Raw genomic sequence first — 53,909 nt, forward strand, 5'->3', positions numbered from 1 at the left:
CGAAAACAGATTAATTAATGAGCACAGTTGTCGTTCAAAAAATCAAGCTCAGAATCATGTACGCCCATTTGAAAAAAGTTCCTAGAATACTTCTTCTTATTGACATTACATAAACCACACTGACATATGCCGCCTCGGAGCTTTGTGTTCATTTAGCACTTCCACAGTTATTAACTGCGAGGTTTCTATTCCAAGTTACCATTATCGCATTCGTAGATCATGAGGCTACGATGATACCTTATATCCAGGGAAGGCAACAATATTTCCTAGACAAGACCGGGAATCGAACCCAGCCTCTTTTGGAATGGTCTTGCAGTGTAGCATTGCATCTTACCGCACGGCTAAGGAAGGCTCCAGATCGATTCATAATAAACCTCAAGAACATTTAAAACTGGCAGTAATTTTAATAAAACTTCTACAACTTTCATCATATGAAAAATGTTTTTATATGAAAATGTTTCTTAAAGCATCAGAAAAAAATAATTGTGGTTGGATTTTATATAACTTGTTTCAAAAAAATTTAAAAAAATCAGAAAAAGTTTTTAGGTTAAAAATATTACCTTAAATAGTAAAAAAGTCAAAATTTCACCGATGAAATATTTTAATCGACGCAGATCCTTAAACTAGAGGTCAAAAACTATGATCTAACGGCTTAACATCCGAGGTGCATTCACTTTGTTAGTTGCCTTTAAACATAGCGTGCATCACTCCTGTACATTGAATAAAATTGTTTTAAAATAATAAATCGGTTTTTAGAATTTGTTTTTCTAAAATTTCCGGGGTTTACGAAAAATTTTATCCCATCATCAAAAATGCCCGGGAAAGGGAAACTCTAGTTTGCGCTATATTAAGCTCACACAACAGCTCTCGTAGTTGTCTTGTTGATTGGTTGACAATTGAAATTGGAGGAACACGATCATTTTTACATAGGGCTATATTGTGATATCTGGTTAAGTGAAGAAATAATGTCACTGAAAATGACGTATAGCTGATTGGTTTTTGCAAATCTACCACTTCGTTTCAAGATTTATTTTTACTTTCACATAGTACTTAATCCATCTTAAAAATAATGGGAATATTGTATTCTATGTTTATGAACCAAATAGAAATGTAAAATAGCATAAGTGTAGTACTTCGAGATAAATTTTATCGCGCAATATTTAGTGTAGGTGTTTTATGTCTATTTTTGCTGATCACTTAGGTGCTGAATTAAAACAAATACGTCAAAACTACTGTCAAAGCATAAGTCTGGATAAAAAAAAGTCTTTTTTTCACTAGTAGACACAAATTATTCTGTGCAAACAGTCGAACTGCTGTCTACGTATGTAAAACATTTCTTCTATGATCCAAATCTGTCCTAAAACTTAGTATCAAATTAACTTAAAGCATAATTCCAAAATGAGTCAATTATGAAACAGTTTTTAGTTACTAATTATTTATCTCTTTTATTTATTTTTTATTTTTAAAGTAAATATGAAGACGCTATAAATATTTACAAATTATGCTTCATCTATCATGAGCACGGACAACATTATTTATGTACAATCGTAAAAAGTGCTTCGTAGTTTGAATTGAACATAGAACCAAAACAAGCTTGTTATGCTACAATGCATCGTAATGCTTGTTCTAAGACGATAATTGTCCTCTAATGAGCGTTACGGTTGACGGCGAAGCCCGTTTGCTGTTTATGCTCTGCACAGAGACTATCCGCATCCAGGGTATCCTAAGCTGGCTGTAATGAATCGTAATCAAAAATATGGTTTTGTTCGGTGCAAAGAAATGGTGGTAAGATTTTGGACTTGTGATATGGGCATTTATTTAGTTTCTTTGGGGTCTCCGGAAGCCGCATTTTGAGTATTGTCCGAGGCGGTGTCTATCGGTTTTCGCTCTTCCACATTTATCGATTCTTTCGTCTACAAGTAGAGTCGTTTTCATGATTATAACGATAAAGAAAAGAAAAGCATTGACAGGAGAGAGAGATGAAAATGGAACAAAAACTAAATTATAATTAATGTTGATAAAAAGTAAGAGGGAAGAACGTGCGATGTTAGCAGACTATGGGAGATGTTAAAGTTACTTTGACTACAGATTAGCACTTTCGCCTTCATGTACATGAGATTAGTGTGAATAATAGGATAAGTCTGATTTAATGTGATCGATTAATTTTATCATTTTGCTGACTGCACTAGCCTCTGCATGATGACAAATGATTTGGAAAAAGCTTAAATATATCCGTTAGCCGTTGGAAGAATCAGGATACCATGATGTCCTGCAGTTTGCAGTCATCCATCTTCAATGTCGTCCGAAACGGCTTATTAAAATTTCAAGATGTAGGATTCATCAACATTTCGGTTTTTCAAATCAATTTGATTTCACGATTTTATTTGGGGTCATTATGACCTTTGGTCACTTAGAACACCTAGCATTACGTCATTTTACGTTGGTGAGCCATCACGGTATAACGCTGGAAAAATCTAGAAAACGAACACGAAAGAAATGTATGCGGGCTTCTTTGACGGCCGCTTGACAATGAACCAGATTCTTCAAAATGCCGTGAAATCAGGTCCCAACGCGCCATCTGTTTTATCGATTACAAGGCGACATACGGGAGCATAGACCGCCTAAAGCTAAGGAAAATCATGGATGAGAACAGCCTTCTTAGGAAGGCTATAAAAGCAACGATAGGTGGAATGCAAAATTGTGTGAAGAATTCGGACATACACTCCAGTCGTTCAATCCCTTTCATGGCTGCTGTTCAATACTGCGCTTGAAGATGTCATGCGAAGAGTCAGGTGTAACAGCCGTGGTACTATTTTCAACAGATTCAGTTTGTTTGTTTCGCGGATGATGAACATTGTTGGTTAAACGTAGTTGAAACTTGTACAGACCGGCCTCCTGTAGGTCCGACCCTTATTCTTGTTTACGGACGAACGATACTTTCGATGTGCCACCAAACCGCAGAGTAATGTTTTAATAATTTTCCTATAGTGAACATAACGACTATGATTCGCAAAGCCAACTCATAGGTAAATTGTAGATGAATCCTGTTCAGATAGCATTTCGTCTGCGATCTTTTGCTCGCTATCAACTGATTTTCAACTAATCATTTTAATAGAAAATTATTTGGAGCTTTTAGTGGAAATTCATCACTTGTCATAATACAAGTTAGTACTATCTCGTCGAGTACAAACACTAGTGACGGCCTTAGTTTTGAGGCCTTACTATTATCGCGGAATATCTTCTTTGTGCGCCATACCCAAATTTTTTGAGCTAGTAATAACATATTCAATCCTCTCTCACTGTAAGCAGAATTTGAATAAATGAATCAAACAAAGAAGGAGGAGAATTAGAATAGCGAATCCCGGTAGTTATCAAACAACTGCCGATACACCGAGATCCGTAGGTTAACTCTCCGCGGTTTTCTGCAGCGAAAAAGTTAATTCAGTGTGCAAACTATTAAGGGTCTGTCTCATTTGGAGAATTAAACTTAAAAGTGACTGTTCGAAAATTAGCAAATAACCCGGTCACAAGAATGGCTGGTGCTACCCAGCAATTCCAATAAGACATCGATACAAAATGATTCGATATCTGTCAAAAGTAATCTTGCTCTGCGAGTAGGGTTATTTGATAATTATTGAAATGTCACTTTTGAGTTTAATTTCAGTTTAATTCTCCAAATGAGACAGACCCTAAATGCTTCAGATGCACAGTTTGCAGAACAACGATAAAAGAATGGCAAAATCTGTTCAGAATCATCAGAACAAATTTATTGAACTTAAGTGTAATAAAAAAAACAGAATAACCCACCTAGCGGTCGGTGATGGTGCCTTTCTCGTGTATTATAAAACAAGAAACACATAAGAGTAACAAGAAAAGCACATAAGAGAGATCAAAATTGCTCTTTCCATCAATTCATATTAATTTGTGTTCATCTGAATGTATTGCAGAAGTATTTGAAAAAAAATTCGATTTTGAAATTTTTTTTCCTGGGGCCCTTGGGAAAAATGAAAAAAAAAACATTTTTTTAATAACTCCGGAACGCAATGCCCGATTGGGCCAATTTTCAATAGGCCAAAATTAGGAAGGATTCCGCGTTGAATGCAACCTCGGATAAGGCTAAGTGTGTCTTACATTTTTTGTACATACACACATACAGACATCACCTTAATTCGTCTAGCTGAGTCGATTGGTATATAACACTATGGGTCTCCGAGCCTTCTATCAAAAGTTCGGTTTTGGAGTGATCCTATAGCTGTAAAGCTGTTTTTTCGGCGAAACTATTTGAATAAAAAAAATCGCTACCGACGCCATCGTTGCGAATACATTTTTTCAAGTAACCTTACGTTAGTTTTCATTTTTATGAAAATTACTTGCCAAACGATAATCTTGCGAAGAAATTTCACTACAGTGCTGCTGCAGTCGCTTACGAAGGACGATCGATAATTTCGCACCAAATCTCAACTGATGCCACCGATGGGAAAAAAATGCGCCAACTGATACCGCTACCGACGCCATCATTGCGACGACCGACGTCCGCTATACTGATATATGGCTGGGGCTGCCAAATCGCACCAAGCGCCCTTTAAAATTTAACCATTTTTTTGCCCAAGTTTTCATATAGGGGGAATGACGGCTTTGGTAGGTTTTGTTCTATTATTGTCAGGGGTTTTTTTATGACTGATTATGCTCAAATTTGGCCTAAACATTCTTTGCATAGCAAAGAATATTGTGGCCAAATTTCATAAAATTCGGTCGACAAACCCCCCCCCCCCCTGACAATAATAGAGCAAAACCTGCCAAAGCCGTCTGTTCCCCTAGCAGATTCAATTAATAACAAATCGTATTGGATATCCCCTAGCCCTATACCTGAGGATATCCTACAATAAATGTTCGCATGAATAGACATGGCCGAGCCATCTCCAGAAAGGATTTACGGTAAAGGCGGACGCTTCGATAGTTTAATTATTCTCAAATGACCCTCGCATACCTACTTCAACACCTTTCAAACCATTTCACAATTGTCGCAGCCTAGCGATAACTTTCGGATTCCGTTCTATCCCATCTGCTTTCGCACACACGCTGCTTCCTTCCACTATAAGAGTAGCATCGAGACCGATAAGCCAATGAAATTAAATATGAAACTGATCACGGTCGTACAACTTCTGTCTAATTTCCGTTTTACTTTTACGAACAAAATATCACAAGTCAGTCAAAAAGCCGCTAGGTGCGGTTTGGCTGAACCCCGACCATGTGTAGTCGCGCTGCGGCCTCCGCTCGCCCTATATCTTGATCGACTTGATGATAAGAACCACAGCTTAACTTTTTTCTTCACTATTTCATGAATTTTGAATTTACTTAAGTTTTCGCTTTCAAACCTGAACACCGAGGTGTCAACCCCCGCCAGGCCTCACTGCATCCGCAAAAATTATTATGGGGTCAAGAAGGCGACTATTACCGAAACTCTTCCAGCTGGGTTCAAGGGCAGCCCTAAGAGGGACGACTTGTGCAATAAAGCTGAATTGCGGGCAAAATTTTGAAATAGAATGCGAGTATAGAGGCACGCACAAAAATAACTTTAACCTTTGGTGTATGATGCCGCAAGAAATACTCGTTAAAAAATCAGATCGAATTATGAATATTTTATTGCCAAGTTTGTAAATCTACACACCAGAGCCCAGAGGAACGCGTGCAGTCAAATAATTGTTTACCAATAGTCTTGATTTTTGCCTTTCTCGTATTTTTTTTTTATAAATTAAGAACTGTCATCAATACTAGTCGTAAGTTTTCCCCAAAAGGAACACAAATATAGTTCAGCAGCATCCATCTCCGAACACAGCAGATAAGATAGACACTCTATGGTGTAGCTTTCGAAATCTTTATTGGAGAAAACATTTCAAATAATACACCAAATTCAATCGTGACTCATTCGTTTCTTTGTCTCTCTTCCCCTCTTTTTGTGATTTTTTTGTTGTTGTTTTGTTTTATAATCAATATCCTATGAGCCTATTTGCAACCTAATTAATATTATTATTATAATTAATAACTAATATTTTGTATCATTCTCGCAGTTGTTTCAGATGTTTATTTTATTAAACCTAATGAATAACTAAACTCTTTTGTTACGCCTGCAGTTATTATTTAATAAGGATTTTCTCTCACAACAATACATACAGGGATGTGTTTTTGTGAAATAATAGTGCGTTTGAGTGCCTTTGAATGCTTGGGTGTGCCCTATGAATGAGCTTGTGAAACTCGGCTTTTTACCGTATTATGCTGGGTTAAACATAATCTACAACGTAGCAATTACTACAAATTAGTGTTCGAAGGAATAAAAGGAGAGCGGGAAGAAACTAATAAGATGCTCTGAGTTTACATTCCTTGACTAAATTTAATTATCTTTTTACACAAAAAAATGAACCAAAACAAACGTAAATAAATATGTACTTGCGTTGGTATCAGTAGGTTTTGGTCTTAAGATCAATCTCGCCTTACCTGTTGCTTTATTACCACTTGCGGTTGGATAAGTTCATCAAAGTTGAACATTTCTTGCTCGGGTGGATTAGTGGTCGTTGTTGCTGCACTGGTCGCCCCAGCCGTACTTCCTCCTGTGGTGGAGCTTCCAGCCACACCTGCACTAACGGTTCCATTTTGACTGCTGTCATCCGAAGCGTCATGCTTTTGATGCTGCTCGCCGACCTGATCCTGCGCTTGAAGAATAATGTGACCACTTTCAGTGAGGATGGCTTGCTGTCCGTCGGCGTCTTCGATATGGTGTTGCTCTTCGCCTTCGCCCTGCTGTTGAAGTTGCAGCTGTATGTGCTGTTCGCCGCCTTCGCCGCCAGCCATTACGGTTAGATTGCCCTCTTGGTCTACTTCACCGGAGGTAGCGAACGCCACCGACACCGGAATTTGCAGCCCATCTTGTGTGGTTATGTGAGTTCCCTCGGCGTTGAGTTCACCTTCTTGCGACTGCTGGATGACGATATTACCGTCGGCATTCAGGAGTGAGGCGTCAATCAACTGTTCCTGTCCGTCGGCACCCTGGACGAGAATCATTTGTCCCGTCTGCCCATCGCCACCAATCATCTGCAGTGTTTCCCCTTCACCCAAACCTTCACCGCCCTGCATAACTACGCCCACACTTTGTAGCAGTTGCTGAATCTGCTCGCTATCGGTGCCCTGAACCAAAATTTGATTTCCATCGGCATCCGTGGTCAGTATGTGGTTGTCCAGCTGCAGCAGCTGTCCGTTTTCATTGAGAATAAATTTAATTTGCTGTCCGTCGGCATCCTGCATTCCTTCCAGCTCCATCGGAACACCTTCGGCATTGGAATTTTGACTGTTTTGTGACTGTTCGCCGTCATCTTCCAAGCTTGGCATACTGACGGGTATATTCAAAGGTTCCTGCTTGAGCTGGGATTGATTCGCTTGATGTTGTTGCTGCTGCTGATGGTGGTCATCGCCTTGATCGAGCGTGGGCATATCAATGCCAACAGAGGCTTGTTGTTGGATTTGATTCTGGACAACCTGTTGGAAGGCAAAGAAGGAAACACGTTTTAGAATAGCAATCATAAACAGGATTGTATGTCATACCCCAGAAACCCATTGCCCAGAAAGTGATTCCCCAGAAATTAATTCCCCTGAATGCACTACTCCCCAGAAAACCATTCCCAAGAATACCACAATCCCCAGAAAGACATTCCCCAGAATGCCCCTATCCCCCGAAAGTCATTTACCAGAATGCCTCCATCCCCCGAAAGACATTCCCCAGAATACCATACCCCAGAATGCACCATTTCCTAGCTTAGACTAAATACTTCGTAATTGCTTCATCCCGGGCAAATACGTACTTTTAAAGGAGTCATCTACTCTTTTGCCTTATTCCGGGCAAATGCATACTTTTAAAGAAGGAGTCATCTACTCTTTTGCATTATCCCGGACAGATGCGTACTTTAAAAAAAGGGTGATTTACTCTTTTACCTTTTCCGGGCAAATGCATACTTTTGAAGAAGTAATTATCTACTCTTTTGTCTTATTCCAGGTAAATACATACTTCTAAAAATGGAAATCATATATTCTTACGACCCATTGCATTTCATACTCTTTTCGACGATTATGCCAAATGGTCATTATGCCAAACGGCTTTATGCCAAATGGCATTATGCCATATGGGCTTCCCCCAATATGAACAACGAGTATAATGGATTATATGCTCCTTCGTATTAGATGTGAGCCCTAACAAACATATCAAATGGGCTCCATTCCGGGCAAATGCGTGCTTTAAAATAAGGCAGCATATGTCGTTTTACCTTATTCCGGGCAAATGCGTACCTCAAAATAAGTATTTTTGCATAGAAATCTCGCTTAACTTTTCAAAAGGACCTAAGTAACATTTTTTCATGCAGTATTCAAATTAATTCATGAAAAAAATGTTACTTAGGTCCTTTTGAAAAGTTAAGCGAGAAATATAGTATCTAGTATTTTTAATTTATAGAAATGACAGCGAAAAACATAGTTTCTTAGACTGATACATTTTTTCTGGGGAACGGGTCATTCTGGGTTTTTGGTTTCGGGGGAATGGGTCATTCGGGTTTTTTTTTCTGGGGAATGGGTCATTCTGGGGATTTATTTTCGGGGAAATGGTGCATTCTGGGGAATATCATTCTGGAGAATTGGTCGTTCTGGGAAATGGAATTCTGGGAAATACCATTCTGGGGAACTGATTCTGGGGATTGGTATTCTGGGCATTGACATACAACCATAAACAGGAGTGAGTGGTATTGAAGATGAGTCAACAAAGAACCTTTCTTGGTCAAACTTTTAATATGAAGATTCTCTCTTTACTGTCCACACTCCCGGAAATAAATATGAGTAACGTCTGGCCTTAATTTTTGAACGAAATGCACATCTCGCAACTTTTTTTAAATAGCCGTAGGGGAAAGTGGGGCAAAACTTACTTAGTCGAGTTAAGTACGAGACACTGAAGACGACCTTACTGTTGAGGTCGAAATACGTATCTGTCACGATACAATTAAGTGGTGGAATTAAATGGGATTGTACAAACTCGTCTTATGACAAGTGACATTTTTCAACCTAAATATCTCTTGAAATATTCGTTAGAAGTTGGTTAAGTGGAAACTCAATTTTTCTTATAATTTCTTAATCACTTAATTTGAGGTTTCGTTGAAAACAAAATGATATCCACCTATGCTTATTTATGCCTAATAGTTTACCCACATCCAATTATTAGGATGAGATTTGAAGAAAATATAATCGATAGAAAACTTAGAAAGTTTGGTGGCCAAAATTGGCAATAGTTGGAATTTTCTATGACGTCTGAATGTCCACGAAATCGTCCTCCGGGAGATCAGGAATATCAGTGAAAATGGTCAATTCCAAAAGTTCATCCCACAGCTTTGCTACACTGAGGATACTGGCCGTAAGAACATCATAAGATTCTCTTTTGAAATTTCGCCACAAGAAAATGTATTGATTTTCATACGATTCTCTAATGAAATGCATTTCATACGACAATCTTATGAAATATTTTCAGTATGTTTAAAAAAATGTAACCCGGTTGCGAACCATGGACGTCGTGATTAGGTGGCGTGTGCTTACACCACACGTCCACTGACGCTTCAAGGAAGTGTCTTGTTGGATATACAATAAAAAGATAGATTTGACCAAAACAAGATCTTACGATTTTCATAGTTCAATTCTAATGAAATATTTTCATAAGTTCTGTCGTATGAAAATCTTACGACCAGTATCCTCAGTGTACTTTTCGCTTTCATTCACATGGGTGAATTATGTATATGCAATCAATATCGAAAATCCTCCGTGATATGCAATGACAATAATAAAAGTCGAGTCAAGTAAGAGACACTGAAGACGAGCTTACTGTTAAAGTATACTTTTACAGTATAAAAATACGTACATATCTGTCAAAGGTACGATCAAGTGGTGGAATTAAATGGAATTGTACAAACTCGTCTGATGACAAGTAAAGACATTCCACTGATAGCTCAGAATAATTTTCTTATCAATAATAAAAATTCCTCAGTAAAATCCGGACCATCCGTAAAAGATATCAAATCCAACAGTTGAATTCCTTCGAAGCTTATCCAGAAGCTCCTCTGGAAGTTCTTCAAGAACTTCCTTCGGAAGTTCATCCATAAGTTTTTCGGTAATCCCTTCGGAAGTTCATCAACTATACCTTTGGAAAGTTCTTAAAGGCAATCCTCTAAAAGTTCTTTTGAGAATTCAGAGAGTTCCTCCGCAAAACCCTTCAGAAGTTCATCAAGTAATTTCCCGGGGAACTGCTCCGGGAACTCCACCAAACTTCTTCCGGAAGTTCCTCTGGGAATTCCTCCAGAAATTCTCAAGGATGTATGAATCCGGAATTCTTTTTGGAATTGGCCACTTTCACGGATGTTCCGAATCTTCCGGAGTACACAGAAGACTTTAACTATTGATTGCACCCACAATTTGCCAGAATGAAGAGTTATCAAAAAATCGCGAAGCTCTGGGATGAACTTTTGGAATTACGGATGTTCCGGATCCATTTTACGGATGTTCCGGATCCTGCGGAGAATTATTTCTGGGACATTTGGAGGTCACAGAACACATTTACTATTGATTGCACCCTCAATTTGCCAGAATGAATGGTTACGAAAAAATCGCGGAGCTCTGGGATTAATTTTTATAACTGGCCATTTTACGGATGTTCCGGATCTTCCGGAGGACCGTTTCTGGGACATTTGGGGGTCACAGAAGACTTTAACTATTGATTGTACTCACAATTTGCCAGAATAAATGGTTATCAAAAAATCGAGAAGCCTAGGATGAACTTTTGGAATTGGCCATTTTACGGATGTTCCGGATCTTCCGGAAGACCGTTTCTGGGACATTTGTAGGTCACAGAAGGCTTTAACTATTGATTGTATCCTCAATTTGCCAGAATGAATGGTAACCAAAAAATCGCGAAGTTCTGGGATGAACTTTTGGAATTGGCCACTTTTACGAATGTTCCGGATCTTCCGGAGGACCGTTTCTGGAATATTTGGGGGTCACAGAAGACTTTAACACTATTAATTGCACACACAATTTGCCAGAATGAATAATTACGATAAAATCGAGAAGCTCTGGGATTAACTTTTAGAATTGGCCAATTTTACGGAAGTTCCGGATCTTCCAGAGGGCTTTCCGATGACCGCTAGAGGGATAAATTTCCCCAGAAATAGCATATACAATATAGCAAATACAGTTGGGATCATCAGAGCACATATTTGCAAGCAATTTTATGTTTCATAGGTACAGGGCTGGTAGCGACCGATGCCGCTCAAAATAGTGACTTTAGTGACCAAAGCTGACGAAAAAAGGGACGAAATAGTGACTTTCAGTTGCAGAAAAAGTGAAAAAATAGTGACTTTCAGTTTCAGTTGCAAGTGCGATGAGACGAAATCAAGCTTTTTTTGGGTCGAATGAGAAACTTTTTTTTTTCGTAATTTGTGGCGGAAAACATCTTCCACTCACCACTCTTATCTCTTAGAACGAACTCAGAAGAGAAACGAAATACGTACACGCTAACTTTTATCCAGGGCTGGCATACTCCTCAGAGTAGTCAAAATGTGCATGTCTTTCGCACTCCTCAAAAAGATCGGAGAGAGTGTGTTTAGATTATCGCTCATTTTTTCTCTTCCTCAACGCAGTGAGGCCTCTTTGTGTTTTTACTCTGCAGCGAATGCATTTGTCAGACACGAAGAGTTGAGGATAAATGATGAAATAAACACACCGTGTTCCTCAATGAGTTTTGATATAACGGTGAATCGAACAGAATGAAAGTAAACATTGTTAAAGTTTAACGTAGCTGTTGATACTTTTCATGCGTAATTAGATATTTTTGTTTTTGCTTGCTTTTGGGATGTCTGTGGGCAAAACTATTCAGAAGCTGTATTACCAACATTATTACGCCACACCTGTCGCTTTAAAATGTGTTACTGGCAATTTCTAAATACAATTTTCGTCAGGTAATCTCAGGTAATTAAATCGAAACAAAACAGAAAACAATGAACTTATATAAAGTTCCATTATTTCATTTCAGTGCTATATTTTTTCTTGATGCATTATGCCCAAAATACTCCTGCTCTGATAACGAGTTATTATGTGTTTGCCGTCGAAATATTGATTCACCCTTATTATTTGAACGTCACCTTAGGTGAACGACCTCTAACCGCTTTAATCTAAATTGCTTCTAGAATTATCGAGAATTCTATTTTTAAATCTTTCTAAATACAATCGGAACCTAATCTAAATCCTTTTTAAATTCAATCCACATGCATTGCGAATTCATTTTAAATCCAATCCAATTTCAATTCATTCCTAATCTAATTCAAACAAAATCCAAAGTTGAATCCAAATCCGTTCGAAACCCAATCCAAACCTAATGTAAGTTCAATCCAGATTCATTTTAAATACCGTGAAGTACCCTAATTTCGCGCACTTAAGATCTGACAAAGTTAAAACGTTCATTAAAAAACATGTAGTGACCATTTGGAAACATTTGCTACTGCATCACATAGTAGAAGGATTCTAGGTTCTCAAAAAAATGTTACTTGCAAATTTTGCTGCTATTTAAAAAAAATTGGAGTATGAATCCGAGACCGTTGTATGCTCCTTATTTCGCGCAAGAAAATAGGATAGTTCCTAATTTCGCGCAAAAGTGTTCCTAACTTCGCTCATGTTTGGAATTGAATATCGTTATTGGTTTGATGAAATATAATCAATTAACCAATAGAAGCATGCATCCATTGTTCAAAATATGCAGATAATGGTATCAGACAGCCGTCAGTGACCCATTCTTTAATCGAAATGGTATGTGCCTATATTTCGACCCTGGAGCTTTGCTTAGATTTTACTTCATGCATTTTAGTTGACACAAGTCATAACTCCTAAAATATCGTTTGCTTATGAAATATGTACCATATTTTAAGAAAAAAGGCATTGTGTAAGCAATGTTCAGCTGGTGTATGAAAAAAGTTTAAATTTTCGAGACGTCATGAAAGAACTTCTTAAATTCCGCTATCTCTTACATAGGACATCTTCAAAAATGTGTTTTATTCAAGACATTTTCAATATAATATACATTATCGAAAAAGCTGCTGTAATTTTATCTTAAGTTTAGCATCATTTTACACATCGCACATTTTAGCATCATTTCACACATCGGATTAGATAGCTATTGCAGGCACTGATCTATAAGATTTTTCAAGTCAACATGTCGGTGGTTATCCGCCTGAAAATTAGATAAAAAGCGTATGGGAATGAACTTTTCGGGTTCTATTCAGTGTGAAACTGTTCTGTGTATTATATTGCTTTTGTTTAATTAGAATGTTGCAAATGAAACTACGCAACAACAATAAACGAAATTAGGCACCATAATTACTCTCATATACCTAATTTCGTTCACAAAGCGAAAGTCTAAATAAACACAAAATACATAAAATTTTACACTTTTCAATAGTAATGACGAATAAACATATCTAACAGAGCATAATGGATACAAATATTTCCAAAAAGTAGCCAGTTTTGTACAATAAAATCATTTGCTTACTCGGGTCATGTTCTTCGTCGCTGTGCTAAGCACAAGCAAATATGGCGGTCGATGGGAGGATCAAATTGAAATAATTTTATTTGGTGTACTAAACCAAGTTTGTTTTTCAAATTTTTTCGTGAAAAACATTCAACAACAATGATATTTTGTAATCCTCCAGATTTTTCAATTTTGACTGGTACCTAAAAATTGAAAACAATAAATGATTTTATAATGCGCGAAGTTAGGGCGCGCGCGAAATTAGGGCACATCACGGTACAATTCTAATCCATTCCAAGTTAGAAATGTATCCTCAAACCGAACAAAAAATCACGGTGGCCGAAAAACTTCTAGCCGCACCGTGCTGCCAAAAAGCCAGGAACTTATTTTTAAGTATAGAAATAATCCTGCATCATTAATATACACATTCATTTTAATCAAAACGCTCATGTTATTATCTATGATACTGCCATCCGTCTTTTTATTACATCTTTTCAGAAACCCAGAAGTCTATTTATCGATCTTTGAACCAGAATGAAGAATATTCCGAACTATCGGTTTTCTATCTCTGAAGACAGCATATAGCCAAAACTAGCTGGTGTTGAAGAAAGGTCCTCCTTCATCCAGGACATGCGAATTGAAACTTGGTGAGAGAATTCCATTATATATATATATATATATATATTATATATATATTATTTACCAAATTATATTGAAACCATATGATTATTACCAAACAAAAACACCATCAGGGCACCCGATTGAAGCGATTTGGATAGGAAGAGTGGAATCGCCAACTTCCTATTGTTAACATCTCGTGGATAAAGGGCGGGCTCTTCTCCCCATCTATTGGGTCAATCTGGGAAACGAGGGCTAGGTTATATTATTGTCTGTACTAACTTTCTTCTGGAAGGAGATTCTCTATTCATCCCGTGGATTCGCATAAGTGTCTCTGCTTATGGAACCACCCCACCCATTTTTGGCCCTTCATACAGGAGTTTGATGAAATACAAACAATAATATAATCATGATCAAATCGTTTGTCAGATATGGCCAGTGCTATCGGCAGGTGCCTTGCTACAATAGATGGTAGTATCATCATCATCATCATCATATGAATTGGAAACCCAGCAAAGATGGGACATATATGTGATTCTCGGCAGTATAGTTCTTGGTAAAACAGCGGAGAATTAAGTCGCCCAAGGAATCAAGTCTTCCCACCTTCCCCTACTTTATAAAGTTTAAGCTTTAAAACAAAATCGGAATCGGCAGGTCTTCTACTTGCATGACTGTATACCAATTTTTCAAATTGTGACGTAAAACACCTTTAGTTAGCATGAGGTGAACCGGTCAAGGGCCGAAAACCTCATTAATAAAGACAATAAAAAAAACCTTTAGTTAGCTACTGCTGAAATGCCAATAAGAGCAGCGAGTTAAATGGCTGGCGAAGTTTCTGAGCGATCATTTTTCCAAGATCCGTAATTTCATTTCCGTCATGGTCAAAGCATCTTCCAACATAAAGCTTTATTTAAAAAAATCTTACCCAATAGTTTCAAAATAGTTGAAAATAGTGACTTTTTGCGAGAAAAAGTGACTTTAGTGACTTGAAGTCGAAAAAAGAGACTTTTTAGTGACTTACCCGAAAAAAGTGACCCGCTACCAGGCCTGTAGGTAACATGAAACTAGAAAATTTGGTGCTAAATTGAGAAGCTCAAACAGTACTTCTTTAGTACAGGTTCCCCGGGGACTAGAGAGGTCAATTTGAATGAATCACCACATGGGCTTGTTATTGGAACCTACAGCTTTCGTTTGGTGCCTAAAGATCAAAAATCGGTTGAAATTTGAGTTTTTGTGATCGTGATGAAATCTTGGGTCTAAATGTACCCCAATGCACAATGTGTCACTTTTTTGTGGCGCCTCTCCTAGATGTCGTTGGAAGCTGATTTTCTCAGGGAATCTTTCCGAAAGATGGGAAAAGTCAGAATTTTTCAGATTTTTATCTCGCTGCGTTTCAAAGTTACAGCGGTGTTTTGGGTGTGCTTGGGTCGAAATGGACCCCAATGCACTAGGAAGGTTAGGATATTATATCGATGAAACGAAAACTGATATTACCGATTGTATCGATTTGAGGAACAGCCCTGCATAGCTGAATAAACTATTCCCAACTGATAAAGAGAAAATACTGTGGTACACTTACCATTTTACTTTCGATGCCATCCACCGCTTGTTGCTGGGACTGTTGTTGCTGCACGAACGTTGCCGTCTGTCCCGATGCCGCTCCCCTATCCTGACCCTGCTGCGCCAGCGTTATGCTGTACGTGATGTTACCACTAGCATTGTCCTGGCTAGTGATGACCAGATTATCACCGGTGTTGATGTCGTTTTTGTCCGAGTGGATTTTCTCGAAAATGCTCTCGAGATCGCCATCGGAGATGGTGTTGCTATGGCTGGTGGTTAGTCCGCCGGTGGCAGAAGTAGTACCCGATGTCAGGAGCTTTCCATGTAGCTCCTGGCCGCCATTGTTCAGTGCAGCCGCATGCTGGTTGATCATCTTTTTACTATTGGAAATGGTGGTTCCGCCGATCGTCTGATTACTGCTGATCGGTGCATGGGTGCTTCCCACGCCCGGACCGGTGTGCATCTTCATGTGCTGACTGTATAGCTTCTCGTTGAGGAATGTCAGGGAGCAGGTGTTACAAGAGTGGAATTGAATTGATTTGGCGTCGATCGTTTCCCCTATGGTTTCTCGCAGCGCTTCATCTATTGAGGCCTGCAGCAGTTTCTGAGTCGACGAATCGGCCACCTGGTTAACCACAGGGACCTCATTCTTGATGTGGATCTGCGATAGTGGAGGCTGCTGGTGTAATATCTGCTGTTGAGGCTGTTGTTGGGATTGAGACTGCTGCACCGTTGTGATCGTTGTGTGCTTTTGCATGGAGGGATGCTTCTTGACATTTTCATGGGTTTCCAAGTGTTTCATCAGAAGCTCACGCTTATTGAACGTAACGTTACAAATGCCACACTTGAAATAATCCGGTTGATGGTTCTTCGCATGTACAGAGGCCTGTTCGCGCGTTTCGAATCGCATTAAGCATACCCGACATTTGAACGGCTTCAATTTGATGTGTTTCCGAAGGTGATCATCGTAGTTCTGTTTGTCGGGGGTTTTGTACGTGCACATATTGCAGGCGTACAACTGAGTTATCGTCGTTCCGGGATTTTGCTGGTCTATGATTTTGATTTCGGTCGCTTGTTGAGCAGGGTGTTGGTGCTCCTGGGCATTGTGTTGTTTCAGAAGAGCAACAGAAGCGAAGATCTTCTTGCACAGCTTGCAGCGATACGCCGATGAAGTAGTCGTTGTAGCAGTAGCAGTTGGAGTCGCTATCTGCTGCTGGCTAGTGTTGGCTTTACACTGTTCGTAGTGAGGTTGGAATTGAGTAAGATCCTGCGTTTTGAAATCACAGGACATGCACTTGTACATTTTAATCGGGTTCCTTCGGATCGTGGCTGTCTGCACCGGCTGAGCTGTACTGCTGACTATATTGGCTCCATTGTTTATGGTCTGTATTTGTTGGGGTTGTTGAGGCTGTAACTGTTGCGTTACAATTTGTTGTTGTGGTTTTTCGAACATGTTCGACAGTTGATTTTCAATATCCATTGAACTATTGTTCATATCCGACATACCGGACGTGTTGGTTTTCCGTGAAAGTTCGTTCACGTCCTGTCCGGAGTCGTTAATCGATTTTATACTGTACTGGGTCAAAGTCGTACTCGAGGTACCGAGCTTTTGAATCTTGGCGGGCGGTGCGGCTATTCCAGGGTCATCATCTAGGATGTTATATTTTCTGTGGATATAATTCGTTAACGTATGCCGCACATGCTCGAGATCTGTTTCGAGTTTGTCCATCTGATTGAACAGTGTGATACACCTCCTACACACGACGTCGTCTGTGCCGATGATGACCATGTAGCCTTCGCCTACAATTTTTGCAATCTTTGACGTGAATTCGGTTTGGGAAGTGGTAGTTGACGCTTCCGTTAAAAGCGTGGCATTGATGCCCGCATTGTCTCCACAAACGTAACATTTTTGCTGCTTCGAAACGTAGCTATTGGTCGTCGTGATCGATACGCTCGTTTGATTATTGATGGGCTTCTTCTGGATCATCCTCGGTTGGTTTCCAGGAATCCCGGTGACACTCACGGCACCACTTTGCAGGAGGCTGTTTATTTTACGCACTGCGTTCATCTGCATTGTGTTTTGTTGTTGCTGCTGCTGTTGATGATGCTGTTGCTGCGGATGTTGGACTGTCGTTGTCGTAGTAGCGCTATAAACCTGCGGTAGACGTAGTAAACATGAATTAGTTTTATCTCAAGTTTATCAATTTTTCTGTAAAATAAGAAATTTTGTTTTTCGATCTCTCACGTTTTCAGCATACAAATACTTTTTGCCTTTTTCGTTCAACAAAACTGAGCTTGAGCTTGAGCTTGAGCTTGATTGACTGTTCGTAGTTGCTACTCCATTATGACCAGATCAGCTGTTCTTGCACAGGGAACCAACAGATGTTTGCTTGGGACTAGCACACATCTTCAATGTACAAGTACTGGTGATCTCATTTGTTAGGTCATACTGGCGCCTGCCACGTCAGAATGCAAGTCAATGTAGGGAAGGGGGAGGAAATGATGATGCAATCACTCGCCCACTGCAAGCCGAATATACCTCTGCACTTGCCACGAGTTCATGCGGAATTTATTGGAATTTCTGGGTTAGGTTGGAGAGGCAGAGGTCCGTCTTGGTTAACGAGCTGCCATTGTGATAGATAGGAGAAGGTAACTCATGGAATTTCTAATTGGATGTAGGAAACGAGCTCTATAGTTCATTTCCAATTCTAGCAGATTACTGTTAGAATACTCAAGTTGAAGGTATAGGAATAGTAATGGAAACGGTATGGAAGTCCATTTCCAGTTCTAGCGATTGCTAGAACATGAGAAATAAAGAGAATGATGCAAAGTAGGAGAATGGAACGGACCCTGGGATTGAACCCACGACCTCCTGCGTATGAGGCAGAAGCAGTAGCCATATGACTACCAAGTCCGCTATTGCCTTTTTCATTCAACAAAACTGTATTAAAAAGCCAAAATTTATATTAGAACGCAGACGGCACAAAGGAACACGATTCATATACCTTCTTCTTCTTCATTGGAATTACATCCCCCACTGGGACATTGCCACCTTGCAGCTTAGTGTTCATTCAGCACTTCCACAGTTATTAATTGCGAGGTTTCTAAGCCATGTTATCATTTATACATTCGTATATAATGAGACTAACACGATGATACTTTTATGCCCACAATTTGCAATCCGAAAATTGCCTAGACCGGCACCGGGAATCGAACCCAGCCACCCTCAGCATGGTCTTGCTTTGTAACCGCGCGTCTTACCGCACGGCAAAAGGGGGCCCCACCATTCATATACCTACCTCATTCAATTACATACATATTAAATAACGTTTTTAACGACTGTTCAGATTACAGAATTAGCAACGGAAGTCGCATGCCACAATACTTATTAATAGTTAAGAACGGAGTATCTTTATATATACATAAAAATGGGTCCTATGTGGCAATATAACTCACGAATGTATGGACCGATCTGCAAGATTTTCTCAAAAATCGATTCGACTTGGTATCAGCTGTGTTTATTTCTTTATATGAATAGATAGAACATTTCGACGGGAACTTGTTGAACAAAAGTTGAACAAATTTTAAATACTAAGTTTTTATGAGTACACTGGATTCTGTTTTGACACGATTTACATTTTCTCAATTTTGCACTCATCCTGAATTTTGAACGCATATTAATTATCATGTGATTTTTCTTTGAAAACAGAATCCTGTGTACCTACTGACAAAAATTATCAGGCTCGAACTAAAATCGATCTATATAGCGACAATCGAAAAAACAACCAGGGCAAGGACGGGCAGGTTCGTCTAGTAATTCAATCTCAGGTTTTCAATAAAATCATTATTTGTCTATCGTTCAATCGAAGCAGACTTTTATTAGGTTATCGGACGAATCTCTTTCTCTCCCGTTCTTTATGAAATTTGACGTTTACTGGCCTTGTTGTTTTCTAATTTCTTTGCAGCAATTCTTGCTGACAATCAGTCAGAATATAGAGTGTGAAAATTGGATGAAGCTATGGAAGTTTGTGGAAACTTACAACGGATGTCGTGGCGAACGCATCTTATCAAGAGAATCAAGCTTTCCAGATTTATCAAGCAAGGACTGGAAGTCTGGTGATCGTGGTAGGACGATACATCTATCAAGATCTTATCAAGAAAACCAAGCATTGTAGTTTTATCAAGCGAGAAATTCGTCAATACCAGGAACTCGGATCTTTCTCCCCTCCAAGCCAAGGCCGGAAGTCCGGTGATCGTGTCAGTTCGAGTGACTCCCTGTTTCACAACGCAAGCATGGACGACCACTGGTTCGGTTGGGCACCCAATTCAAGCGCTGAAAACTACGACAATGGCAACTTGTACAACTTGAGCGATCACACAAGAAGCTTGTGAAGAAGATACCGAAACCCCCCAACCACAATTGCCCTAAATGGCATCGCCATGGACATAAGGAAGGCTATTGTTCCAGCGACAAACCAGCGAAGAAGCTCGCACATCGAAAATCGTAGGCGATACATCCGTAGCAAGCGAAATTTATTCCAGTTCGTCTTAACCCTTTATAAGGCAGTGGCAACTATATTGCCACCAACAAATAATATGTTTTTCTGTTTATTAACAAGAGCTCTACTTATTATTTCACATGTAGTGACTTTATTTGCTTCCTAGTAACACCCCAGATGCGGTAAGACGCGCGGCTACAAAGCAAGACCATGCTGAGGGTGGCTGGGTTCGATTCCCGGTGCCGGTCTAGGCAATTTTCGGATTGGAAATTGCCTCGACTTCCCTGGGCATAAAAGTATCATCGTGTTAGCCTCATGATATACGAATGCAAAAATGGTAACCTGGCTAAGAAACCTCGCAGTTAATAACTGTGGAAGTGCTTAATGAACACTAAGCTGCGAGGCGGCTCTGTCCCAGTGTGGGATGTAATGCCAATAAGAAGAAGAAGAAGAACACCCCAGATGAATTTGAGCCATGAAAAAATTGAAATGTCAATTTGAGAACAGTTTTTTTACGAACAGATCGTAAGTTTCGAGTGAAAGAAGGATTTTCAGTTATAATTCGTTAAAAAAACGACAAAGATATATTTTTTCCCGTTGTTATCAATTATTTTGAATCTCCTGTGTTAGATTACTACGTGATTAGCGTGAAAAAAGCTTTGCCTTTCTGTATATTTGGTTTTTGGATTTTTGACGAAATTGTGTTTTTTTTCCCAAGGGTCTCCCCTTGGGAGAAAAAACGCGAAAATTTTTTTTCACTTATAATGCGTTTTCTGACTAGGACTATTCACCAAAAAATGTAACGTACCTTGATTTGACTGGTTCTACGTAAAACCAAATTTTTAAAAATCTTTTTATATTTTTGTTGTTGCCTGTTTTCCCGCTTGCCGGGCAGTGGCAACTATATTGCCACCAATGTTGTCCCGCTTCGCGGGCAGAGTTCGCCAAGCTAAACTTGTTATGGTATCCAGGGAAGCTACGACTGGAGCATTTGTGTTACGCTTGCTCTACTAGAATAAAACCAAAACACATCAGGTGTTCTGCTTTATTCACTCTGCTTTCAAGTTGCTGGAATGGAGGAGAGAAAGTATCAAAGCCTCCCATGCAGTGTATCAGAGTTCCATTCTCATAGCGGACTTAATTTTCCTAAGGTCTAAAAAGATTTTTCTAACAGCGTGTGGTAACAAGACTCATTGTTAGGTTACCAAGTGATTTGCCTCGCTCAGTTGTCTCCCATTGAAGATCTTTAAACATTGAATCAACGAACGCCAAATTTCAACGATCTAGAGAGCATCAGTGATTAGGCCGCAGTAGAGCATCAAGTTGGCATGAATTTAGCCGATTTTTACTCATGATCTGATTGTTTTCAATGCCTGGTCCACACCAACAAAATTCGCCCTCGTACAGATGTAGCTGAGCCGGTGACAGCAGTTCATGATAGTAGCCATGGGATATCCTTATTGAAGAATTAGGATTGACCAAGGTACTCCAGCCAGCAGTACTATAGCTGATCCTTAAGAGCATCATTCCCTGGCTGATGTTTCCACTAAAGAACATCTTCGATAAAAAAGGCTTTCCTAGAGGAAGCAAGACTGCAGCCTCTGCGGAATAAAAGACGATATGTTCTAATGGGAGATGTAGCAGAGCAGCATGCCATGTTGCAATGCTGGAAGTGTTTTTTTATACTCATTCCACATACATTGTGTAACCAACCGTCATTCAATAAACATCTAATAGCAGAATTTTACAGTTGGCCAGATGGAAGATCATTTCCCGCGATCGCTGGTCAATTGCTTCTTGAGGATCTCAAAGTAAACATTGAGCTCAATAGTTTACCGAATTCGTTAGCTTCTATGGTCACTGCATTGATTGAAGGATCGCCCGGATACAAAATTGAATAAGGCGTTTGTGTGCGGTAAGCTAGTAGATAAAACTACTGGACGAAACATTTAAGTGCAGCAGAAGCAGCATTGAAACAGAGTCGAAGAGAAAACCAATATTAGCCATTTAATGCGAGAACACAAGCGCGAGAATTGTAAACAATCAGTATGTGGAACAGCAAAAACCGAGGAAGACATAATTTGAAAAATCACCAAGAAGCAAAGAGAAAGGATGCAAATCTCTCTCTAGTATTCTATTAGCAATTCCTCAGTAATTAATTGAAAGCTTTTCTATGCCCAGCATTACATGAGTATGTATCTTGTGTGTCAAGAACAATGGATACACTATGCCCAGGGTATCGAGAAAGTTTCCAACCCGAAACATCCTAGACCAGACCAAGAATCAAACTCGCCATTCCCGGATTGGCAATCCGACGCCTTAACTCGCAAGTCTACTGGAGACCCCAAGATTCACCCGACCCCTGACATATTGCAACACTTGTATGTTTTCATCTTGGCCAGTTCCGACGCTCACAAGTGAAGAGCAAGGTTATCTTCGAAAACAATGGATGTCATTGAAAAGGCGGTTTGTTCTAGAGGCAACAGCTACCACGACTCCGCACACTTAAAATAAATCGCAGATTTCTGTGAAATTTCACCGAAATCTCAACAGCAGAACTGTTCGGTGAATAGTTTTACCGATTTTCTGTGGTTTTGACAGTTGAACAAAGGAAAAATCGCAGAAAATTCCGAACAATTCTGCTGTTGAGATTTCGGTGAATTGAAGCAAAAATCACCGAAATCTGTGAAATGATTTAAGTGTGCGGTCTTACATAATCAAAACAATTTGATTCCAGTCGCAGGTAATTTTCTGAGTAGTCGGGACCCCGTCCATCTCTAGGACTGGAGGCAATCTCCTTCATTCTTTACGATAAGTTCCACACACCACGATTCGAACCTAAGCCTTCTATCCACCCTGTCCAATTGGGCTATCCGAGAAGTTACACCCTAAACACAAATGCAATGAACGACCGACTGCGGCGAACAACTTGCCTCTGGAAGGGATAACATCTTGCCCTTCCGTTCTGTCGGCAAACTCTGGCATCTATTTTTCTCCGCCCCCTCCTATACAGCTGTCTGTTGGCACCACACCCACTACCTCTAGTGACGGCTCTACTTCCTTCTAAAGTCAACCACATCTTCGTCGAGAAAATCGCCGGAATTCGACTCCGGCCCTCCAGTGGAACATGGACGGATTCCACAACAATCTTATTGATCCGGATTTTCTGGTTAATGGAACCAATTCCATTGACATCGCGCTGCAGGAAATCCACCGAACCAATCCGACTATAGACCAAACCGACACTTTGCTTCAGAAGTATCGGTGATTTACACGGGCAGATAAATCAACTCAAAATTTGAGTTCGATATACGCACTGATGAAAATATCGCAGAAAAAAATTACCAAAATTTGAGTAGTTTTCCCTTTTTTCTCATGATTGTTGTCAAAACTAGAGCAAGATGCAAGCACCTCATCGGGGTTGCTCAACCCAATAACTCAAATTTGAGTAAATTCAATTTCTCAATTTTGAGTTGATCAAGGTCCATTTCGGATAAATTAAATTCTGCTTTGGGTAAATTGTTTACATGTGATTAAAGACTAACTACCAAGTCAGAAAAGTCATTTAACTCAAATTTGGGTTATTGGCCCCAACTACGGTTTTGAGTGCAAACAACCCACTTTTGGGTAGTTTTGGTTTTTAGTGTACCGAGGTCGGAGCCACACACCCGTTTCAAATCACTCAGAGACTGAGTGAAATTGTATTGCCGTCTCTTTTTTCCCACGGAAAAGTTACTCAATTTTCGTAAAAAGTGGAACTACTCAAAATTTGAGTAGTTCCACTTTTTACGAAAAATGAGTAAGATTTCCGTGAGAAAAAAAGAGACGGCAATACAATTTCACTCAGTCTCTGAGTGATTTGAAACGGGCGTGCAAAGTCTATCCCTACACGGAAGAAATAAACTACCCAATAGTGAGTTTAATTCACCCAACCTCGAACATCCATACGGGAAGCCAAAATTGAGTAAGTAGGGTCGAAGTAGTTTGCCTTTACTCCCATGTTAAAAAGTACCCAACGGAAAATTTATTGACCCAAATTTAAGTTTAATTCACGCAATTTCGACCTCAGGTAATAAAACTCAAAATTGGCTTCCCGTATTGAACTGGCGTCGTTGGATTGTTTGGCTCTTTTGTTTTTGACAACAAAAGAAAGAGTGGATGAAAAAGTAGAGAAAAAATAACTCAAAAGTAAGTTTAAATATATGTACTCAATTTTGGGTACTTTTTTTCTTCCGTGTATAGGATAGCATGCACTGAGGAAACTGGACGCATGATTTCCAAACAAACGCCTATATGAAAATTTGCCACAAGGAATCGGTATGAATTTCAATATGTTTGCCTTATGAATGATGATTTACATTTAAAAAAAAAAGTGCAACAGACTGGTTCGAACCACGGACGTCGGGATCGGGAGGTCAGTATGTAGACCACAAGCCCATCGACGCTTGAATACTTGGGAAGGTAAATGCATATAAAAAGCACTGTTGGTGGAATATTCAGTCGAAGCTTCATAAGGCGCCAGTTATGAATTTCGCTAGTCTAGTTCGCTGAGTGTGTGACAACTCAATTGAGACTGCCTTGTTGTTTTTCAGTCGGTTGCTCTGACGAGATAGTCGCCAGTGCATCCAAACTTATTTGTTACAAAATCTTCCAAATATCATGAATCAAAACTTGATGTTTTTCTTTCCGTTCCATCCATTATTTATGTAAGAGGAACAAAAGACTAACAGAGAGAAGTTTTCGCTACTGAAAAAATTACTTTGAGATCGAAAATGACGGAAAGGTGAATGTTTAAAATCAACAGTTTTAAACCTTTACAACCCTTGAGAATAATTTCTATAGCGTTTTCAGTTCAATTTAGATTTATTTTTTACCAGAAAACTGGAACTCAAACATTTACGTATTTTGCTTAATATCAACTTTACAAACCTGCAACACGGCCAAACTAACAACATGCTGCCCTACGAAAAACGCGCCGCCACCAATCAGTCGCTGTTGGTATACTGGACGGGATACTTAGAGATGTCGTAAAATCTCGATTAATCGATTAGTAACTAATCGATTATTCTAAATTCTGAACGATTATTGAATCGATTCATCGTTGAGTAGTAATCGATTCAAAATTAATCGATCATCACTACAATGATTCGATTAATCGAAGTAATCGACATCTAAGGGTTTTCGTGAAATCCCGATTAATCGATTAGTAACTAACCGGACAGTAATCCGGTGAAAATGGTTCTCGACAACGATCCGACGGGAACAAGAAGGCGAGGTGCACAGCGGGCAAGGTGGATCGATCAGGTGGAGGACGACTTGCGGACCCTCCGCAGACTGCGTGGTTGGCGAAGTGCAGCCATGGACCGAGCTGAATGGAGAAGTCTTTTATGTGCAGCACAGGCCACTCCGGCCTTAGTCTGATGATAAATAAAATAAATAACTAATCGATTACTCTCGATTCTTGTCGATTACTAAATCGATGAATCGTTGGGAAGTAATCGATTCAAAATTAATCGATTATCACAACTAATAATCGATTAGTCGAAGTAATCGATTAATTTGCGACATCTCTAGATACTATTGAGGTAGAGGCGGAGCTACCAGCAATTTATGTGAGACTTCGATTGCCCTTCTCCGTCACTATCGTATCTATTTATATTCCTAACGGAAAGCTGCGTAACCAGAAGAACTAACAACGTAGAACTTTTGATGAGTTGCCGTCGCTGGCTGTTATTCTGAAGGATGTCAAGCAGGCCCGGGTGAAATAAGGCTACCCAATGCTGAAACAACTTCCAACCAGCGGAAAGCTTGCCTACTATATGGTATCAACAAAGAGAGGATGGTGGGCCCCTCCCCTGACCAATGAAAGGCCAGTTTTTGTAGTCCCTATTCTACAGAGCAACGGTACTTTCAGCAACGCTTGCAGCTACCGGAAAATGCGCTAATCACATGGCTGCCAAAGTTATGGAAATGATAGTGAATAGAAAGAAAAACCAGGATTAATCCACCTAGCGATGTTTGCTATCAACAGGCTCAATTTGGCCCCAATGATGTTTAACTTATACTATAAATAAAAAAACGACACAATTCGGATCCTACGGCTCCCAGTAATTAAATTCATGATGAACGAATTGCCGAAACTGTAATCCTACAGGCCATGTTGATGCGAGTAGAGCCTTTTCCCTGTATTTCCAATTCACTCCAATTTTGTAGGAGATGTATCGTAGACAGGATTCGGATTTCTCACTTACTCACGCAACAACAGATCTCTCCAGCAGGCATTTTATCCAGATGGATCTCAGTGCGATAAATTCCGGCATAAGCGATGGTGCGAAAAGTTGTTATCCCTCTTCCCATGTTTCGCGAAAATCAAATGCTGCTTACTTTGCTTCTCCGAACTGATTGCATACGACGATGCGCCACGATTAGTAGTAGGTTCAAGACAGTAGTTTTCTACCTGCTTTCAATCGGTTCGTGTGGTGGCATGGTTATAGTGGGCGCTCTACACGTTTTAAAATTGTTTTGGGTTCGAATCCCGTCGCACACCTACATTTTTGTGAATATGCTTTTAAAACTTATCTGGAGAAGTGGCGAGGTGGAGAATTTGGAGGCCCAAAATTAAATTATCCGGCAAGCCGGCGCTCGCGAGTTTATCGCCCGTCTTTCTATCCGGATAAAATATTGTGTGAGAACACTTGCTCAAAGGAGAATATGGAAAAATTGCACTCCGCTGTTTGGATCAATCCTGGATTTTTATTCATATGAGTGAGAATTCCGAAGCCTGATCGTAGACTTTCGTTGTTAATCCAATGCGGTACTAGTCTAACAATTTGAGGTTGATCTTCTAATTGCAACGAATTAGATACCATTTGTCGCATAGTATCACTGGAAACGTGTTTTGCCACTCTCGTAAAAAAAATCCAAAACGTTCGGGGACTAGTGGAAACTCTTTCTGCGTTTGATCCCACCATCAGCTGAGATGTATCGTTGAACGAATTATTTCGATTAATGTTTCCTTGCGGTGTGGATGTAGATGGCAGAACGGTGTTATCACTTATCCATTGGCAACCACTATTAACCTTCTGTCTGTGCTCAAAAAAACTTACGTTGCCTGTGCTCTGGGGTCAAATTGACCCCAAATTGAAATTGCTATAACTTTTTTATTGTTTGGCCGGTTATGGATTTTTGGGGCTGTTTTGAAAGATAATTTAATCATCAGGTCGTAACCAAAGATTGACTATCGGTGGGCGGGTACATCGCGGGGAGGGGTTTTGATGAACAAGGGTACAAAAACAATGATTTTTCATGATTATTTTACTCATATCCGAAAATCCTACCCATTTTGAACTGCACCTGTTTTAAAAAGGTTATTCAGGAAGGCGTGTACTTTGGCATGAGGCGTTGATAAGCTTAGAACTTGGCCGCCAGGTAGTGGTATATTTGAATTCATTATTTTAGACTACTCAAGATATTTCGATATATAGAATTCTCCTCATTGTAAATATCCTTTATCGCACAAATTTAAAATTTGTTAAAATGGCGTCTTGATCAAAGGTCTAGTCTAGTGGGAATGGACTGTCTTGTGACGGAAGTAATAATTGGGAATTTTACAAATAGGCGGCAAATTGGTTGATCTTTGGTTACGCATGTAGACCCAAAGGCCTTAATTTCAGGGTTATCTTGAATGACCTAAAACATATTCTGTGAACACATTCCATTATTTGCAGCATCGCTGGAGCAGGTTGATTATAAAGAAAACTTTTTATGAACTCTACCACAACATTCATATTTGCCAAAAATGCTACAAACCAAAATACATTAAATCTCACATGGAACAATATACTCAAATATAACAGCTCACTAGCGCCGCATCTTGGAAAAAGTGCTCATTATATTGAGCACCGCTTTGTAGTCCTGGACATCCTGAACAATGTTGCCGAATACAACTTGGCTGTAGGTATGAGGGATCTCAATTTTTAAAAATTTCAAATTTGTGCGATAAGAATATTTACAATGAGGAAAATTCCATATATCGGAATTAGTTGAGTAGTCTAAAATAATGAATTCAAATATACCGCCACCTAGCGACCAAGCTCTAAACTAATTAATGCCTCATGTCAAAGCACACGCCATCCTGCATAACCTTTTTGAAAAGGTGCAGTTCAAAATGGGTAGGATTTTCAGATATAAGTAAAATAATCACTGTTTTTGTACCCTTTTTTTTCGAAAACACCTCCCCGCGATGTACCCGCCCACCTATAGTCAATCTTCGGTAACGAAGATGAAAGATGATTAAATTATCTTTCGAAACAGCCCCAAAAATCTAAAATTGGCCAAACATTAAAAAAGTTATAACAATTTTAATTTGGGGTCAATTTGACCCCAGAGTACAGACAACGTAAGTTTTTTTAAAAAAGTACACTGTAGCGCATATTTTTAAGATTTTTCAAGCGGAGATAGATCTCGACGAGTTTTACCAAACTACCAAAAATTAGGACAATCGGTTGAAAACTAAAAAAATGGCAGCCACTCAAAGTGGCCTGGGGTCATATTGACCCCAGAGCACAAACAAAAGGTTAAACGTCCGCTGCAGTTTATCGAAGCTCTCTTTAATGCTTGAAATTTCCGCCTGAAGTTCTTGCACAACAAGATCGATTTCGCTATCATTCGTTTTGTTGTCATTTACTTTTTCTTGCACATCATCAGTTTTTGATGATGCAGCTTGTTGCTTGCGGAACGAAGACAAGCATGTATTGCATAGCCAGAGTACGTTGTCGAATTCTAAACAAACTCGTAACTAGTAGGGATTCATCTTCGCGCAACTCAAATGATACTTTTTATAGCATCCATCACAAACAACTCGCTCTTCTAAATTGCCAATGTGAAGAGCACACTCACTGCAACCAAGATTCATTGTGTAGCAGCAATAGGATATTGTTCCACAAATTTCGAGTTTTTAGCTTCTACCAGCGATGTAAGGCAATCGTATTCAGTATCTTTAGAGTCAGCACTGAATTTAGTTTCGAGTGTTCTGTTGTAGGTAATAACGGGAATGTTTTAATCGTGATTTTGATCGAAATATCAACAGCGTAAAACAAAGCGCACACGCAATTCGTAACACACACTTACACATGTTGGTGCCTTTCTCGTGCAAAAAATATAAATGATTATTTTTAGCGTGTTTTGATCATAAAAAAATAGTATTTTGGCCATAATTTCAGATCCAATAGTCCGATTTGGACATTTTTTAATAGCAAACAATGGAACAAGATTCCCCGTCGAATGGAACCTTTTGCGAGCAATTCAGTTCAGACAATGCTAGGTTCCAAAAAGTGTGTCTACAAAATTTGTACACATACAGACATCACCTCAGTTCGTCTAGCTGAGTCGATTGGTATATAAAGCTATGGGTCTCTGGGCTTCCTATCAAAAATTCGTTTTTGGAGTGATCATATAGCCTTTCAGAACAACTTTGTTGTAGGAGAAAGGCAAAACAATGCAAAAACATGAAAAAATGTGATATATTCCCCTAAAGAGCATGTTTGACCATTCTAATGAGATTTTTTCAATATATTTTATAATGCACGAGAAAGGCATCATCACTACTAGGTGGATTAATCTGGTTTTTATTTATTACATTCCATAATGTACAGTCTACATCGGTTGACGAAATAAACAAAGTATGTAAAAGAAAACAAAACAGAAAGATCTACCTACCGGCTGGTTTTATGGTCTCATATGTCCGATCTATAAATGCAAATCTCGAGCAACATATGATTAAGGCCGAAAAGCCAACAAAGCTGAACCGAGAAAAATGAGGTTCAAGTTTTCTATGACTAATTTAATTATTTGATTGAAGTAGAAACTCATTTCATTGCCAAAAAATATGTCAATTCTGTATGTTAATGGTTATATCTAGACCAACATTTGAAAAGGGCGTAACAGCCAAAATTTATTCCTTCTGATTCTTTGTCTACATATAAAGACCTATATGTGGACGAAGAATCAGAAGGAATAAATTTTGGCTGTTACGCCCTTTTCAAATGTTGGTCTAGATATTATAACAGCAAATTTAGATTATTTGAAAAACCACCCGAAATCCACTAAATTTCGACTAAAACAGAAATCGCGCCGTTTACTCGCATTACTGGTAACACGTCTGTTTTTAAGCCGTTTGCTTAAAGCTAGTAATATCATCGGATTTGTTTAGATATGTTGGCCAGAGCAGTTCTGCTATGCTGTATATTGAATATACATTTTAAAATAACTTAAAGCTAGATTTTCTAAATAAACAAGCAACACTCCGCATGGTAGTTAAAGGCGCCAAAACAAGGACTTAAAAACCACTATGGTGCAAATGGTTCATGAGACGTTTACTCAAAAATAGCAATAAATGTGTTTCTTAAGAGATATCAAAAACGGAGAGATATCATGAAGAATCAATTACAAAGCAATCGTTTATGCTAGAAAATCAAAAATCATAGTTTTGGTTTATAAGCCGTAATCATATGTTACGCGAGAAATACTCAACTCGGCGTACGCAATACGCTAGGAGAAATGTCGAAAAAGAAAAAGTAGAATCACGAAAATCCACAGCGAGATATGGGATGCAATTTCTAAAATAATTTAAAAAATTTAAAATGAAATGTATTTGAAAATAATTTTGAGCACCGGATCAGACTTTTGTTTATCTACATTGTACATATATTTATTTGATTGTTCATGATAATAAATGTTTTTCTCGAATTGATCCCGGAAAAGGTACTATTTTTGATGTTTATTGAATTTCTAATCTCGTGCAAAAAACCATTTTCAAAAAAAAAAACAGTTTGTAATTTTTAAAATTATTTTGAATTCCGTTGGCTATACCTTGCCGTGGTAAATTTCAGTGATTCTACTTTCTGCAAATTTTAGTGAGCCCATTCTGCAGCGTATTCTGTTCAATAGGCTGAGACAAATTGAGGAGTCCTTCGTCGGTGAATATTAAGAAGGTTTTCGTGAGCGGATTGAGTCAGGTGTTGGCGCAATTTATCGAACGCTCAGCTTGTACAAATTACAAGCTCCATTACTTAATGATAATAAATGAAATAAAATGTTTCAGTTTTGGCTAATTTTCACTATACGTTGGAAAATTTCAGTAATAAATTTGAGCCTATTTTAAATTCAGTGACATTGTATCCTATCTTGTATCCTATCTATCTATCTATCCTATCCTATTGTATTTTATCTTAACATGACGCAATGTATTGTCACTGTCGCGAAAATGAATGAGACCTAAGTACGTTCATCAGTGAATGGAAAATACACATCGCGACTGATTAGTGCGTGGTTGCCACATATGCCTTTCACGAGACGTTTGAAATAAGCTGATTTTACCGTCAATTGGCAGTTCTTCAATGGAAGTGACAGCTTCGGATTTGCAGTCTGTTAGTGTCACATGAAGAGGTCAATTGTAAAAGGTTGAATATTTTGAAAATTGTTAACAGTCTGGTTAAAATATCTACTTAGTTTATTCTCATTTTCATTTCGCAATTCGCAAACACTGATAAGAATTAAAGACGGCAGTTGAACTCGGTCGGTTCTCTCCTGCTGACTGCTCTCGCTCTTCTACGGAAAGAGGCGGAAAAGTGCAGCAAAATGAATAGTCACAACACAATTTTTATTGCCGTTGTTCCATCTGTCGTCGGTGGCGGTTCGAGCACTGTTACGAGCTCACTGTGCGGCATATGAACCCCCAACTTTAAACTCTGTCGCACACAACTGCATATCGGCGAGCGCGGGATCAGGAAAGTTTTGCCAGTGTCTGTGAAATGGTGCATTTTGCCGAGAGCGCGCTGCGACGCGAGAAACACACCATGTGATTATGTTTATTCTCTCCTTTGCAAGAATGTTACATCCATTGAACAGTTATGTGGTGGTGACCGGAATTTGCTGAGTATGCAATAGCGTTGCATATTCAGCGGACAATGTGATGCTGTTATCATTATGTGCAAGACCAAACCTGTTAACATTATTGTTTCACTTTAAAACATATTTTATTTACCACAATTCAATACAGTTTTTGATTGTGATGAAAACTATGAAAAAGTAGATGTATGTGAAAAAATATTCTTTGAAGTTATTTTATTTTAGAGCTTTGAAATTTTCCTTTAAAATTTTGATCTTGTTGCTCTGAATGGCCAACACAGCGTTTTACGAATTTTAGGCCAAACAGTCAAATTTCAAAAAACTTTACAAATGGATTTTATAAATCAAATTCAGGGCCTACGAGTGTGAAAATAGTAGTTTGTGCAAATAGTTGCAAAAAGATGATTTTTTCAGCACGAGTTGTACGTTTATCCAACGAGGCTTCCCGAGTTGGATAAATACTACGATTGCTAAAAAAATCGAGTTTTGTTACGAGTTGCAAACGCTATTTTTTGCAATGACGAAAAATGACCTCCAGTATGGTAAAAATGTACCAAATTCTACAGTCTAATTTACTCCACATGATCATTCTTGCGTTTTGCAGTTGAAGAGGACCTGAGGGCCCATCAAGTATCAAGTAAGATCATTCTTGCGAATAAATCATGTTGCTGCAGAGAACTATTAGATTCTATGTTATCGTACCACATTGCATAGCTCTTCAAATCATGAAACGATAGATAAACATGCATTTAGAAAATTATGATGTCATGTCCATCAAAATTTATGACGCGACGCAGAGAATACACTATTTGAACACTTACCCAAGCAGACTCAGCAAAATGTAGTCATGTAACTACTGTACTCATGGTGGTTTTTCATTATAGCACTCAAATGAGTGCTATAATGGATATTATGCAACCCATTTGAGTTGCATAATGGTCATTAAATGGTTGGTATGGAAAAGTAGGCCATTTTAGCATTCAAAGACGAACTGTAAACCAGGTATTATGATCAGGAATTGCAAAAAATATGTTGTAGCTCAGAAAAAGTTGCTCCTTCTAATTAATAAAAAAAAAACCAACATGTTTTTCCAAACTAAAAAAACAATTGCTCCACGGACAGATCAATGTGGGAGGGGGTTCGAAAAAACTAGAAAAAATGCTTACGTAATTAGTGCATGACTCCTATAGTGCAGGGATGTAACATGATGCATGGCAGATTCAAGGATTCCCGAGTCCCAACCATATGATATTTATCACATTCACATAATAAAGAACGAGGTTTATAATAGCCTTTTATCAGTGCTTCTCTAATTTGATATATACCCCGGATGGGTAGCGCGTCAGTCAAAAAGCGCTAAGCTTGGTGCAGAGCCTTGGTTCAATTCTTGTCTTATGCTATATTTTTGTTAGTAAGTCAAGTTTGGCGAAGTAATGACTTTATAATTATTTACAACTCCAGTAAACATGCATACAAAAACAATCATTAAATGAAAATTTAGGTGATTTTAGGCTTATATGTCATAACTGTCCTCAATCTAATCGCTAGAAATCGAGATCTGACCTCTTCCCTCTCCTTCCAGCGTTACGTAATGTGTGAACAGCCTCAATATTTATATGAAAAAATAATTATTTCACCAACGGTGGTCCATGTATGGATTGTGTTTAGGGAACATCCGTAAATTATGTAACGCTTAGAGGGAGAAGGGAGTTTCCTGAAGTTAGACAATCCATACAAATTTTTTAGAAACCTGGTGGGTTTGGCACCAAATGGTGCTATGCGATGATATTCATTATTTTTTGTTTTATTTCATGAATGTTCCGAAATTTTCGGAATGCCACGACATGTATAAGCCACAACATGAAGTCCATCATCCTCCAGATATCCCGGAGGACCACACGGTGGTTAGAGGTGTGCGCCGTCGCCACCGAAAGTTTATGGCAATCCCATTGACACTCCAGAGGTTTTATCATGGTTTTCGTATTTTTCTTGAAAATTCCAAACAATTTTACGTTAAAAATCGAAAAACCTTTTCGTAAAACTAAGAACTTTTATTTGAAATTCTGAAGAATTTCCTTCGATATCTCGGAAATACTACCGTCAAAATTCTGAGCAAATTTCCTTAAAAATTTGAAAGATCTTTTTGTAGAATTTAAAAGTAAGGAAGACAGGATAACCGTCGTTGACCAGAGGTCGCACAGACTGAATACTTAACGCTTAGCATTAGACAACGGACAGGACATTCACACAGCACCCAGAGAACCAGCGGAGTGTTTTCCGCTTCACGAAATGTTTTCTCCTTACTAGGGCGGGAATCAAGGATGTTATCGATCATTTAGTATTTTATCAATAACTCATTCTAGAAGCTGAATTTCAAAATGTGTTGTATGGTGGACTTCTAGTGCGAAGGTTTTTCTACAACTCTGCCTTACTGCCGTAATCTGGAAAAGTGACGTAACAGCCATTTTACAACATGCATGTTTTCCATTTTTCTGTTAAAGTGCTCGATGAGTAGTACTTGTTAACACCATTTTTGGAAAATGGCGTATACGTCACTTTTTCAGATGGGCAGCTAATGGGTCGTTGTTTGAACTCAACTAATAACAGAGTTATAGTGCTAGTTGCAGTAACTTAAACTAAATGATTGGAATTTTGTTATCATTTAGTCTAAGCTACTGAAACTATAGCTTTAACTCCGTTACTAATGGAATTCAAACAACAAAACATTAGGCAGCGTTGCAGAAAAACTTTCGCACTAGAAGTCCATCATACAACACATTTTGAAACTCAGCTTCTGGAATGAGTTATTGACTAACTAAATGATCGAACGCAAATTACTAAATGATCGATAACATCCTTGGCGGGAATCAAACTCACACTCCATGGCTTGCAAATACGCTTAGACGACTGACGCCATTAACCACACAACCACAGGTAATATTGGTGCTTAGATTCGGGACATAAGTCCTACGAATGTGAGGGCCCAAACCGTATCAACCTATATGTTCGATGCTGCAGGGACACGCAGCTAACCTCTAGGGTGCGTTGTGCACTGGCCCCCCTTTTGAAGCATTACTTTCTGGTTGTACCGAAGGGACGATGGGCTTGGCGAAAATTGCCTAGACCGACAAAGGGAATCGATCCAGCTTAGCATAGTCTTATTTTGAAGCCGCGCACAAAAGGCCGCACTCGTTTTTTTTAATCCAAGAAGTTATGTTGTGTACACATTCTATTCTGTGTTCCACATGGAGCATGCACCATATTTGAAAGAGGTCGATATACCTTTGGTCACGCGTGTAGGATCAGAAGGCCTTACTCCAGCAATTTATTGGATGGCCAAGAAGTTATGGTTTCTACACATTATATTCTATGTAGCACAAGCATCATGCACCGTATTTGAAACATGTCGACAGACCTGTTACGCGTGTAGATCAAACGCCCTTACTCCAGGAATCTCTTGGATGGCCAAGAAGTTATTCTTCGTACACATTCTATTTTATGTAGCACAAGAAGCATGCACCATATTTGAAAAGGTCAACAGACCTTTGGTTACGTGTGTAGATCAAAAGGCCTTACTCCAGGAATTTCTTGAATAGCCAAGAAGCTATGCTTTGTACACATTATATTCTATGTATCACAGACCTTTGATTACGTGTGTAGATCAAAAGGCCTTAATCCAGTCATTTCTTGGATGGCCAAGAAGATATTCTTCGAACACATTCTATTCAATGTAGCACAAGGAGCATGCACTATATTTGAAACAGGTCGATAGATGCGATTTTCGATAAAAAGTCGTTTTTTACGCGATTTTCGGGATTTACGCGGATTTTTTCAAAAGTTTTTTTTACGCGGTTTTTTAAAAAGGTTAAGAAACACGTGAAAACCACAAAAACAACGATTTTTAGTGAAGTCATTTTTACGCGGTTTTGATTTAGGCGGAACGTATCTCCCGCGTAAAAACCGACTCCAGTTTATCCGACTACAGAAATCTTAATTGTATATAACGTTTGGTCACAATGTTTGTTTTGCAGAAATGGCTATTTAACTGCACATTTTATTTGGCCGAAATGAACATACGGCTGGGTCTCCAGTAGCCTTACGAGCAAAGGCGTAGGATTGCAAATCTGGAGATGGCGAGTTCGATTCTCGGTCCAGTGTAGGATGTTTTCGGGTTGGAAACTTTCTCGACACCCTGGGCATAGTGTATCCTTGTACTTGCCACACAAGATACATACTCATGCGTTGGTGGGCATAGAAAAGCTTTCAATTAATAACTGAGGAAATGCTAATAGAATACTAAGTTGAAAAGCAAGCCAAGTTCCAGTTGGAATGTAGAGCCATTGAAGAAGAAGAAGAAGGACATATGGCCAAAAATGTCGTTCGGCCAAACTGGTCTTTTTTGCCGAAAAAGTCGTTTGGCCGCATATGCCATTTGGCCATTTGCCGTGGAAATTCCGAAGAGATTGTCGAGAAATTTCCGAAAAATATTTCGGGGAACTTCCAATGAGTTTCCCAAAGGAATCACGAAGAATCTGTCGAAATTTTTTTCAAAGAAAATCGCGAAAAAAATTTAAAAAAAATGTCGAGGAAACATTTCTCGAGATAGTCTCTAATAACTTGCCGAAAAAATCCACTAGAATTGTCGGAATTTCCCAAAGAATTTACCGAGAAACTTTCAAAGATTTTCCCAAACGAATCGTGAAAAATTTCGAAAAATTTGGCGATACAATTCTGAATCATTTTCCCGAATCTTAAAGCAAATGCCGAACTAATTTTTAAGAATTTGTCCAGAAAATTTCAACGAATTTGCCGGATGAATCCGGAAGAATTTTCTGAGAAAATTTCTAACAATTGGCCGAGGAAATCCCAAAGAATTTTTGTTTTTTAGGAATAGTTTTTTTCGTGCATATATTATTGAAATTATTTGTTATTGGAGTACGTATACAATTAATACACAAATTTATACATTCTTCGACTAAGCACCAAGTAATCATTTTGGCATCACTGTCACTTAAATTCAACTTGAGTTGCATAAATATTGTAGTATAGAAAAAATGCTACACCAGAAATTTATTATTGTAAAAAACACTCACCGAAAAGGATCATTGATTATTTTTCATTTGATTACTATTGGAATTGTGTGACATACCTTTTTACATGAATTCCAGTGAAGTTACCACATCATCATAACGCAATCAAATGTAATGTATTGTGTCTTAGTTACTGCCAACAGGCAACATAACATAGCCAATGATAAATCGTGGGAAATTTTATATCTTTACTGAAGCTATTATAGTAGAAGCACCGTAACCATACATTTCTCTTTGCCCATTGCAGCATTTTATGAAATTATGTTGTATGCTACATCCTCACGTTAATCACACATACACATTTCGAGTCAACATGGTACGAATCTTTGTTCCCTATGAGCTACACATTTCACTTTCTGTTCGATGTTTATTGGTAATTTAAGAACACTGCAACTTTTCATTCACAAGCGTATTGGCGGGAATATAATTTTCATGAAATTTACCTTCATCATCATCACACGCGAATGCCTATATTAACAATATTCCGGTCGATTGCTCGGAGACGCGCTGACTATCGCCCTCACTATGTGGCTGTAATGTCACTATCACTAGAACGCAGTTTGTAATCCACGCCGTAGTTGTTGATCGTCTTCTTTGTCGTACTGGTTGTTCATTTTCCCTTGTGCGCCCTACACTACACATAATACATGGAAATAGTTCAACAGCATAGCCGGCGCTGTTTTGCGCTGACTATGGACTGGACAAGCGGCCACACTATCAGTATAGGTAGTAATATCAAACAGAATTAATAAGAATGAGATGGTGTGCGTGAGAGAAAATGCAACTGAGAGAGTTACCCACAGCAATGTATGTAAGCATGAGCAAACCGATATAATAATACAGGATGATCATTCTAATAGGTCACATTTAACTTTTTAATGTTTCGATCCTGTAAATTTAATTATGACAATATCAATGCTTCAATAGTTTGATACAAAAGATCTGCAAAGTTTTTGAACTGCATCAAAAGTTTGTTCAGCCCTATTATTATTAAGATTGTCCAGTCATAATTTTCTTCTTCAAGGGATTTACATTTCATCTGGAACTTATTCTGTATTAAGAAAATTATTTTGAGCTTTTTAGTGGAATGTCTTCACTTGTCATAAGACAGTTTGTACAATCCCATTGAATTCCACCACTTAATCGTATCTTGACAGATACGTATTTCGACCTCAAGAGGGGTGCTTGGTGGCCTTGTGTCACTGCTTCTGCCTCATAAGCAGGAGATTAAGGGTTTGATCCCTGGCCCTTTCCAATTTCCTATTAGATAATTTCGTTAATCATATACACTCAACCCTCTTTTTACGTCACTTATTGGGGGGACGTAAACCGAATGTGATGTAAAAAGAATTTTCGCTAAAATTTCTAGTACTTCACTTAATTTATTGATAGTGAGGATACTTTCAAATACATTCACTTGCGTCTTACATGAGGTATTGTAAGATCTCTCCGAATCCAGCAGATCAGGGTTGTTAATCGTTAATTTATCGTTATCGCCGATAAAGTTGATTGTGATCAACGTTATCGGTTGCTACGATAACGATGAATCAACTGAATTAATATCGTAGTTCGATAATTTAACGTAAGTTAACTCGATACTTTTGCGATAATGTGGTTACTAGATTACGCAAATAAAGTTGGTGTAAAATTTTGACAGAAGCCGAGAATGGAACAAATTGTTTGCAGCTGGTTGATCAGAGTTAATTTTGATTGAAGCGGGACACTCTAGAATTATTGCTTAATGTATGCTACTCTACGAAACGATGAGAAGTGAGGTGCTCTGTTGGTGGTTAGCGTTTTTTTTTCACTATGCAGCATAGATGTCATCGGCAATATATTGGTATCCAAGTACTAGAAATTTATTTGATGCAGCGATCTGTAGTGCTGCATTCCAGGCAGCACCAGTACAATCTCTCAACAGGTGGACTAACCTCGTCACCTATGATTTGGTTAGACTAAGGAGTTTAGTTTAGCTGTGAGTCATAGAATATTCATATAACTGGGTGCTCCGGATCTTCAAAACAGAAGTTTTGTCAACAATGTTAATAATGTTAATTTTGTTAATAATGCTAGATAATGTATAAGTAGACATTAAAAATGCTCTCAGATTCTCTACTATGGAGAACTGCGACTCTGTAAGAACTTTAATGATTGAACGAAACAATGTTTTGGTAAATTCGGTGACCTCCTTGAATCTCAATTTAATTCCAGGATTTAAAGGCGTTCTCGAATATTGTAGGGCGATACAATATTTTTAAAATAGATTTTGCAAATTTAATTTGTGAATATTTGCACTTCAAACTGTAGTACATGTTACAGTTAACTCGATAATTATCGATAAATCAACGAATACTCGATAACGATAACGTTAATTCAACGCTCATTTTATCGTCAACGAAGCATTATCGTAAAAGTGTTATCGTTATCGAAGTTGGCGTTAAATTAACGACGATAATTTATCAATTAAAAACCCTGCAGCAGATGTTATAAGATCTCCAAATTGTCCTGGAGTTTGAAACAAATGGTCTACCGAATCAACCAAAGCCTTCATGATGTCCCAAGTCGTGGTATCAACTCAATTATGTCCTCCGAGGATTTGTCTTTCACTTGCGTCTCAAAACAAGACATATGAGGTGTTGTAAGATCTCCAAATTGTCCTGAAGTTTGAGTCAAATGGTCCACCGAATCAACCAAGGCTTCAATAAGTCTCCAGTCTCGGTGTCAACCCAATTTTGTCCTCCGATTATTTGTCTTCCACATCCGTCTTCAATTCTTGCATGTATGAAGTTGTGAGATCTCCAAATCGTTCTGGAGTTTGAATCAAATGGTCTACCGAATCTACTGAGGCTTGCATGATGTCCTCAGCCGCGGTATCATCCCAATCATGCCTTCCGAGTATTTGTCTTTCACTTGCGTCTCAAATCCAGGTATATGAGATGTTTTAAGATCTGCTAATTGTCCTGGAGTTTGAATCAAATGGTCTACAGAATCAAACAAGGCTTCCACGATGTCCCCAGCCTCGGTGTCAACCCAAATTTGTCTTCTGAGTATTGGTCTTTTACTTACGTCTCAAATACAGGCATATTCGATATTGTAAGATCTGGAGTTTGAATCAAATGGTCTATCGAATCAACCAAAGCCTTCACGATGTCCTAAGCCGTGGTATCAACTCAATTATGTTCTCTGAGTATTTGTCTTTTACTTGCGTCTCAAAACAAGACATATGAGGTGTTGTAAGATCTCCAAATTGTCCTGGAGATTGAATCGAATGGTCTAATGAATCAACCAAGGCTATCATGGTTCCCCCAACCACGGTGTCAACCCAATTTTGTCTTCTGAGTATTAGTCTTTCACTTGAGTCACAAATTTCAGCATGTAAGATGTTGTAAGATCTTCAAATTGTCCTGGAATTTGAATCAAATGGTCTACCAAATCAACCAAGGCTTTCATGATTTCTTCACTCGCGGTATCAACTCAATTATATTCCCCGAGTGTTTGTCTTTCACTCGTCCTAAATCAAGGCATATGAGGTGTTGTTAGATCTCAAAGTTTTCCTGGAATTTGGATAGTTTGCGAATTACGTCTCAAATTCTGACATGTAACATGTTGTAAGATCTCCCAATTGTTCTAGAGATTGAATCAAATGGTCTACGGAAGCAATCAAGGCTTCCATTATGTCCCCAGCCACGAAGTCTAGGCTTCAGATATTTCTTCGATGACCTGGAGTGGAATAATTGTTAAATGCGTATCTAATATGGATGTATGGATCAAAATGGGATGAACCATTTAAAAATAATAATCCTGTAGACCTAAAGACCAGTACTCCATGACTTTCCTAAATTACCTGGAATGGAACAATAGTTGAAGAGGTATCCAATTTAGTCCTATGGATCAAAACGGGTATGAGCAAGTTTTTTTAAGAGATAACAGCCTTTTGGTTAGGCGTGTTGACCGTAAATCGTATATTTCAGGGATGGATGATATTCATATATGATCTGCAATGGAACAATAGTTGAAGCCGTATTCACTTTGGTTCTATGGATCAAAAAGGGCATGGCCCATACGAGTTGCCGAATTTAGTTACAATCAAATTGCTAAAATCATCCCTACAAACATTTACGTTTTATGCTGATTTTACCGAAGTCATGTAGAGCAAATAATGGTTTTCATGTCCGTTATAGAACTAAAAATGTTCCTTGGGATGATTGTCTGACTTGTGCTGCGCATGTTGTTACTGGGGTTGCTGGGGACATTATGGAAGCCTTTGTTGATCAGGCAGACCATTTAATTCAAACTCCTGGACAATTTGGAAATCTTAAAACGTCTGGATTTGAGACGCAAGTGAAAGAAAAATACTCGGAGGACATAACTGGGTTGATACCGCGGCTGAGGACATCATGGAAGCCATTGTTGATTCGGTAGACCATTTGATTCGAACTCCAGGACAATTTGAAGATCTTACTACATCTCATATGTCTGGATTTGAGACGCAAGTGAAAGAAAATTATTCGGAGGACATAATTGGGTTGATACCGCAGCTGTGAACATCATGGAAGCCTTGGTTGATTCGGCAGACCATTTGATTCAAACTACAGGACGATTTGGAGATCTAACCACATCTCATATGTCTGGATTTGAGACGCAAGTGATAGAAAATTACTCGAAGGACATAAATGGGTTGATACCGCAGCTATGGACATCATGGAAGCCTTGGTTGATTCGGCAGACCATTTGATTCAAACTCCAGGACGATTTGGAGATCATACTACATCTCATATGTCTGGATTTGAGACCCAAGTGAAAGACAAATACTCGGAGGACATAATTGGGTTGATACCGCGGCTGGGGTCATCATGGAAGCCTCGGTGTATTCGGCAAACCATTTGATTAAAACTCCAGGATGATTTGGAGATCTTACCACATCTCATATGTCTGGATCTGAGACGCAAGTGAAAATAAAATACTCGGAGGACATAATTGGGTTGATACCGCAGCTATGGACATCATGGAATCCTTGGTTGATTCAGCAGACCATTTGATTCAAACTCCAGGACGATTTGAAGATCTTACTACATCTTATATGTCTGGATTTGAGACCCAAGTGAAAGACAAATACTCGGAGGACATAATTGGGTTGATACCACAGCTATGGACATCATGGAAGCCTTGGTGGATATGGCAGACCATTTGATTCAAACTCCAGGACGATTTGGAGATCATACTACATCTTATATGTCTGGATTTGAGACTAAAGTGATAGACAAATACTCGGAGGACATAATTGGGTTGATACCGCGGCTGGGGTCATCATGGAAGCCTCGGTGGATTCGGCAGACCATTTGATTCAAACTCCAGGACGATTTGGAGATCATACTACATCTTATATGTCTGGATTTGAGACTAAAGTGATAGACAAATACTCGGAGGACATAATTGGGTTGATACCGCGGCTGGAGACATCATGGAAGCCTCGGTTGATTCGGCAGACCATTTGATTCAAACTCCAGGACGATTTGGAGATTTTACCACATCTCATATGTCTGGATTTGAGACTAAAGTGAAAGAAAATTATGCGGAGGACATAATTGGGTTGATACCGCAGCTATGGACATCACGGAAGCCTTGGTGGATTCGGCAGACCATTTGATTCAAACTCCAGGACAATTTGGAGATCTTAGAACAACTCATATGCCTAGATTTGAGACGCAAGTGAAAGTCAAATACTCGGAGGACATAATTGGGTTGATACCGCGGCTGAGGACATCATGGAAACCACGGTTGATTCGGCAGACCATTTGATTCAAACTCCAGGACAATTTGGAGATCTTTCTACATCTCATATGTCTGGATTTGAGACGCAAGTGAAAGACGAATGATCGGAGGACATAATTGGGTCGATACCGCGGCTGAGGACATCATGGAAACCACGGTTGATTCGGCAGACCATTTGATTCAAACTCCGGGACGATTTGAAGATCTTACTACATCTCATATGTCTGGATCTGAGACGCAAGTGAAAGTAAAATACACGGAGGACATAATTGTTTCATTGCTGGAGCTATGGAGATCATAGAAGCCTTGGTTGATTCTTCAGACCATTTGATTCAAACTCCAGGAGGATTTGGAGATCTTACCACATCTCATATGTCTGGATTTGAGACCCAAGTAAAAGACAAATACTCGGAGGACATAATTGGGTTGATACCACGGCTGGGGACATCATGAAAGCCTTGGTTGATTCGGCAGACCATTTGATTCAAACTCAAGCGCAATTTGGAGATCTTAGAACAACTCATATGCCTAGATTTGAGACGCAAGTGAAAGTCAAATACCGTCAACTGGCGGGAAGATGATCATTTTTAAGACAAAACATGCAATAACAATGTGTATTTACATTTTAAATCGAAACAAATATTTTCAAAACATGTACTGCTATACGTTGCAGTAATCAACAACTTTAGTTTTCTGAAATGCGTTCGCATTTATTAAAATAAATTAAATTATCACACATTTTTAGAATAATCTGGTTTGGGGTGAAGTTGATCAAGACAGCTCTACTAAAACCATTATGACCTAGTAGTCAAAATACACTAGGTTATCTGTATGTATATTGAATTTACTACGTAAAGAAGTCTAAGAAGTCAATATTTGAGACGAAAATAGCGTCATTTATGACTATCTCTCTCTTTCTTCCACAAAATACATTTTCATGATTTAGTGATGAACTTATTGTCATATAAAAAATCACTTTAATAAAGACCAAAAAAAAAAAACATTTTCATGATTATAATCGAAAAACTCGGATTTCTACCTAGTGGCAACATTACTTGAACGGAGAATATTGTTGATTACCGTTTCATAAAAAAAATTGGCACTTTTGACTGACACATCAAATGATCATCTTCCCCCCAGTTGACGGTACTCGGAGGATATATTTGGGATGAATCCGCGGCTGAGGAGTCTAGGGAATTCTTGGATGACCAGGAAAGGAACGGCTGCTTAAGGCATATTGAGTTTGGTTTAATAGATCATATAGAGCATGAACCATTTAATAAAAGAGATAACAGCCCTTCGGTATCGCGGGTAGACCTCAAGACCTATATTCCAGAGAATTCTTGTATGACCTGGAACGGAATTTGGTTCAATATATCAAATTGGGCATAAACTATTTTTTACAATAGATAACAGCTCTTTCGCTACGCTTGTAGACCTTAGGTCCTCGGTTACGCGTGTAGACTCCAGGAAATTCTTGGATGACCTGGAACGGAACAATTGTTGAAGGCAAATTATGAATATACAAAGCATCTACTTTGTTCTTTGGGTTTCTAAGAGTGCCTTCTTATAGGCTTACTTTTGGATGTCAATAATGTTTCAAATTCTTTTTACGTCACGTGCCGTAAAAAGGAGGCCGTAAAACGAAGTGACGTAAAAAAACTGCCGTAAAAAGAGGGTTGAGTGAAACTCAATCTCTTTGCAAATCAAATTCTCATTGCTAGCAAGTATGATTCTGAATATAGAATTGTTATAAAAAGCTGCCTGTTATTTAGTAGCAGTAAATAAAATGTAAAAATAGATTGGTATTCATTTGTACCTGCATACGAATGCTATATACGGTCGCTATGCTCGTGCAGGCCTCATACAAGGTTGTGTGTGAGGTTGATGTGCGGGTAGCGATGGTGTGGTAGACGTGTGCGTGGTATTAGAATCCAATAGCATTCAAATTCTAATTGTAAAAAAATGAATCCCATTAGAATTCACTTTAATACTTTCTCAGAACTCTAGTACTTCTAATTCTCATTAATATATTCCTATCCCATAGATCGCATCACTTACCAAAGTGAATCCAGATAATATATCCCTTCATACTAACACCTTCCTATCCTAAGACTATCGTGGAGATGCAGAGGTATACTCGGTCTCTAGTAGCAACGAGAGATGAACTAATAATCCTTCCTTCCCTTGATGACCGTAAGGACGTGGCCGGCGCCGTAATTGACTTAGTAAAATGCATTGAATTTCCGAAATTTGCACATTGAGAATGATAGCTAAACCCAAGCTCCATTCAATTGGTTCCCTGTGCAATTTCGCAAGTTCTAATCAATCACGGAGTAGCAACTACGAATTGTACGGTTATCCTGCTCATGCTCATGCTCTTGACAGATACACTGAAGACGGCCTTACTGTTGAGGTCGAAATACGTATCTGTCAAGATACAATTAAGTGGTGGAATTCAATGGGATTGTACAAATTCGTCTTATGACAAGTGTTATTCTGTCTTCCAATGTTCTATTAGCATATTTCCAGTTATTATTTGAATGTCTGCTTTTGCTTCAATATCTATCTTGTGCGGCAAGCACAATGCTAGAGTGCTTTGAGAATAGGTCGTATGTGCAAAAGAGAGCCTCTCTTCGGTTACATTCTCTTTCGATTATCACAAAGCTATACACAAATTTATGTTGGATTTTTTGGCAGATATCTAAAGACAATAACTTTGTCTAGCGTGCTAAAGTGAAAATGTAGCAGAAAATGCTAAACTTGCCGATCTATTAGCGAAAGAGAGCGTGAACAAAGAGAATCTCTCTTTTGCACATACGACCTATTCTCAAAGCAATCAAAGCAACCATTATGGACACACGGATACACTTTGTCCATGGATTAGAGTGTAATACAGACGAAAGCATCCTCGATCAGACCAAAAATCAAACTTACCATCTCCGGATTGACAATCCTATGCCTTTGCTAAAAAGGCTAACTGGAGAGTACATCAACCATAAATATGAATAAAAAACACTTCTCGCTTAACAATTGATTAGGGCCTACAATGAAAAGTAAACAAATTCAATTTTAACACCCTTCGATAGCATCCTCTAATAGCTACTTATAGTATAAAAATGTTCCGCATCTTCAATTAAATTACTTAGAAAAAACTAATTTTTGATTGGGCCTATTACGTGTTATTTTCAAAATATGTGTAGGTCCACCCTAAAAAACGGCCAAGCCACTTGTTTTTTTCTGTCTGGGATAAGCCTTCTCCAACTTCGGGCCGATAACGGGATTTTTTTCCGAACCGTCATCGGCCCGACCTCGGTGTGAGAAAATTTCCCCTCCCGAAAAGCCTTATCCCGTGTTTACTTTCGAAAAATGCCATAAACAAAGGGTCTATGAATGACAAGCAAATGCAGAATGACTTATCAAGAAGGCCTATTCCGGAGAACCAAATGAAAATAGACTTAAAATTTTATTTTAACGATTTCGACACATTTTTGCATGTTTTCGATGCAATTAAGGTTATGGATGGATAGATAGTGTTGATTATGTGCTTTTAGGAGCTTTTGCTGCTTAAAATATCATAAACCTGGGAAATAGGAATAGAAATTGTGATGCATTTTTTTCGAACGGCATTTTCTCAATGTTTACGTTTTGGCTGTAGGCCCTTTTCAAATGTTACGCGAGACTTACGGAGCACCATTTTTTGGGTCCTTCCCAAAGTGCTTTGAATCCTGCAAAAGTGCTTTGAATTTCTTCCACGCTCAAAACTCGTCATAGATTTGAAGACGAGAAATCACCTTTAACTAGGGATGCCAGATAATTTTTTCAGAAGTCTGTATTAATCACATTAAAATGTTCGTATTAGACTCCAAAAGTACTCGAATTGGAAAATTATTAAAAACCATACAATTTTGTGTCCATCAAATATCTAGGTTTAGGAGACGGATTAAGTTCTATGATATGAAATACAGTAATATCCCGATTTTATCACAGGGTGGCCACTGAAATTCCCGGTTTTGCCGCTTTTTCCGATAAATTTTGTGAAATTTTCCAATTTTTATTTAACCTTAAAAAAACAGGGTAAGAATTTTTGAACTTTTGGTTTTTTATTCACTGACAAACATGAAGTCAGTTTTATAATGAAACAACTGATAATTTGTAACGAACCTTTCAAATAGATACATTAAATTTCCAAAAACATGTTAATGAGAACTGCTTTAATCAACAGACAAACTGAAATTGTGCGCTTCGTGGTCATGTAGTTAGTGTCAACCGGCATTTAATCAATATGGTAATAATACATTAGCACATAATTACAATGGTTTGATTCTTTTCTTGGTTGCAAAACTTTCGTAAGTTTCTGACTGAGCCAATGGATATTGCATGACAGTCTAGTGTGGTTCTTCTTTCTTAGAGCATAATGTTCACAGAAAGTAGTGATAACGTATATTATATTCTACACCGAAAAAATTCTTTATATTGAATATATTTGTCGCACACATAAATTTTTGCAATTTGGCGACGCAAATATATGCAATTTGTACCCACACATAAATTCAATAACTGCATATTAGAGACCACACATACATTTTATTTGATTATAGATTATATTTGTACTTCGCGTGGAGAGTGGTTATGTGTGCACTAATTAGAATCATGAATTAAATTAATGGATTTTTGCCAATAAAAATGTGTGGAATTTTTGTAGTGTAGTATAGCCGACATATTTTTAATATTCAGCTTTCGGTTTAATCTCATTCAGACTTTTCCGTTTTTTGAACCTTATAGTTTCTCTCTGCTGTTTGGCATGGAATTCTACGATGACAACGCCAAATATCAGATTTTTTTCAGTGTATTGAAGACTTTCAGGCTTGCGGTAGAACTTTGACAGCTGCGGAAGAACTTTGCGGAATCCGCAAAATAGGAATTTTGAAAAGATCTTCAATATAAAACAACTAATATGAAAACAGATTTAACCCAAAGATCATTTTTTTGTATCCAATCAATATTATTATTTCGATTTCTTAGGGTCTGTCTCATTTGGAGAATTAAACTTAAAAGTCACAGTTCGAAAATTTCAAAATCACCCAGTCATAAGAAAGGTTGGTGCTATCCAGCAATTTCAATAAGACATCGATGCTAATTAATTCGATATCTGTCAAAACTAATCTTGCTCTGCGAGCAGGGTAATTAGTTAATTACTGAAATGTCACTTTTAAGTTTAATTTCAGTTTAATTCTCCAAATGAGACAGATCCTTAAATAGAGTTAAGCACATTTTGGGCAACCAAAAAATTCGATTCGTAATTTTGCATTTTTGCATCAATTTTGCCTTTTCAATTTCTATAATTTTGTTTTCTTTTGCAGATTTCTATCCATTAAAATAAAATCTTGAATTTCAATATTAGAATATTGAATTCCAATTATTCCATTCAATATTAGAATATTGGGGTATTTAAAATTTTGGGACCTATTCCTTTTTTTCGTGTAATAAGTTAAAAAACATCTTAGAGTATATCTTTCACCATCATAAACCTTCTATTATATTAGATTACTTCGGGACTGATTTGCGATTTGGGCGTAACTTATTTTGTAAACAATCGTTGGAAGGCAAATTCCTGCTAAAGCATTACAACGTTCTGCAAAAGATAAAAAAATAAATGCCTGCTTGGTGCTGAAAGTCTCCTTAATAAGACACAAGAAAAAAACAACGTCCTTTTGATAGTCTCACTTAACAATAGATAAGGACCTACAATAAAAAAGTAAATAAATCCATTTTAAAATTCCCTTCAAAAGCATTCTCTAATAGCTAATAACCGTATCAAAATGTTCCGTGATCTTGATTAAATTAATTGAGAAAAAACTATTTTTGATTAGGCCTATAACTGTAGTGTTATTTTCAAAATATGACAAACCACCAAAAAACGGACAAGCCACTCGTTTTTTTCTGTCATGGATAAGCCTTCTCCAACTTCCAAGCCCAAAGAGGAAATTTCTATTTCCCAAAAGCCATATTTACGTTTAGAAAATGTCATAAACAAAGGATCTATGAATGACAAACAAACACAGAATGGCAATGTCATGTCATTTTTCTTTAATCGATTTCGATATTTTCGATGCAATTAACATTAAGGATAAATAGATACTGTTGATTCTTTGCTTCTAGAGGTTTTTGCTGTTTAAAATATAATAAACCTGCGAAATAGGAATTGAAATGTTGATGCATTTTTTTGGATAGGCGTTTTCTCAATGTTTGGATTTTGGCACGTTGTGCATGTAGTCGGCATGGCCGATGTTGTATGAAAATCGATTTTCGTTCAATAAATTTTGCACCGCAGTGTAAATTGTTATAAAGTTGTATGTGAAGGTTATACATATTATCATAAATCTCTTTTTGTTTACTTGTGTATCTAATCAAAAGAAAAGTTGAGATTGATGTCCTGAAAACCACGGGATGTAGGTAAACCGACAAAACAAGCATTCCACTATGAGGAAACGGAGGAAACTAGTTTGGAAGAAAAATGTTTGCAATCTATGAAGCCGAAAAACTGTACGTCCAAATCACTAAGTGGATCCGATTTATAGTTTTAATTATTGTGGTGTCACTTGAAACGGCTAGAACTGTTTACAGTCTATCTTGCCCGGTTGGTTTTTGTATTTAAATATTTAACGAGTTGTTCAAAATATCAATTGCCCAAATACAATCCAGTATACCGGCAACACTGCTACTGGTTCCACCGTCGAACAGCCAGCCTACCTTGTTGTTGTGGGCCGAAGAACATGAGAAAAAGTCATCACTTACTATTCTCGCACACACATCCACACTTTTTACCACAGAGCGCCACTTTTTACATGATCAGAAAGCGAAAAAAAAAATTCGCGAACGTGAGAGATCGATTTTCACCAATCAAAATTTCTAATTTACCCCTGATTAGGTGCACTATGTCAACTATCTAAACAATACCTTTCGTATGGGTTGCACTATTTTCTTCATATTACTCCTGCGCCGTTGCACTGACGAATGTTATGCTGCTTGCTTTCCGCCCAGCCCAATTATAGCAGCCGTAACCACAGTACAGTTGCGTAGAGCTCCGTCGTAATTTCGTCGGCAGGGCAGGAAAAAATATCCAACGCCTGCTTTTATTCCGAATTTGGCCGCCGCGAACGCCCAGCTGGGGCCAATCCCAGCAGGCCAACAAAATATGCGCCTCCTTTGTTTGCCGTCGGCTTCGACGACGACGTTTAGGTCCTGCAGATGTCAAAATTGTGTCACTTTGATACGAACGCTGCGAGAACTGCGGAAAAACGTCGTTCCGCTGCTTCAGAAACCGTGCACTCAAACATGGCCGCGCTGCCAGTCACTGACGGACGAACGAGACGACCCGATTATGTATTCGTACGATGCACTGTCACGGCGCGGCGGAGGAAACTAGACAAAATCCGACGTCTTTTTAATTTCTCGAATGGCCACCGGGCCGCGGCGGGAGCGAGATGCTCAACAACGTTCGATTCTGTTACTGCGGGTCGGTTTTGCTGACTGTGGTGCCGGACAGCTACTGACACATATTTTTTATTTACTGCCCTCTCTCGCTGGACTTCAATTCTGACACAAACGAAAAGCGGCCATATTGAACATAGCTGCCAACCTAACGGGGCTGGCCCGTTTGAAAAAGAGAACGAGAGAGATGCACTTCCGCTCACCAACACATGTAACGTAGCGGCAAAGAATTCCTGGGTAGGGTAAAACAATTCGTTATTGGCGGAGACGACATTAGCGGCTATGAATATTTTTTTATTCAATTGACTCTTTTCGTTTATCGTTTTGACTTCGTAAGTGTGTATTGTATACAATTTCACTTTGTGTGCGTAATATGTGTTTAAGAGACAATGTATTTCACACGTCAAAGCTGCTTTTTGGACGGCTGCTCGAGTGCTCGACAAGTTTTGACGTAGGACTTACGTCTTTCTTTACTATACTGGGTGTCATTTAGATTTTTGGAAATCGAGAGCGTTACGATGGAAGGGAAGATTTTGAACGTTACTAGCGCCTTTATCTTTCGATGGATTTTTAAGATTTATATATCAATCAACTCGGAAATTCTCGACCATTTTACCTATTTCATTGAAACTTTAGATTATTAACGATAAGCTATTGAAAATTTGAATTCTTGTCAAAGCCAGAAAAAAGTTCATGCACACTAAAAATTCGAAATTTTACGATTGCCGAGAATCCAACAGCCGGGATCTCGGCAATAATTTCGACGAATCTCGGTAAAATTTTAACCAAGAATTCGGTAAACTTTACCGAGTCATCGGTAATCGTTACCGAGATCTCGGTAAAAAGTCAACTTTGCCGAATTTCAGTAAAATTATGACGAAATTTCGGTAAAAGAATTACTGAATTTCGGTAAAAATAATTATCGAGGTCTCGGCTGTTGGAATCTCGGCAAAATAATTTAAGTGTGTGTGTAATCAATCCCGTGTATTCCTAACACGGACATCAGAATGCGGTATGTTACGGGTCTTCGGATCTACTAGCAGATTTTCTTTGAGTATAAAAGAAGCAGTTCCTGCCGTGTGCGAATTATTACAATTTGTGACAGCAGCGCTTACTGACGTGCTTTTTGCTCGCGCATTTTTCGTTTCGTTCGTTCGTTCGTGCGCTGTTTACCTATACAGCGACGGCATGCAGTCGCCTCGCCAGCGGTAGAACTGCTGGTGGGTCTGCGAATATGCGTGAAAGAAGTGGGCGAAGTCATTCTGTGCTTGATGATGGTCGGATGCAGTGGTGTCGGTTGCGATGGATGCAATCGCCCATCGCATCGCTCGGAGTTCACGCCTGGAGGACGATGATGGCTAAGGCAGCGATGGTGGATGAAGAAGAATAAAATTAGAGAGCTTTGGTCTGCTTATCCAGGTGATTGGTTTCATAATCCACATGATCGCGTGATGGGTACGAGTCATGTCATATGACTGACCATATGTTAAGTAGTGCTTGATACTAAACTGCCGCGATTCACATAAGAGTCCCATGTCGAATTGTATATGCCAAATTATTATACAGATTCTGTAAGGTTCTTATGCAGAATTGTATCAAGATCTGCCATCCGCTGGTTGGGTGTAGAATTTTTAAACTTCAAATAATATCATCAATAAGAAATCTATAAATGCCTTACATTTGTTTGAGTACATAAGGGCTCAATAGTTAGAAACAAAGCAATTCTAATTATGTATTTAATTATTAGTTTTATTTCCAGAAGTTTTGAATAAACAAATTGCTAATAATTATTAATTAAGTTAGAAGTAAAATGTAAATACGTTACATTTATACAAGTCCTACGTCTACTCGGGGTTATGTTGAAAACATTACCCATTGCTCGTTTTAATAATTGACTAAGTTTAAATCTTGACGAAGTTGTGACCAACGGATGTTTATGTTATATTTTATATCAATGAATGTATCCAGTTTTCCGCAATTCCGCGAGCGGTAATGGCCGCCAGCTTGCCTGCGGGTTAGTCTCTGATTTAACGTTTGTGGAGGTCAACTGCACCCATCGTTACGAGCATATTGATCAATGTAGGGGAAGAGGCCCCAAAACGCCCCCCCGGGGCTAAACGAATTTCGGGTATTCACTTATATTTACCATGTTTGAGATAGCCTTAATAAAACAAGACGTGGAATTATGTAGGTTGGGCGAAAAAAGTTTCAAAATAATAGATAGGAATGTAGGAAAAACTAAAATTTCCACATTTTGATGAAACATCTAACATTTCGGCGAGGCAAAACGCCCTAGCGGAACTATCCTACAATGTACTCGCGTCTCCATGCACTGTCCATACCAGAATGCTGATGTGCCGACGCATGGTGCGTTGTTCCCTAAGAGCTGCCTGCTAAAAGGCGTTTTGCCTCATGAGTTTTCCGGCAACGAAATATCACCACTTTTTTGAAATGTGAATATTATCAATATGATTGAGATTTTTTCTAATTTTAATATGGCATCAGCTAGCTATATTGTTTAACTGTTGCGTGAGATAGAAACACCCATGAAAATCGTTATAGCTAAGGCATAAAAGCAGTCTATGCTTAATTAGGGCATATTGCCCCTCCTTCCCCTAGTTTATAAGAAGGCGCGAATTCACTTCATCAGCACCTTCTTATATGAATTAGGCATCGAAATTTTCACGGAAAGTTCTTTGGAGTATTATCGGGAAACTTTAAAGGTTATCAATCAGGAAATTCTAAGAAATACTTATTGGAATGTTGACTTGGCATTCTTGGATTTTCAAGTCGAAATTTTCCGAAGTTCTGAAAATAGTTCGGTTTTCTACTAATTTGAACCGGCGTGAAGAATTATAGTTCAGATGCGTTATAGATTTGAGGTAATGGCGCGCCTATGCAAAAGTTTTTCATTTGAGGCTTTAATTGAGAGGTTATACAAAAGTGTCGGCGGCGGTGGCGCACACCTCTATGAGGAATCAAGTTTAACAGAAATTAAATTGGCTTTGAGATTTGGGTTCGTGAGCTATTGTCAAAGAATTGAATTTGATTACGTTTTGAATTGATTTTTGTTTTGTTTGATTTTGTTCAGTTTAATTTTGTTATGTTTGAAATTTTATTGCAATATTCACATACTGAAATTGATTTGAACAACTGAATTGCTTAAAACGGGGTTGATCTCCATATTTTTAAAATCGCATATGATATTTTGTTGGCACGGCAAATGGAATAAAATAAACCCCATCTCGCGGTAGTTAGCCTCTTACCCAGCAACTCTCCAAGCAACCAAAACTTCGGTTTTTACTTAAATTTGTTCCTAACCGAACCAATGAATCGCCTGCTTTGAGCGTGCTTACAGCGGCACACTAGGAGTTAACT

General features: G+C 38.5%; 1 protein-coding gene across 5 annotated transcripts; it reads right to left on the reverse strand.

Annotated features, from left to right (window-relative positions):
* Positions 1 to 992: 992 nt before the first annotated feature.
* LOC134211308 (uncharacterized) lies at positions 993 to 50,651 on the reverse strand. 5 transcript variants are annotated; one of them, XM_062688051.1, is made up of 4 exons: positions 49,998 to 50,651; positions 15,789 to 17,924; positions 6,493 to 7,527; positions 993 to 1,913 (listed from the first exon to the last, which is right to left on the reverse strand). In XM_062688051.1, the coding sequence occupies exons 1-4, from the start codon at positions 50,025 to 50,027 to the stop codon at positions 1,815 to 1,817; spliced, it is 3,300 nt and encodes a 1,099-aa protein (XP_062544035.1). In that variant the 5' UTR covers positions 50,028 to 50,651; the 3' UTR covers positions 993 to 1,814. The 5 variants fall into 5 exon arrangements, with proteins under 5 accessions (XP_062544035.1, XP_062544037.1, XP_062544038.1 ...); XM_062688053.1 differs by having other exon boundaries at positions 993 to 1,732; positions 49,998 to 50,650; XM_062688054.1 differs by lacking the exon at positions 49,998 to 50,651 and adding an exon at positions 49,748 to 49,899.
* Positions 50,652 to 53,909: the final 3,258 nt, after the last annotated feature.

The sequence above is a fragment of the Armigeres subalbatus genome, chromosome 2 (assembly GCF_024139115.2).
Source record: "Armigeres subalbatus isolate Guangzhou_Male chromosome 2, GZ_Asu_2, whole genome shotgun sequence".
Lineage (NCBI taxonomy): Eukaryota > Metazoa > Arthropoda > Insecta > Diptera > Culicidae > Armigeres > Armigeres subalbatus.

Excerpts from the sequence above, each read along its gene's own strand:
- LOC134211308 (XM_062688051.1), bottom strand. The coding sequence starts at position 50,027 with ATGAAGAAAATAGTGCAACCCATACGAAAG. Across the intron at positions 17,925-49,997 it reads TAGTGCAACCCATACGAAAG|GTTTATAGCGCTACTACGAC; the intron begins GTATTGTTTAGA and ends CGTCTACCGCAG. Across the intron at positions 7,528-15,788 it reads ATGGCATCGAAAGTAAAATG|GTTGTCCAGAATCAAATCCA; the intron begins GTAAGTGTACCA and ends GCCTTCCAACAG.